This window comes from Salvelinus fontinalis, chromosome 29 (genome assembly GCF_029448725.1).
Source record: "Salvelinus fontinalis isolate EN_2023a chromosome 29, ASM2944872v1, whole genome shotgun sequence".
In the NCBI taxonomy this organism is placed as follows: Eukaryota; Metazoa; Chordata; class Actinopteri; order Salmoniformes; family Salmonidae; genus Salvelinus; species Salvelinus fontinalis.
In genome coordinates this window covers 9,708,499-9,769,446 of record NC_074693.1, presented here as the reverse complement: position 1 = coordinate 9,769,446, position 60,948 = coordinate 9,708,499, and the positions used below count along the sequence as shown (strand labels likewise).

Below are 60,948 nucleotides of genomic sequence, written 5' to 3'. Positions count from 1 at the left end.
GTAACGAGTACTTTTGTATGTCAGGGAAAATGTATGGAGTAAAAAGTACATTATTTTCTATAGGAATGTAGTGAAGTAAAAGTAAAAGTTGTGAAAAATATAAATAGTAAAGTAAAGTACAGATACCCCCCAAAAAGTAGTACTTTAAAGTATTTTTACTTAAGTACTTTACACCAATGGTTAGCAGCAGCAGGTCACAGTGAGATCTTTTAAAAATATTTATTTATAGAAATTCCATGTTGGCTGCAGTGGAAAGTAGCCCAAAAACCTGCAACCCACGACCAATACATTTTCTCCCCAGACATAGTTTTCAAAGTAGCCCAATTTCAGGAGAACCGCGGACATGGCAACCATGTGGGGTAGGTTCCCTCCTTAACACTGGGCATGGTAAGGATTGAGATGAAGTAAACTGATCCTAGATCAGGAGAGATTTGCCTTAACCCGGCCTAACCCTTTCCCATTTGATAATCTGTCTAAAACAGATGTAGCTGGTATTTCCGGAGATTACCCATCTAATGGAGGAGGTAAGAGATAATGTGTATTAGTGTATAATTTAACAATAATTTGGTAATTGCTTATATTTGTTCTATATCACTCGTGTGAATTGGAAATGTGTTTTTTACTCCCCCTGAGACACCCATGGAGAGTGGGGTCTTGGCCAGGGTCAGCCATTATCAACAGCGACCCTGGAGCAATGGGGTTAAGTGCCTTGCTCAAGGGCACATTCGATCTGATCATCTGTGAAGTGTGCCTGGCCATGAAAACAACCTATACTAGGACATGCCTTAAGTCTCCGTCTTCCAAGTTCACAGATTCACAGAGGAACACAAATTCAACTCAAGTAATTTAGTTGAAGGCCCAACGCAGGCGTAAAAAAAACAACAAACAATATCAAATAATTTCTGCGTAACAATTAAGTACCTTAGTGTAATAGATTTCTATTTAAATGGACAATGATAGCTTTTTAGCAAAAACTACATCTCAAGCAAGAATTTTCCAAGGACTGTCTGGGAGAAGTCTGAGTGAGGAGGGGGAAACAGAACACTAGCGGTTCATGAGGCGATTCGATTAATCTGGCCCATGGGCCCGGGTAGGCGTGTTTTGCACCGGGTGAAAGTTGATTGCCTTCATTTTGAAACCGGTCTGCCTCCCAGGCATTGGTCTATTAACTCATTTACTGCATGGTGATGTTACTATGGAAAGCCAAAACTCCCGCCCATGCAAACCTTCTAATTAGGTCCTTTGTAGATTGTATTTTCAACCGGCCAACTATCAGGAAATAAATAACACTGATAAATGTTTTTAAAACTTTTCCAGTGTTAGTTTCATCAGCTGTTGTACAATATAATACGAAACACAGGAAACCATTTTTTGGACTGCACTGGGCCTTTAACGTTAAAATGTAAATTTCTAAGTTTAGATTAGGAATGTACCTTAGAGTAATGTGAGTGCATTTTTTCTCAAGAGCAATGGAAAGCAATGGAAATGTTGAATCAGACAGCAAGAAATAGCTTTCCAAGCTTCCCAAGAAGCTAGCTAGGTGTCATGTAGTTTACAGCACAAGTAGTGTTCAGTTTTCATTTCCGTTTCCTCAGTAAAATGGGTCCACACACATAGGGCCCAGACGTCATACTTTTAGGGCGTGGACCTAGTTAGCGAGATAGGCGCTAGCTAGCAGAAAAAGACCGACCTGATATCGATGCACAGCTAGCTATTCTAGCAATCCTGGTTGTGATAATATTGCCACTGTATCCAAATTAACAGGTAGCTATGTCTATTTTTCAACGAATATGATTTGTGATATTACCTTTACCTTGTGAGTCCTTGCTTGCGGTTTATGCCATCAAATTTGATCAAGCTACTGGTAGCAAGCCAGTTAACTAACGCCAGGCCTGCCATTTGTGTATGATTGTCTGAGGATCAAATTATGATCTAATAACGTTAGCCAAATTAACTTCATCTAGCTATTTTGTTAGGTGCAATCATGTGTTTCATGATAATGAATTTAGCTACTGTAGCCAGCTAAATGTATTTAACTCACGTTAGCTACTAGCAACAATGCGTTAGCTAAATTCACAATGTGCTAGTATTGTTAGATAGCTACCAGCTAGCATTTGCAGCAATTTAAAAAGTCTAACGTTACAAGACATGATTAGCTAGTTAACTGCATTCACTTACCTAAAAGTAAAATACAATTTAGATGGCCAGCTAGCTAACTTACGTAGTTAAATACTATTAGCCAAGTAACGTAGCCTAGTTGAGTAAAGGTAGCTAGTTAATTTACGTAAAATTTTTTAAAAAACTAGGCCACCAAGTCAGTTAAGCACAAGTTATTATTTACAATGACGGTCAAACCCGGACGATGCTGGAACAATTGTATGCCGTTTTATGGGACTCCCAATCATGGCCGGATGTGATACAGCCTGGATTCGAACCAGGGACTGTAGTGACGCCTCTCTCACTGCGATGCAGTGCCTTAGACTGCTGTGCCACTCAGGAGCCCCGTTACAAACATACCAATATGCTTCTTTACTTTCCTCAGGTTTAAAATAATTCCAACCATGTCTGATGGAGAGGGTTACGTGGTGCGTGTGAGAGGTCTACCATGGTCCTGCTCTGTGGATGAAATACAGAGGTTCTTCTCAGGTAACACCTTTTAAGATAACACCTGTATAGCTTGATACTACACGTTTATAGCCTCTCACAGCTGAGATAACTGTGAGTCCCTCTAACCTCTTCTTGGTATATAGATTGTAAAATCGCCAACAATGGCACCAGCATCCATTTTACCTCCACACGCGAGGGCCGACCCAGCGGAGAGGCCTTCGTTGAGCTGGAGAATGAGGATGACCTTAAGATCGCTGTGAAGAAGGACAGAGAAACCATGGGCCACAGATATGTGGAAGGTGTGTGTGTCTCTGTTTGTGCGTTTTTGTGTCAATGCAAGTCTTGAAGTTTCAATGTTTGCAGCAGAAGCATAATATGTGCCTTGGGACCTCACTTTGGGCTACATTTCTCAGCTGTTTACATTGTGTAGCACTATCAGTAGTGACTGTATATGTTGACTTGTATTTTCTCAGTGTTCAAATCCAACAATGTGGAGATGGACTGGGTGATGAAACATTCTGGTTCAAGCAGTCCAGAGCCGACTGGAGACGGCCTGGTAAGGCTCCGAGGCCTCCCCTTCGGCTGCAGCAAGGAGGAGATCGTCCAGTTCCTCTCAGGTACTAGTAGCTTGGTTCACATGAACAGCCCCATAACAGGCTGTAGGAGTAGGTGACCGGCCTCAGCCCTCATCAATGATCCAGGATCATTTACATTTTTCAGACATTTAGCAGACAGTCTTAACCAGAGCGACTTACATTATACAGGCTATAATTTGTCCAGGATTTCCCCCATCACCTACTTTTCTCTATCACTGCTTTGGCCCCAACCAATACTTACATTTTTTTTATTCTGTACAATAATTTGACCAATCAGGCCTGGCATGCTAGTCTCTGTCACTCTCTTTGACAGTGGTCCTTTAATTCATCCCATTGGGACAATTATAGAATGGGTGGGTACTAAAGGTAACGCAAGTACCGCCAGAGCCATTCCTTTTAATTCCTTGACACCTACAGTCTCTTCTGTATCCTCTTCTCTCTCCTTTTCTCTTTCGCTCACTCTTTCCTCTCACCCTCCTTTATGTTGCAGTAAAATTTAAGTACCATGAATGGTCATTGACTCATTGGTTAAAAACACTCACCAGGTGTGTACATAACATAATGTATAGTTTTCATTATTTTTATATTTTTTAAATCTATCATACAAAATAAATAAAGCAACAACAGAGAAAGATCTCTTTCTGTAACTGGGCATGTGATTTACTGTGTCCCCCACTGGGGTTATCTGTCCTTGGGTTGAAGGGTTGGAAATCGTGCCAAATGGGATAACATTGCCGCTGGACTTCCAGGGGAGGAGTACGGGGGAGGCCTTCGTGCAGTTTGCTTCACAGGATATAGCTGAAAAGGCTCTAAAGAAACACAAGGAAAGAATAGGGCACAGGTGGGGATGGATGGTTGGTTGGCTGGATAAAGTTGCATTTCTTATGGTGTACAACTTATAAACATTAACCACAGGTATAACTGACTGATACTCAACAGAACAGTAAAAAGTGATATCTGTTCATTTAAGACAACACATACTCAGATATTGACTGTAAAGACACATAGTTACAATGTTAGATCAAAACACACTAACACTCATTCACTCACAGCAGTCGTTGGGAAAATGAAGCACATTCTCTTGTTCTTAAACCATTGGGAGATAGATCATATTCTGAGTTTAGTGCCGAGGTGACTTGTAAGATCTCAGGTCCGTCACCAAGTTTGGTTGAGAGTGCAGAGTAAAAATTGCAGTTTAATTTGGCATATCCATTTTACCCTGATTCTTAAGTGAAACTGATTGGTTCCTGGGCACTAAACATCAGTACAGGTAGCCAATGGACGGACAGACATACAATTCTCCCAGGTGTTCTAACTCACTGAGGGCCATTCAACATGAGGACAAGGACCCCGCCCACTGTCACTCACAGGTAATGCTCAGAGAGTGTGTCTCCATGGATAACAACAGGACAATGACCACAACAGGGACACAGATTGTACTGTAACCTCAGTGTTAACTGTATCGGGTACCTGCAGGTGACCATAAGAAAAGTGCCTGTTGTACTGTCAAGGCTTTATACTACACAGTATACTGTTACCCACTAGATCAAGTCTCATCTAGCTATGGAACAGTAGTGCACGTGGCAGCACCTGGCCTCAATAACCCAACTTTATCAGTACTCTCAATGACCAGTAACTACAGAAAAATGTCAGCTCATCACCTGCATATTGAACATCCAACTTTATTGGTGCCCTTTCCATTTGAACACACATTGATTCAGCCTGAGGTGCTGTACAGTAGCTAGCTTTAGTCTACACCTCCTCCTGTGTGGTGGGGTCTTCATGGTGATGTGTGTACTGTATGTGTCTCAGGTACATTGAGATCTTCAAGAGCAGCCGTGCTGAGGTGAGGACCCACTACGAACCCCAGAGGAAACCTATGGGGATGCAGAGACCGGGCCCCTATGACAGACCGTCTGGGGGCCGTGGGTACAACATGATGGGGGGCCGAGGAGGGGGCTCTTACGACAGGGCCAGACGCGGAGGCTATGGTGGAGGTGTGTGTGTAATGTCTACCCAGTGTAAGAAGATAGTGTGTTTGTTTTTGATCATCTGAATAGATTAAGAGGGAACGATGATCAGTCAAAAAGGGTCATGATTATGGATCATAACACAATGGTCTCCCCGTCATACTCTTCCTAGCCCTCTATGTACATTTCTATCATGATGAGAGACTGTATATGCCTCAATGTTCCAGACCAGTGTCTCCATAACTAAGGTGTGTATCTAACATCAGGTGTGTCTGATGGGCGGTATGGTGACAGTAGCTCCTCCTTCCAGAGCACCACGGGTCACTGTGTTCACATGAGGGGTCTGCCCTACAGAGCCACAGAGACTGACATCTACAATGTGAGTTCTAGGATCTCCTACTAAGAATGGTCTGTGTGAGAGACGGTGAGAATAACACACTGCTTCCTCCCTCCCTCTGTAGTTCTTCTCTCCTCTGAACCCAGTGAGAGTGCATGTGGAGATCGGTCCAGACGGCAGAGTGACAGGAGAGGCTGACGTGGAGTTTGCTACACATGAGGATGCTGTGACAGCCATGTCGAAGGACAAGGCCAACATGCGTGAGTCTGTCTTTGTTTGAAGTTATTTTGTTTTGAGCCGGCCACAGCTATTATGAAAGGCACTTTAAAATGTACCCCCCCCTTCCCCATAATTCCTCTTCCTTGCCCCCCCAGCATTCCTTCCTTATTTTCCTACCTAATATGATTAAATCCATGTACTAACCAGCTGTGTCCTGCAGAGCACCGCTATGTGGAGCTGTTCCTCAACTCTACAGCAGGGGGCAGTAATGGCTCGTACGGCAGTCCGATGCAGGGGGGTATGGGGAGCCAGTCCTCCTATAGCAGTGGAGGGCTGAGCTCTGGATACTCTGGAGGCTACAGCAGCCAGGGCAGCATGGGAGGTTACAGTGACTATAGTGAGTATCAGCTCTATAAAACACACCCCCTGTTCACATATACCTCCACCACTGTTGACTAGCCTTGTATGTCTATCTGCGTATGACTTGAACTATCAAGCTTTACTGTGTGTGACTTCTGAACTCCTCGGTCCTATAGTGTGTATCTCTCTCCTGTCAGGTAACCAGGGCGGTATGAGCAGCAGTTACTATAGCGGCGGTGGACGAGGAGACAGGAGTTCCAATGGCCTGGGGGCAGGATGGGGGATGTAGTTCTTTAACCAAGCATGTGTTCGGCTAGAATTGTAGTTCTCACCTGGATGTTTCGTATTAGTGATTGAGGCCCCTTTGATGTTTTGTTTTCACCCTCTCCTACTGTTGTTAGTGACATGACTGTGGTCGGAAGGCTTGTTTCATCAGCGTTACCTGGAAGATTCAAATAACCAACTGTGATTATGACTGTCTGTTTCTTTAACCCACAGTTCACCTTATGTTGACCGTGAAGGGTTGTGGGAAACTCTAGTTAATTCAGAAAGTAAACCAATTCCACATTTTTGTAATTGAAAAGCAATTGGCCCGATCCTGGCAGTTCTGTCTCTGAGTGGATGAACCAACACACTTCTGTAAATAGACTTCTAGATGTTTTCTTTTCTCCAGTAGGTGCAACAATATCTTGGCTTTCTGTCAGTCTGAAACAATGTCAAAATAGTGTGAGGTTAACAAAGAGCATGTTTGTTTTATAATGAAGATTGCTATGAGGGATGGATACTTATTTAGCAAACAAACCTTTACGTTTTTCTGTTAATAAAGGTTTCTTTCTACTGCCTGTGGAATTTTCTCTTTGTATTTCTTGTAAGGTGCAAAAGAGTAAATACAATTTGAAGATCGATAAATGTCTTTGTCCTGTGTGGTTTCTTAGACAGTCAAGAAACAACACATTCAGATACGTTTTATTAAATTAGATATCTATATAGAAAACATGTTACCCCAATAAATTGGCTGTTTAGTAGCACTAGACAATAAATCCACAAAATGATCGTTATTTATAGACATTCTAAAATAGACCTTTCTTGATATGTTAACATTCTGTAGTCATTTACAATTAAAAAAAAAAAAAGGCCTGTAACAAATCCACAATTGTTCAGCGAGGCAGGTTGAGGAAATGAACAGAAATTAACTTGGTTCCTTTGCTTCAATGGAAGTGAAAGAATCATGTGAAACTATATATAAATCGCCACAGACATTTAAATCAGGTCTATAAGTGAATCAACACAATGATATTATTGAAGGTCAGTTCATCTACTAACATTTTCCCACAATTGTGACATTGTTGCATACTGGGTCATTCATAATACAACAAATACTGACATGTTCCAATACTCTACTGCCCTTCAACTATCATTTCAAATTCAGCATCCTAGAGGAATATGGAGATAATGACAATTAGCTGGCTAACTAATTGTATACTTTGAAATCCACCCAGGGGAGTTTAAAAGATGAGAAAAGGCAGTATTAAGCAGAGGGTTCAACAGTCAACCGTGCCCAAACATCCTGAATCTCAGGTTAGTGGTGAAACAGAACTTAAACATAGATTGCCTCTCCCTGCTCAAATTTGATTAAAATGTTTTCTCAGTGGCTTTGAGCACAGTGAGGGAAGAAAGATTATTGGTGAAGCGTGTGAGTGTGTCTACTGGCTTGCGTGAGGAGAGAGTGTGTGTGTGTGTTCTGTCAGGAGGAAGAAGGTGTGTGTGTGTGTGTTCTGTCAGGTGGAGGAAGGTGTGTGTGTGTGTTCTGTCAGGTGGAGGAAGGTGTGTGTGTGTGTTCTGTCAGGTGGAGGAAGGTGTGTGTGTGTGTTCTGTCAGGTGGAGGAAGGTGTGTGTGTGTGTTCTGTCAGGTGGAGGAAGGTGTGTGTGTGTGTTCTGTCAGGTGGAGGAAGGTGTGTGTGTGTGTTCTGTCAGGTGGAGGAAGGTGTGTGTGTGTGTTCTGTCAGGTGGAGGAAGGTGTGTGTGTGTGTTCTGTCAGGTGGAGGAAGGTGTGTGTGTGTGTTCTGTCAGGTGGAAGAAGGTGTGTGTGTGTTCTGTCAGGTGGAAGAAGGTGTGTGTGTGTTCTGTCAGGAGGAAGAAGGTGTGTGTTCTGTCAGGAGGAAGAAGGTGTGTGTTCTGTCAGGAGGAAGAAGGTGTGTGTTCTGTCAGGAGGAAGAAGGTGTGTGTTCTGTCAGGAGGAAGAAGGTGTGTGTTCTGTCAGGAGGAAGAAGGTGTGTGTGTTCCGTCAGGAGGAAGAGATGCTCCTCTGCAGCAGTAGTGAGTGACAGATGTCACAGACTCGTACAGGTCTGGGGTAGGAGGGCAGGGCCAACTCATTAGTAGAACAACTGTTACAGTAGATATCTCCACAGTTCCTACAGTGGTGCTGCAGACAGACAGGGGAAAAAACAGACATTTAGTAGAACTGTATTTGTAACCCTTGTGGCAAATGACAGCATTTCTAAACCTTCCTTTACATCTGCCACAGACCAGAGTCCACAACTGAAGAGATGGATGGACAGAGCCTTACCTTTCTGCGAGCGATGGAGAACTCCTTCTGACACTGTTTACACTGTGTAGCCTCATCGTCTTTCAGCCAGGCTTGGCCCTGACGGACACAGACGGACAACAATGCTCAATCACAAATGATTACAGAAATGAGTGTGTGTCTGTGCTGTGAAGGTGGGGGTCAGGTACAAGGAGAAGTCTATGACCAGCGGTGAGCCCCTATGTCTCGTCTGTTCTTCACTAGTAAACTCTGTAGAGACTTGGTGTAACGGTGGGCTAGGGGAAGTGTTAATGTAGGAACACCTTACCTTCAGGGCTTTGTTGACCTCTTTGAAGTCCTCCATCTTCAGTTTAGACCTACGAGAGAGATGAGTCACACAAAGATGGAACACAGGAAGGGAGATGTAAATAGGCCCATCTCCTGTAAGGCCGTCTAGTACAGTACTCACTGGCCGAGGTGTAGGCCCATCTCCTGTAAGGCCGTCTAGTACAGTACTCACTGGCTGAGGTGTAGGCCCATCTCCTGTAAGGCCGTCTAGTACAGTACTCACTGGCCGAGGTGTAGGCCCATCTCCTGTAAGGCCGTCTAGTACAGTACTCACTGGCCGAGGTGTAGGGCCATCTCCTGTAAGGCCGTCTAGTACAGTACTCACTGGCTGAGGTGTAGGCCCATCTCCTGTAAGGCCGTCTAGTACAGTACTCACTGGCTGAGGTGTAGGCCCATCTCCTGTAAGGCCGTCAGTACAGTACTCACTGGCTGAGGTGTAGGCCCATCTCCTGTAAGGCCGTCTAGTACAGTACTCACTGGCTGAGGTGTAGGCCCATCTCCTGTAAGGACGTCTAGTACAGTACTCACTGGCTGAGGTGTAGGCCCATCTCCTGTAAGGCCGTCTAGTACAGTACTCACTGGCTGAGGTGTAGGGCCATCTCCTGTAAGGCCGTCTAGTACAGTACTCACTGGCTGAGGTGTAGGCCCATCTCCTGTAAGGCCGTCTAGTACAGTACTCACTGGCTGAGGTGTAGGCCCATCTCCTGTAAGGCCGTCTAGTACAGTACTCACTGGCTGAGGTGTAGGCCCATCTCCTGTAAGGCCGTCTAGTACAGTACTCACTGGCTGAGGTGTAGGCCCATCTCCTGTAAGGCCGTCTAGTACAGTACTCACTGGCTGAGGTGTAGGCCCATCTCCTGTAAGGCCGTCTAGTACAGTACTCACTGGCTGAGGTGTAGGCCCATCTCCTGTAAGGCCGTCTAGTACAGTACTCACTGGCCGAGGTGTAGGCCCATCTCCTGTAAGGCCGTCTAGTACAGTACTCACTGGCCGAGGTGTAGGCCCATATCCTGTAAGGCCGTCTAGTACAGTACTCACTGGCCGAGGTGTAGGCCCATCTCCTGTAAGGCCGTCTAGTACAGTACTCACTGGCTGAGGTGTAGGCCCATCTCCTGTAAGGCCGTCTAGTACAGTACTCACTGGCCGAGGTGTAGGGCCATCTCCTGTAAGGCCGTCTAGTACAGTACTCACTGGCCGAGGTGTAGGGCCATCTCCTGTAAGGCCGTCTAGTACAGTACTCACTGGCCGAGGTGTGCCGTCTAGTACAGTACTCACTGGCCGAGGTGTAGGCCCATCTCCTGTAAGGCCGTCTAGTACAGTACTCACTGGCTGAGGTGTAGGCCCATCTCCTGTAAGGCCGTCTAGTACAGTACTCACTGGCCGAGGTGTAGGCCCATCTCCTGTAAGGCCGTCTAGTACAGTACTCACTGGCCGAGGTGTAGGCCCATCTCCTGTAAGGCCATCAGTACAGTACTCACTGGCTGAGGTGTAGGCCCATCTCCTGTAAGGCCGTCTAGTACAGTACTCACTGGCCGAGGTGTAGGGCCATCTCCTGTAAGGCCGTCTAGTACAGTACTCACTGGCCGAGGTGTAGGCCCATCTCCTGTAAGGCCGTCTAGTACAGTACTCACTGGCCGAGGTGTAGGCCCATCTCCTGTAAGGCCGTCTAGTACAGTACTCACTGGCCGAGGTGTAGGCCCATCTCCTGTAAGACCGTCTAGTACAGTACTCACTGGCCGAGGTGTAGGGCCATCTCCTGTAAGGCCGTCTAGTACAGTACTCACTGGCCGAGGTGTAGGCCCATCTCCTGTAAGACCGTTTAGTACAGTACTCACTGGCTGAGGTGTAGGCCCATCTCCTGTAAGACCGTCTAGTACAGTACTCACTGGCCGAGGTGTAGGCCCATCTCCTGTAAGGCCGTCTAGTACAGTACTCACTGGCCGAGGTGTAGGGCCATCTCCTGTAAGGCCGTCTAGTACAGTACTCACTGGCTGAGGTGTAGGGCCATCTCCTGTAAGGCCGTCTAGTACAGTACTCACTGGCCGAGGTGTAGGCCCATCTCCTGTAAGGCCGTCTAGTACAGTACTCACTGGCTGAGGTGTAGGGCCATCTCCTGTAAGGCCGTCTAGTACAGTACTCACTGGCCGAGGTGTAGGCCCATCTCCTGTAAGGCCGTCTAGTACAGTACTCACTGGCTGAGGTGTAGGCCCATCTCCTGTAAGGCCGTCTCCTGCTCCTGACAGGTCTGCTGGAGCTGCTGCTTCTCCTGACGAACATCCTGCAGCTCCTAGAAACCCACACAAACCAGCTCAGGAGAAACACAGGAGCTAGACTTCTCTTTTCTCTGTGTGTGTGTGTGTGTGACGCTGACCGTGTGTAGCCCCTGTATCTGCTGTAGTTGGGTGCGTAGCTCAGTGCTGTTGTCCTGTTCTCTCTGTAGAGCTCTCTGAATGGCCTGTCTCTGCTCCTTCTCACTGCACAGATCACTCTCCAGACCCAGCCTAGGAAGACAGGGGAGTGGGTCACAACGTGTGTGTGTGTGTGTGTGTGTATCCTCGTGCTTACATACCTCAGTGTGTCCAGGTCAGACAGTTGTTTCTGTAGGGAGTCTACCCTGCCCTCCAGCTCTGTTCTCATGTCCTTGTCCATCTGGTCACTTTGTCTGCGATCACGTTCAGAGTTCTGCAGTCTGAAAATACATGGGCTACAATTAGCATTCAATCATGTTAAAACAAAGAAACCATCATGGAAACCCCCCTGTACCACACACCTCTGCTCCATCTCCTTAATGGTGGTCTTCATCTGGTTTATCTTCTCCTCCAGTTGTCCCTCCTCCTCCTGCTTCCTCTGGGCCTCACGCTCACAGTCCTGCACACACATTCTGTCAAGAGGTGTGTTCTCACGAGGGTGTTGCTGCGGAAGTGAGAGAGTGTGTGTGTGTTTCCGCGTGTGTTACCTGTGTCTTATGGAACATCTGCAGGTTGAGGGTTTTGACCTGGTCTAGTTGTTGTCGGAGAGCTTGCAGTGTGTCCTGTTTCTCATGTGTGTCTTTCTCCAGCAGCCTCATGGCCATCTCCATCTCCTGCTTTAGTCCTACCTGCAGCTCCAGCTCCCTCTCCAACTCCTTCACACAGGAATAAAAAGGTACAGGAACACACACACCTATTGTAGAGGCAGTTAGCTAGGATCTCTTAAAGAAATGTAGAGCTAGTTGTTCATGTTGCTGTTACACACACACACACACACACACACACACACACACACACACACACACACACACCTGTCTGATGCGTTTCTCCTCCTGGTACTGTTTCCAGACCACGCTGTACATCTCATCCAGGCCCTGCCGTGTCTGTCTGTATGTCTCCAGCTCTACTGCACTGTCCTCCAGGGTCGCCTAGGAAATCACACAGGACGTGAAATGCCAGCTCTTCATGTTGTCTGAGTTAGATTCAAGTTACAGACTAAAAACAGTGAGTCCTGACCTCCTCTTTCTTCTGGCTGCTCTGGACGATGGTCTCATTCTCATGTCTCAGGGTTTCCTGTTCCTCCCGTAAAGAGTTAATTCTGTCTGTCGCTGCCGTCAACTGTAGGGTTATAACACATCAACAAGCACTATGTAGGGTTATAACACATCAATACGCACTATGTAGGTTTATAACACATCAATACGCACTATGTAGGGTTATAACACATCAATCAGCACTATGTAGGGTTATTTTCTCCCATTAATCTCATTGTCTGAAAGTGTTAAAATACACTGAAAACACCTAAATAAATCTATACAGCTCAAAACTACCATGCGATTTAAAAACAAGTTGACACGGAGGTTAAAGAAAGTCTGCTTTTCTCAATTAACCTAATTTTACTAACCATTACTTTAGACAAAATCAAGACGTGAATATTCTTATGTTTTTTTTGTATGAAAAATCTTAAACTACAGTTCACACTGATTAATCACAGCAAATCCTGCGATCAACTCGATTAATAAAAAATTAAAACATTGACAGCCCTAGTTAACACGCCCATAAGGACCGCGGCGGGGTTAACACGCCCATAAGGACCGCGGCGGGGTTAACACGCCCATAAGGACCGCGGCGGGGTTAACACGCCCATAAGGACCGCGGCGGGGTTAACACGCCCATAAGGACCGCGGCGGGGTTAACACGCCCATAAGGACCGCGGCGGGGTTAACACGCCCATAAGGACCGCGGCGGGGTTAACACGCCCATAAGGACCGCGGCGGGGTTAACACGCCCATAAGGACCGCGGCGGGGTTAACACGCCCATAAGGACCGCGGCGGGGTTAACACGCCCATAAGGACCGCGGCGGGGTTAACACGCCCATAAGGACCGCGGCGGGGTTAACACGCCCATAAGGACCGCGGCGGGGTTAACACGCCCATAAGGACCGCGGCGGGGTTAACACGCCCATAAGGACCGCGGCGGGGTTAACACGCCCATAAGGACCGCGGCGGGGTTAACACGCCCATAAGGACCGCGGCGGGGTTAACACGCCCATAAGGACCGCGGCGGGGTTAACACGCCCATAAGGACCGCGGCGGGGTTAACACGCCCATAAGGACCGCGGCGGGGTTAACACGCCCATAAGGACCGCGGCGGGGTTAACACGCCCATAAGGACCGCGGCGGGGTTAACACGCCTATAAGGACCGTGGGGTTAACACATCTATAAGGACCGTGGGGTTAACACATCTACAAGGACCGTGGGGTTAACACATCTACAAGGACCGTGGGGTTAACACATCTACAAGGACCGTGGGGTTAACACATCTACAAGGACCGTGGGGTTAACACATCTACAAGGACCGTGGGGTTAACACATCTACAAGGACCGTGGGGTTAACACATCTATAAGGACCGTGGGGTTAACACGCCCATAAGGACCGTGGGGTTAACACATCTATAAGGACCGTGGGGTTAACACATCTGTAAGGACCGTGGGGTTAACACATCTATAAGGACCGTGGGGTTAACACGCCCATAAGGACCGTGGGGTTAACACATCTATAAGGACCGTGGGGTTAACACATCTATAAGGACCGTGGGGTTAACACATCTATAAGGACCGTGGGGTTAACACGCCCATAAGGACCGCGGGGTTAACACGCCCATAAGGACCGTGGGGTTAACACATCTATAAGGACCGTGGGGTTAACACATCTACAAGGACCGTGGGGTTAACACATCTACAAGGACCGTGGGGTTAACACGCCCATAAGGACCGTGGGGTTAACACATCTACAAGGACCGTGGGGTTAACACATCTACAAGGACCGTGGGGTTAACACATCTACAAGGACCGTGGGGTTAACACATCTACAAGGACCGTGGGGTTAACACATCTGTAAGGACCGTGGGGTTAACACGCCCATAAGGACCGTGGGGTTAACACGCCCATAAGGACCGTGGGGTTAACACGCCCATAAGGACCGTGGGGTTAACACGCCCATAAGGACCGTGGGGTTAACACATCCATAAGGACCGTGGGGTTAACACATCCATAAGGACCGTGGGGTTAACACATCTATAAGGACCGTGGGGTTAACACATCTATAAGGACCGTGGGGTTAACACGCCCATAAGGACCGTGGGGTTAACACATCTATAAGGACCGTGGGGTTAACACGCCCATAAGGACCGCGGGGTTAACACATCTATAAGGACCGCGGGGTTAACACATCCATAAGGACCGTGGGGTTAACACATCTATAAGGACCGTGGGGTTAACACATCTATAAGGACCGTAGGGTTAACACATCCATAAGGACCGTGGGGTTAACACATCTATAAGGACCGTGGGGTTAACACATCTATAAGGACCGTGGGGTTAACACATCCATAAGGACCGCGGGGTTAACACATCCATAAGGACCGCGGGGTTAACACATCTATAAGGACCGTGGGGTTAACATCTATAAGGACCGTGGGATTAACACATCTATAAGGACCGTGGGGTTAACACATCTGTAAGGACCGTGGGGTTAACATCTATAAGGACCGTGGGGTTAACACATCTATAAGGACCGTGGGGTTAACACATCTATAAGGACCGTAGGGTTAACACATCTATAAGGACCGTAGGGTTAACACATCTGTAAGGACCGTAGGGTTAACACATCTGTAAGGACCGTAGGGTTAACACATATAAGGACCGTAGGGTTAACACATATAAGGACCGTGAGGTTAACATCTATAAGGACCGTGGGGTTAACATCTATAAGGACCGTGGGGTTAACATCTATAAGGACCGTGGGGTTAACATCTATAAGGACCGTGGGGTTAACATCTATAAGGACCGTGGGGTTAACATATATAAGGACCGTGGGGTTAACATCTATAAGGACCGTGGGGTTAACATCTATAAGGACCGTGGGGTTAACATCTATAAGGACCGTGGGGTTAACATCTATAAGGACCGTGGGGTTAACATCTATAAGGACCATGGGGTTAACATCTATAAGGACCGTGGGGTTAACATCTATAAGGACCGTGGGGTTAACATCTATAAGGACCGTGGGGTTAACATCTATAAGGACCGTGGGGTTAACATCTATAAGGAGCGTGGGGTTAACATCTATAAGGAGCGTGGGGTTAACATCTATAAGGAGCGTGGGGTTAACATCTATAAGGAGCGTGGGGTTAACATCTATAAAGACCGTGGGGTTAACATCTATAAAGACCGTGGGGTTAACACATCCATAAGGACCGTGGGGTTAACACATCTGTAAGGACTATATGGTTATAAACATCCATAATCAATACATATAGTTATAGAACACATCCATAACAACTACATAGGGTTATATAATACATCCACAAGCATTATGTAGGGTTATGACTACAGATGTGCATCTCTACCTTTCAAGACGATTCCATGTATCTAGATACATGGGCTCCGATACGTTTTAGTTTGAAACGATTCTGTGCGATTCGTTTTAATTAGACGAACGAATTGATGCGATTCGGTGTGATACGATTTGAAGCACTAACATTTGTTACATAAACACATCCATTTTCTAAATGAAAATCTGCTGCTGATGGAACTCATGAGCTGACTTCTGTCTGTCTGAATGATGTATACTGCAAAAATATAAAACGCAACATGTAAAGTGTTGGTCTCATGTTTCATGAGCTGTCTCAGCCTCCAGTATTTATGCTGTGTTGGGGCTAGGGTCAGTCTGTTATATCTGGAGTATTTCTCCTGTCTTATCCGGTGTCTGTGTGAATTTAAGTATGCTCCCTCTAATTCTCGCTCTCTCAGGGGACCTGAGCCCTAGGGTAGGCCCCTGAGACCAGACTACCTGGTCTCAGGGGACCTGGTCATGCTGCTGCTCCAGTTTCAACTGCTCTGCCTGCGGCTATGGAACCCTGACCTGGTCACCGGATGTGCTACCTGTCCCAGACCTGCTGTTTTCTACCCTCTCTCTCTACCGCACCTGCTGTCTCTAACGCTGAATGATTGGCTATGAAAAGCTGTTGAGGGAATTAAATAATTCCTCTAATGTACTCATTAATTAAATTCAATCTGTCTATTTATAAGAATTTGTAAGATACTTATTAACATAGACAGGATACATTCTTATTAAAATTAGATAATAGTATTTATTCTCGGAGCAAGCTACCATTTGACCATAAACAACAGGTTTATATACAAGATATGACGTCATAGGTTACAGAATAAATCTCCTCGTCCTGACAAATAGAAAACAGGTTCAAAAGTTAATTCCAACTTCCCAGCGCACACATGACACACAATATAATCTATTCTCCTGAAGGCTCACTATAATGTATTACCACTTTATCAGACAACTCAAGATAATGGAAGACCTAAAAAGTTACCCACAGCCTTATCTAAACATCTCAGGGCTAAGTTGGGTCAGTTCAACCATAGTTTAACGACCCTTTCTGTTTACTTTATAACCCACAGCACAAATCTCTTTTCACCAGGCGTGCAGAGTTCAATTAGTTGTAGCTTTATCTAAATCTAGAAATTGTTTTATTTATTTTTAACAAAATTCCTAACAAAAGCCAACTGACATTTACTCCTGAGGTGCTGACCTGAAGCACCCTCTACAACCACTGATTATTATGACCCTGCTGGTCATCTATGAACATTTGAACATCTTGGCCATGTTCTGTTATAATCTCCACCCGGCACAGCCAGAATAGGACTGGCCACCCCTCAGAGCCTGGCTCCTCTCTAGGTTTCTTCCTAGGTTCTGGCCTTTCTAGGGAGTTTTTCCTAGCCACCGTGCTTCTACATCTGCATTGCTTGCTGTTTGGGGTTTTAGGCTGGGTTTCTGTATTGCACTTTGTGACATCGGCTGATGTAAGAAGGGCTTTATAAATACATTCGATTGATTGATTGATGAAATAAAAGACCCAGAAATGTTCCATATGCACAGAAAGCTTATTTATCTCAAAAGTTGTGCACAAATTTGTTTACATCCCTGTTAGTGTGCATTTCTCCTTTGCCAAGATAATCCATCCACCTGACAGGGGTGGCATATCAAGAAGCTGATTAAACAGCATGATCATTACACAGGTGCACCTTGTGCTGGGGACAAAAGGCCACTAAAATGTGCAGTTTTGTCACACAACACCACAAGTTGAGGGAGTGTGCAATCGGCATGCTGACTGCAGGAATGTCCACCAGAGATGTTGCTAAATAGTTTAACGTTAATTTCCCTATCATCTTTTGTTTTAGAGAATTTGGCAGTACGTCCAACCGGCCTCACAACCACAGACCACGTGTAACCATGCCAGCCCAAGACCTCCACATCTGGCTTCTTCAACTGTGGGACCAGACACCCAGACAGCTGATGAAACTGTGGGTTTGCAAAACCAAAGTATTTCTACACAAACTGTCAGAAACCATCTCAGGGAAGCTCATCTGCATGCCTGTCGTCCTCACCAGGGTCTTGACCTGACTGCAGTTCAGCGTTGTAACCGACTTCAGTGGGCAAATGCTCACTTTCCATGGCCACTGACACGCTGGAGAAGTGCGCTCTTCACAGATGAATCCCGGTTTCAACTGTACCGGGCAGATGGCAGACAGCGTGTATGGCGTGGTGTGGGCGAGCGGTTTGCTGATGTCAAGCTTGTGTTCCATGGTAGCGGTGGGGTTATGATATGGGCAGGCATTTTTTATTTATTTAAATTGAACCTTTATTTAACTAGGCAAGTCAGTTAAGAACAAATTCTTATTTACAATGACGGCCTACCCCGGCCACACCCGGACGACGCTGGACCAATTGTGCGCCGCCCTATGGGACTCCCAAACACGGCCGGATGTGATGCAGCCTGGATTCAAACCAGGGACTGCAGTGACACCTCCTGCACTGAGATGCAGTGCCTTAGACCGCTGCGCCACTTGGGAGCCCATTGCATAACCTATGGACAACGAACACAATTGTATTTTATTGATGGCAATTTGAATTCAAAGAGTTACCGTGACGAGATCCTGAGGCCCATTGTCGTGCCATTCATCTGCCGCCATCACCTAATTTTTCAGCATGATAACGCTTGGCCCCATGTCGCAATAATACACAATTCCTGGAAAGTGAAAATGTCCCAATTCATCCATGGCCTGCATACTCACCAGACAGGTCACCCATTGAGCATGTGTGGGATGCTCTGGATCGATGTGTACGACTGCGTGTTCCAGTTCCCTCCAATATCCAGCAACTTCGCACAGCCATTGAAGAGGAGTGGGACAACATTCCTCAGGCCACAATCAACAGCCTGATCAACTCTGATAAGAAGATGTGTCACGCTTCATGAGGCAAATGGTGGTCCCACCAGATAGACTGGTTTTCTGATCCACGCCCCTACTTAAATACAAAAAGCTATCTGTGACCAACAGATGCATATCTGTATTCCCAGTCATGTGAAATCCATAGATTAGGGCCCAATTCATTTATTTCAATCGACTGATTTCCTTATATGAATTGTAACTCAGTGAAATCTTTTAAATTGTTGCATGTTGGGTTTATATATTTTTGTTTAGTGTATATGTCTTTGGTGTATATAGCACAAATGTGGATTTCCTCCTGTCTTATAATCGAATGGTTTGACTGTTTGGAAGTCATGACACCTCAGTGAGCTTCTCTTCTTCTCCTGCTTTGACCTTGCAGCGCGGTAGCGATTGATGTCCACGTTATGAAATGATTAACTCTGTGTATATACAAATGACCATATATAATGTTGAAGACTCCTGCCAACTAATATCAATACATATTTAGTTTTATATACATATTTATTATTTTTTTCAACTTATTTTAGTAAATACTTTAACACCTTTTCTTTCTTAAAACGGTATTGTTGGTTAAGGACTTGTAAGTAAGCACTTCACTGTAACCTGTTCTATTCGGCGCATGTGACAAATAAAATGTGATTTGAAACATTGAATTTGGCCTTACTGCAATCAGCCCATAGAAACACATTGAATAACAGCTTCATACATGGTTAAACAGATGTTTTTTTTACTATCTAAAGGAAGTCGTTCTGAAGTGTCTGAGTTTTGCTCCGTTCATCTGTGTTTGTGAGACACTAACCATTCCACAGAGGGGTCATATGAGTGTGTAGCCCAAACTGTTCGGACGCTACAGACAGAAGTTGGCAGATCAGCTGTACCGACTTCAGGAGGAGTCATGTGATGATTGTGGGGGTCGTAAAGCAAAAGGGAGAACACCATCATGTTCGTGAGTCTCATGTTTCTTTGTAGCTCAAACCGTTCGCATGCTACAGACGTTTCTGTGAGAAGAACAGTTTTCAGGATTTCACAAACACCATTCTAGCTCTGCCACCTTTCACCTCAGATGCGGAAGGGCAACATCATCAGATGCGGAAGGGCAACATCAGATGCAGAAGGGCAACATCATCAGATGCGGAAGGGCAACATCATCAGATGCGGAAGGGCAACATCATCAGATGCGGAAGGGCAACATCATCAGATGCGGAAGGGCAACATCATCAGATGCGGAAGGGCAACATCATCAGATGCGGAAGGGCAACATCATCAGATGCGGAAGAGCAACATCATCAGATGCGGAAGGGCAACATCATCAGATGCGGAAGGGCAACATCATCAGATGCGGAAGAGCAACATCATCAGATGCGGAAGGGCAACATCATCAGATGCGGAAGGGCAACATCATCAGATGCGGAAGGGCAACATCATCAGATGCGGAAGGGCAACATCATCAGATGCGGAAGGGCAACATCGGCGGATGCGGAAGGGCAACATCATCAGATGCGGAAGAGCAACATCGGCGGATGCAGTGGAAAAACATATGTCTAGCTTAAACTGACGGATTTATGGGAATTTTGTATTATGCTAATTTGATTTCCTCAGGCATCGACTCTAGGAGGTTAATAAACACCACAAAGGATTAAAACACATAAGCTCCTCTGACCTCCTCAATGAGCTTGCTGTTGGTCTTCTCTATGGAGTCCATCTTGGCCTGTAGGTCAGAGACAGAGCAGCTCAGGTGTCTGTTCAGCTCCTCGATGTAGTGCTTCTGGTCCAATATGGCCGTCATCTTAGTATCACTGACAGAGGAGAGAAGGTGAGGTTACAGGAGAAGAGACAAAGTATAACAGAGAGAGAGAGAGGAGTGTGGTTTATCTTTGTATCACAGAAAGAAAGAGGAGGTTGTTAAAGGAAAAAACAAAGAGAAGAGTGTGTTTGGTGTGAAGGAGGAAAGATGGACACATAAATCAAATTGTATGTCACATGCGCTGAATACAACAGGTGTAGACTTTACAGTGAAATGCTTACTTACAAGTCCTTAACCTACAATGCAGTTAAGAAAATACACAAAAAAAAGTATGACATAAGAATAACAAATAATTAAAGAGCAGCAGTAAATAACAATAGCAGGGCTATATACAGGGGGTACTGGTACAGAGTCAATGTCAATGTCAATGTACGGGGGTACCGGTGTCGAGGTAATATGTACATTTAGGTAGAGTTATTAAAGTGACTATGCATAGATAATAACAGAGAGTTGCAGCAGCGTAGAAGAAGGGGGGGGGCAATGCAAATAGTTGTTCAGGAGTCTTACGGCTTGGGGGTAGAAGCTATTAGGATCCTTTTGGACCTAGACTTGGCGCTCCGGTACCGCTTACTGTGCAGTAGCAGAGAGAACAGTCTATGAATAGAGTGTCTGGAGTCTTTGTACTTACTCCTTAGTGGTCTCAGTGGTCATAGGGTCCTTCAGGTACAAGGAGAAGTCTATGACCCCCACCTGGGAGTCCAGGTCCTCTCCTTTGATACAGAGGTTAGCATCAATGACGTTTAGCCCCACCAGCATCCCTCCTATCACTGTCCCCTCCTCCTCCATCATCAACGCTCCTGGGTCATAGAACTCACTGTAGGAGGAAAAAGGGAGAGAGAGAGATTTAGTAAGTTAGATACAATAACTACTGTAAACGTGAATAGGACACATGTTTACCGGTGTTAAATGTTCATTACATACTTATTACACTGATTCAGTTCTAGCAACAGAGTCTTAAGCTGTACTCACACCAGGAGGTCCTTATGGTCCAGCAGGGCTTTCAGGTAGTCAGACAACTTCTTCTGCATCAGGGCCAGATGCAACCAGGCCCGAGCCCGACCCAACCCAGTCTTTAGCCCTGGCAGGTCTCTGGCACTGGTGGTAATATCAGTAGAATCAGGACACAGCTTCTGAACCAGCTCCAGAGGACCCCAGATAGACTTATTCTGATTGATGAATGACTTCTTCACTACAGAGAGAGAAGAAAGGTGAATGTTTAGGTAGTGTTCTTTAAATTCTTATGGCTGCAGGGGCAGTATTGAGTAGCTTGGATGAAAGGTGCACAGAGGTGCCCATAGTAAACTGCCTGCTCATTCCCAGTTGCTAATATATGCATATTATTACTCGTATTGGATAGAAAACACTCTTGACGTTTCTAAAACTGTTTGAATGATGTATGTGAGTATAACAGAACTCATATGGCAGGCAAAAACCTGAGAAAAAATCCAAACAGGAAGTGGGAATTCTGAGGCTGGTAGATTTTCAACACATCCCCTATTGAACACAGTGGGATATGGATGAGTTTGCACTTCCTACGGCTTCCACTAGATGTCAACAGTCTGTAGAACCTTGTCTGATGCCTCTACCGTGAGGTGGGGCCGAAGGAGACAGGAAATAGTCAGGTCTACCATGACCTGGCCATGCTCTGACTATTTTTTTTTTTTTCACCTTTATTTAACCAGGTAGGCAAGTTGAGAACACATTCTCATTTACAATTGCGACCTGGCCAAGATAAAGCAAAGCAGTTTGACACATACAACACATAGGTACACATGGAGTAAAACAAACATACAGTCAATAATACAGTGAAAAATAAGTCTATATACAATGTGAGCAAGTGAGGTGAGATAAGGGATGTGAAGGCAAACAAAATATATATATAAAAAAATATATAAAAAAGGCCATGGTGGCGAAATAAATACAATATAGCAAGTAAAAACACTGGAATGGTTGGTTTGCAGTGGAAGAATGTGCAAAGTAGAGATAGAAATAATGGGGTGCAAAGGAGCAAAATAAATAAATAAATACAGTAGGTAAAGAGGTAGTTGTTTGGGCTAAATTATAGATGGGCTATGTACAGGTGCAGTAATATATGAGCTGCTCTGGCAGCTGGTGTTTAAAGCTAGTGAGGGAGATAAGTGTTTCCAATTTCAGAGATTTTTGTAGTTCGTTACAGTCATTGGCAGCAGAGAACTGGAAGGAGAGGCGGCCAAAGGAAGAATTGGTTTTGGGGGTGACCAGAGAGATATACCTGCTGGATCGCGTGCTACAGGTGGGTGCTGCTATGGTGACCAGTGAGCTGAGATAAGGGGGGACTTTACCTAGCAGGGTCTTGTAGATGACCTGGAGCCAGTGGGTTTGGCGACGAGTATGAAGCGAGGGCCAGCCAACGAGAGCGTACAGGTCGCAGTGGTGGGTAGTATATGGGGCTTTGGTGACAAAACGGATGGCACTGTGATAGACTGCATCCAATTTATTGAGTAGGGTTTTGGAGGCTATTTTGTAAATGACATCACCGAAGTTGAGGATTGGTAGGATGGTCAGTTTTACAAGGGTATGTTTGGCAGCATGAGTGAAGGATGCTTTGTTGCGGAATAGGAAGCCAATTCTAGATTTAACTTTGGATTGGAGATGTTTGATGTGAGTCTGGAGGGAGAGTTTACAGTCTAACCAGACACCTAGGTATTCGTAGTTGTCCACATATTCTAGGTCAGAGCCGTCCAGAGTAGTGATGTTGGACAGGCGGGCAGGTGCAGGCAGCGATCGGTTGAAGAGCATGCATTTAGTTTTACTTGTATTTAAGAGCAATTGGAGGCCACGGAAGGAGAGTTGTATGGCATTGAAGCTCGCTTGGAGGGTTGTTAACACAGTGTCAAAAGAAGGGCCAGAAGTATACAGAATAGTGTCGTCTGCGTAGAGGTGGATCAGAGACTCACCAGCAGCAAGAGCGACATCATTGATGTATACAGAGAAGAGAGTTGGTCCAAGAATTGAACCCTGTGGCACCCCATAGAGACTGCCAGAGGCCCGGACAACAGACCCTCCGATTTGACACACTGAACTCGATCAGAGAAGTAGTTGGTGAACCAGGCGAGGCAATCATTAGAGAAACCAAGGCTGTCGAGTCTGCCGATGAGGATGTGGTGATTGACAGTCAAAAGCCTTGGCCAGGTCAATGAATATGGCTGCACAGTATTGTTTCTTATCGATGGCGGTTAAAATATCGTTTATGACCTTGAGCGTGGCTGAGGTGCACCCATGACCAGCTCTGAAACCAGATTGCATAGCGGAGAAGGTACGGTGGGATTCGAAATGGTCGGTAATCTGTTTGTTGACTTGGCTTTCGAAGACCTTAGAAAGGCAGGGTAGGGTAGATAGGTCTGTAGCTGTTTGGGTCAAGAGTGTCCCCCCCCTTTGAAGAGGGGGATGACCGCAGCTGCTTTCCAATCTTTGGGAATCACAGACTACACGAAAGAGAGGTTGAAAAGGCTAGTAACAATTTCAGCAGATAGTTTTAGAAAGAAAGGGTCCAGATTATCTAGCCCGGCTGATTTTTTAGGGGTCCAGATTTTGCAGCTCTTTCAGAACATCAGCTGACTGTATTTGGGAGAAAGAGAAATGGGGAAGGCTTGGGCGAGTAGCTGAGGGGAGGGCAGTGCTGTTGACCGGGGTAGGGGTAGCCAGGTGGAAAGCATGGCCAGCCGTAGAAAAATGCTTATTGAATTCTCAATTATAGTGGATTTGTTGGTGGTGACAGTGTTTCCTATCTTCAGTGCAGTTGGAATCTGGGAGGAGGTGTTCTTATTCTCCATGGACTTTACAGTGTCCCAGAACTTTTTTGAGTTTGTGTTGCAGGAAGCAAATTTCTGCTTGAAAAAGTTAGCCTTGGCTTTTCTAACTGCCTGTGTATATTGGTTTCTAGCTTCCCTGAAAAGTTACATATCACGGGGGCTGTTCGATGCTAATGCAGAACGCCATAGGATGTTTTTGTGTTGGTTAAGGGCAGTCAGGTCTGGAGAGAACCAAGGGCTATATCTGTTCCTGGTTCTAAATTTCTTGAATGGGGCATGCTTATTTAAGATGGTGAGGAAGGCATTTAAAAAAAATAACCAGACATCCTCTACTGACGGGATGAGATCAATATCCTTCCAGGATACCCCGGCCAGGTCGATTAGAAAGGCCTGCTCGCTGAAGTGTTTCAGGGAGCGTTTGACAGTGATGAGTGGAGGTCGTTTGACCGCTGACCCATTACGGATGCAGGCAATGAGGCAGTGATCGCTGAGATCTTGGTTGAAAACAGCAGAGGTGTATTTGGAGGGCAAGTTGGTTAGGATGATATCTATGAGGGTACCCGTGTTTACGGATTTGGGGTGGTACCTGGTAGGTTCATTGATAATTTGTGTGAGATTGAGGGCATCAAGCTTAGATTGTAGGATGGCTGGGGTGTTAAGCATGTTCCAATTTAGGTCGCCTAGCAGCACGAGCTCTGAAGATAGATGGGGGGCAATCAGTTCACATATGGTGTCCAGAGCACAGCTGGGGGCAGAGGGTGGTCTATAGCAGGCGGCAACGGTGAGAGACTTGTTTTTAGAGAGGTGGATTTTTAAAAGTAGAAGTTCAAATTGTTTGGGAACAGACCTGGATAGTTAAACAGAACTCTGCAGGCTATCTTTGCAGTAGATTGCAACACCGCCCCCTTTGGCCGTTCTATCTTGTCTGAAAATCTTGTAGTTAGGGATGAAAATGTCAGAATTTTTAGTGGTCTTCCTAAGCCAGGATTCAGACACGGCTAAAACATCCGGGTTGGCAGAGTGTGCTAAAGCAGTGAACAAAACAAACTTAGGGAGGAGGCTTCTAATGTTAACATGCATGAAACCAAGGCCATTACGGTTACAGAAGTCATCAAAAGAGAGCGCCTGGGGAATAGGAGTGGAGCTAGGTACTGCAGGGCCTGGGTTCACCTCTACATCACCAGAGGAACAGAGGAGGAGTAGGATAAGGGTACGGCTAAAAGCTATGAGAATTGGTCGTCTAGAACGTCTAGAACAGAGAGTAAAAGGAAGTTTCTGGGGGCTATAAAATAGCTTCAAAGAATAATGTACAGACAAAGGTATGGTAGAATGTGAATATAGTGGAGGTAAACCTAGGTATTGAGTGATGATGAGAGAGATATTGTCTCTAGAAACATAATTGAAACCAGGTGATGTCATCCTGTGTGTGGGTGGTGGAACTGAAAGGTTGGATAAGGTATAATGAGCAGGGTTAGAGGCTCTACAGTGAAATAAGCCAATAAACACTAACCAGAACAGCAATGGACAAGGCATATTTACATTAAGGAGAGGCATGCTTAATCGAGTGATCATAAGGGTCCAGTGAGTAGAGGTTGGTTGGGGTCACGGCGATTCAGACAGCTGACCGGGTAGCTGGATATCGGTAGCAAGATAGCATAGGATGGAGGCCTATTTTTAGTCACCTCGTGCGTTGCCGTCTGTAGATTAGTGGGGTTCCGTGTGGTAGAGGGGATCAATCCAATTGGCAAAATAGATATAGTTATAGTGACCCAAGAAAAATTGTCCGATATACTTATTCAGATAGCAGCCGATAAGACAGCTAACGATTAGCGGGCCCCAGATGAGCGTTCAGGTAACGTTGTGACGGAGGTGCCAGTTGGATAACTCCCTCGGGCAGATAACGTCGGTAGTCAGTCGTGAAGGCCCGGTGGGGCTCCGCATTTGTAGTAAAACGGGTCCGGATAGGTGATTGTAGCCCAGGAATGGCTGATGGAACTCTTCAGCTGGCTAGCTCCGGAATAATTTAAGTTTGCTCTGGGATCGACATAAGTCAATAGACACACGGTTTGCAGCTAGCTAGCTGCGAAATCAAGGTGTAAATGTCCAGAGCTTGCGGTTTAAATCCGGGGATATTGAGAAAAATAGGTCCGGTATGTTCTGGTCTGAGTCGCGTTGTACAAAAGTGCCGATAGATTATCGAGCTAAAGGAATAGCTGATGACCACAAAACGTGGTTAGCTGAAATACTAACGTTAGCCAGTAAACCGGTTAGCTTCTGGTTAGCTTCTGGCTAGCTTCTGGCTAGCTTCTGGCTAGCTTCTGGTTAGCTTCTGGTTAGCTTCTGGTTAGCTTCTGGCTAGCTTCTATTGTGGATTTTCAGATTTGAGGTAAATAATACTTTTTTTGTAATTGGTGAGGCGGGTTGCAGGGAAGCTTTTTGTAGTTGAGTTCTTGGATAATAAAATATATAAAAGATATGCGAAGGTGTAAATATATATATATATACAGGACACGACAATACGAGGACAAAATTACGTCTGACTGCTATGCCATCTTGGATGATTGTGCATTGTGCGTTCACATGAGAGGGAGCTCTGTTCCATCGCATATCTGAAGTCAATGTAATTCTCCGATTGGAACGTTACTGAAGATTTATGTTAAAAACATTCTAAAGATTGATTCAATACATCGTTTGACATATTTCTACTGACTGTTACGGAACCTTTTGACATTTCGTCAGCTTTTAGTGAACGCGCCTTCTGACTTTGGATTTGTATACCAAACAGGCTAACAAAAATAGCTATTTGGACATAAATGATGGACATTACCGAACAAAACGAACATTTCTTGTGGAAGTGGGAGTCCTGGGAGTGCATTCCGACAAAGATCATCAAAGGTAAGTTAAGATTTATAATGCTTTTTATGAGTTTTGTTGACTGCACAATTTGGGCGCGTAACTGTATGGCTTGCTTTTGTGGCTGAACGCTGTTCTCAGATGATTGAATATTGTGCTTTTGCCGTAAATCTTTTTGAAATCTGACACAGCGATTGCATTAAGAACAAGTGTATCTTTAATTCTATGTAAAACATGTATCTTTCATCAAAGTTTATGATGAGTATTTATGTTATTTGACGTGGCTCTCTGCAATTTCTACGGATATTTTGGAGGCATTTCTGAACATGGCACCAATGTAAACTGAGGTTTTTGGATATAAATATGAGCTTTATCGAACAAAACATATATGTATTGTGTAACATGAAGTCCTATGAGTGTCATCTGATGAAGATCATCAAAGGTTAGTGATTCATTTTATCTCTATTTCTGCTTTTTGTGACTCCTGTCACAAATGTTTTTCTGTGATTTTGCCGTGACCTAACATAATCGTTTGTGGTGCTTTCGCTGTAAGGCCTATTTGAAATCGGACACTTGGTGGGATTAACAACAAGATTACCTTTAAAATGGTATAAGACACATGTATGTTTGAGGAATTTTAATTATGAGATTTCTGCTGTTTGAATTAGGCGCCCTGCACTTTCACTGGCTGTTGTCATATCGATCCCGTTACCGGGATTGCAGCCATAAGAAGTTTTAAGCAATGGCTTTTTTCTGGCCACTCTTCCGTAAAGCCATAAGAAGTTTTAAAGGGCGAAAACAACTAAGTCTCCAACTTGGTTGTGCAGGCTTTCACTCCAGCCCCGCAGTAGCACACCTGATTCAGCTAATCAAGACCCTGACAAAAGTCTGAAACGCACCTAGTAGCGCTCCAGACTGAGGGTTGTCCGGTCACCCCTGTTCTAGAGCAAGTCTCACCTTTCAGTCCGTGTTTGAGGCACTGCTCCAGAACCACAAAGAACTGCTGCAGAGGAGGGTAGTCAGAGTCCAGGGTTCTGCCCAGACTCAGAGAAGACTGGATCAGGCCCTTAATACTCAGCTTCATCATACTGAACAGGTTGGAGCGCTCTACAGCCATATGGTCCTTCACTGCTACAAATAGAGTGGGAGACAAAGAAAGAGAAATTAAGAGAGAACGACAGGAGAGAAAGAGAAGAAAGGAGGAGTTTCCGGTGCAAAAGTAATTTAAAAAAGCACATTAAGAAATGACCACGGACAAATATAGACTGTTAGAATACAGTCGTCTATATTTATGATGTTGGAACATGCCATTCTGATGTATTGTGTTTACAGCTAATGACGGTTGAGATACAGAAGAGGGAAGTCACTAGTTCAGCACTAAACTACCTACTAAGTTTATATACCTCCACAATAATCTTGTTACGTACCTGGTAGGTATTGGTTAGCGTTGGTGTCATTCTCGGTAGAGTTTTGTTTAGTCGGACACTTCGGAGAGCTCGCCGCAGATCCCGAAGATGTGGCGTTTCTCAAAGCTGCACCGTAGCTGACCCCACTGCTGATCGTCTCGGTTGCCTTCCGTGCCAGCGACAGGATCGGTGTTGACCAGTTGCTCTCGGTCGCCGGTTTGTCTTTTGAAATCTCTTCATCGCTGCTAACGCCAACAGGGTGGCTGTCTGGAAGAACTTCCAAAACTTTGGGGTCCTCTTCTTTGGCGTCGCTTTCCTCAGCAGCTGTGTTTGTTTCACTTACCCCGTCGGCCATTTTTTCATAATGGAACACGTGACACAAGGCCTGAGCAGTCGCCTATGATGCTTGCGAAAAGTCCAAAGTAATCAATTTATGATTCTCGGTGTTTTTTTAATTCACTTCGCATTATTTGAAGTGTTTCTTTCCATATTTAAGCGAGGCTAAGTATTTGTATTTTCATTATTATTATATATATATTTTCATTGCAACAATAATACCAATATTACGCATGAATACAGAGACATTCATGTTTATATAATGAAAAATTTTAATAAAAATAAGCTAGGTATTGGGTACAACAACTAATGTTTACGAGGTTATAGATGTGTAGCCATTTCACAACACTAGATGTCACTATTGATATTGTCCCGTGTTCTTCAGGTGTGTCTCCATTGCGTGTGAAGGCCTATGATGAAACAGCTGAAGTTACAGACCTAGAAGTCCATTTAGATCAGTGGCTTTTGGTTGACATCATGTTATTATTTAAACCAGTTTCAAAAATGTTTAGCTGTTTTCCCAGTTATAGATTAAGTCTTGTCCTGACTAAGTAGATATTTCAATAGATAATCTTCATTGAACATGGATTTTAGTCCAGGACCAGGCTTATTAAACTGTGCCTGGTAAACGGACCCTAAATGTCATAATTGCATGCGTTTTCTATTAATGTAGTCACAGGTCTAATGATAACATTTCGTAAGTCCTTTATTCACTTTCATTCAAATGATACAGAAAGAGACACAATATAATCATATCAGCAATATAATGTTAAGCAATGCACTTTTTATGTTATTTTTCTAAGTAAAATGCCTAAAGAGTCAACAAATTAGACACATGATCATTTAGCCCACATTAGTTTGTTGTAACTGTATAACCCATGTATGGTTTCAACCACTGTAAGTATTAACCAGTATAATAAGGTGTATAGCATGTAAACATGTTGTAATAGGTATGTCTACTGTATAGGCGTGGTCGAGGCAGGCTATATAAATCGTGACGCCTCTAGTCTGGCGCTCCTTCCACTCTTCCCCAATAGGCAAAGGCTGTGTTTGAGTGCGCAACGGCTACCGGAGACGCGCCCGGCATCTTGAATAAGAAAGTCGCACTGAGAACCGAAGGAATAGGCAGGAACGTTTCAGGAGAACAAATATTGACTACGTGGACAAGAGAAAGGAAAACGACATACAGTGCTTTTTACAGAATTACAGTTGGTGGTGATTGAAGTTTGAAGACATGAGGATTCTACGAGTTGCGCTCCTGCTCGTCCATGCTTTTGGTTAGTGTCAAATTACACTTATATATATCAGGTCAGATTATATAGTTCCTTTTCTGTAGCGTTTATACTTTAACATTGAATAGACTGTTGGTGGTAATAGTTTATCCTAGACTTTATTGCTCCTAAATGGTCTATTTCTTATTCATAAGAGACATGTCGTGTAGTTACACTTGTTGACTGTAAAAGAGTGAACTTCTCAAGCATGACCTTCTGAGCAAGTCTCCTAAACTTTTAAAAGAAGAGTCAACGATTTTCATAAGGTGTAGGCCTATGCTATTCAAGAACGAAGTGTGGTCATACTTCTATTTTAAAACATGCTTTATGTAACTGGATATACTTATTTTTAACTCATATTCTTGAACATTAGCTAACTGTCTGTCTATGCAACGTTTTGTGTACCATAGCCAAGCAGGATTATAGTCTCCCCTGTACAGAATACTGTACATGCATGATGTTTTTGGGTGCCTCAGTTCTTGGAGCTGAAATTCAACTATCCAGTTTTATAGGCTCACCTGGAGGGGCCATGGGGCCTCATGCAGGGCTCTCAGTCTAGAGACATGTTTCAACTTGCCCACTCAAACCCCTCCATTTTCTTGGCACCTGAATAAATTACTGTGTTGGAAAGAACAGCTTGTGTTTCCAGTGAGCCAAAACTGGTTGAAATGACTTATCTTCAAGCAGTTTTTGCTCACTGGAAACACAAGCTTTTCTTTCCATTGAAATTATGTATTTTTACCCAGTGTTGCTCCCTAGGTTAACTCTTCACAGTGTCAGTTGGAATCTACATATATGAACTACAGATATGTGAATGGTGTAGCATCAATAATGGCCAAAGTTTCATCTTGTGATTCCTTGTGTTTTCCAGTGGTGTCGAGGTTGGTGAGTGGAGCTGTGGTGGACAGGTATGAGAATGAGAGGACACAGCACACAGCAGTTATAAACCTGTTGGATGTGCTGAGTGACAGAAGGATGGAGGGAGCGATGGAGAAGAGTAAGCACGGAGTGGAGGGTCCAGTGTTGGAGGAGGATGGAAGCGAGGAAGAGGATGAGGAGTACTATGATTACTACCATGAAGACGACGAAGATGCATCAGGGGACTATGGGGTGGAATTACCTCGAGGTATTTAATAACATGCTGTGATTTATGTTTGTTTATTGCTCTGTTGTAAGTCACCATCCTATTGTTTATATGTTCTGGAATCCTCACTGACACATGTATTAGAATAGCCATTATAAACATGATTTATGTTTGTTTATTGCTCTGTTGTAAGTCACCATCCTATTGTTTATATGTTCTGGAATCCTTACTGACACATGTATTAGAATAGCCATTATAAACATGATTTATGGCACTATCATTCATTTGGCTTAACTGGTAGATTGTCAGTTCCATTTTAACAACTGTTCCTATGCAACCAATAGTTACATTTACATTATGGACCAGGTAGCCTAGTGGTTAGAGCGGCCAATAACCCTAATTTGCGGCAGAAGCGCTGTACTACTATGGCTGACCCTGTAAAACAACACATTTCACTGCACCTATCTGGTGTACAATAAAACCTGTATTCTATGAGATGTGTTGGCTAGGTCCATGGATTCAGTTGATTAACATTTCTTGTCTGTGCTCTTTTCTTTTTTAGTTGCATTGTCGACTAAACCTAAAGACCCATCGGCCATCCTGGAAGCTGAGAGGAGTGAGGGGAAGAGGAGGAGAGGAGGAAAGGGGAGGAAGAAGGGAAAAGGAAAAAAGAGGAACCCTTGTCTGAAGAAGTATAAGAACTTCTGTATCCATGGCAGCTGTCATTACCTGAGGGACATCAAAGCTCCATCATGCATGTAAGAAATACCTCTATCTCTCTTTTTCTCTCAATCTCTCCCTTTCTCTTTCTCTAACTCGCTCTGTCGCTCTATCTCTCTCCAGAATAACAATATGCCTGCTGTACTGTATGTTGCATGAATCACATCTCACCCCTGTCACTCTCTCTCTTTCGATCTCCTTGTGCAGATGTCGTCCCAGTTACTCTGGGGAGCGGTGTCACCTATTCACGCTGGCTTCAGAGGGGAGAGACGTGGGAGGATACAGCAGGACCACAGCTCTGGCTGTGGTGGCAGTGGTGTTGTCTTCTCTCTGTCTAACCATCATAGGCCTGCTGCTGGTGCTCAGGTCAGTAGAATCAGAGCAGCGGTATAACACAGGGGATGTATAGAACCAGAGCAGCTGTATAACACAGGGGATGTATAGAACCAGAGCAGCTGTATAACACAGGGGATGTATAGAAGCAGAGCAGCTGTATAACACAGGGGATGTATAGAACCAGAGTAGCTGTATAACACAGGGGATGTATAGAACCAGAGCAGCTGTATAACACAGGGGATGTATAGAACCAGAGCAGCTGTATAACACAGGGGATGTATAGAACCAGAGCAGCTGTATAACACAGGGGATGTATAGAACCAGAGCAGCTGTATAACACAGGGGATGTATAGAAGCAGAGCAGCTGTGTAACACAGGGGATGTATAGAACCAGAGCAGCTGTATAACACAGGGGATGTATAGAAGCAGAGCAGCTGTATAACACAGGGGATGTATAGAACCAGAGCAGCGGTATAACACAGGGGATGTATAGAACCAGAGCAGCTGTATAACACAGGGGATGTATAGAAGCAGAGCAGCTGTATAACACAGGGGATGTGTATAAGCAGAGCAGCTGTATAACACAGGGGGTGTATAGAAGCAGAGCAGCTGTATAACACAGGGGGTGTATAGAAGCAGAGCAGTTGTATAACACAGGGGATGTATAGAAGCAGAGCAGCTGTATAACACAGGGGGTGTATAGAAGCAGAGCAGTTGTATAACACAGGGGATGTATAGAAGCAGAGCAGCTGTATGACACAGGGGGTGTATAGAAGCAGAGCAGCTGTATAACACAGGGGGTGTATAGAAGCAGAGCAGTTGTATAACACAGGGGATGTATAGAAGCAGAGCAGCTGTATGACACAACACACATTGCGTAATGCAGCAGCTGAAGATAGACAAGTCTGTATTGGCACTGTATTTTGGAAATGGGCCAACAGGAAATTAATAGTAAACAACCTAATTGATTGTAGGGGAAAGGGAGTTGAGGCTATAACAAACATATGACAGTATAGTTCAACATGGTCATAGTTCAACATGGTCATGGTTCAACATGGTCATGGTTCAACATGGTCATGGTTCAACATGGTCATGGTTCAACATGGTTATGGTTCAACATGGTCATAGTTCAACATGGTCATGGATCAACATGGTCATGGATCAACATGGTCATGGATCAACATGGTCATAGTTCAACATGGTCATGGATCAACATGGTCATGGATCAACATGGTCTTAGTTCAACATGGTCTTAGTTCAACATGGTCATAGTTCAACATGGTCATGGATCAACATGGTCATGGTTCAACATGGTCATAGTTCAACATGGTCATAGTTCAACATGGTCATGGATCAACATGGTCATGGATCAACATGGTCTTAGTTCAACATGGTCTTAGTTCAACATGGTCATGGTTCAACATGGTCATGGTTCAACATGGTCATGGTTCAACATGGTCATGGTTCAACATGGTCATGGTTCAACATGGTCATAGTTCAACATGGTCATGGATCAACATGGTCATGGATCAACATGGTCATGGATCAACATGGTCATGGTTCAACATGGTCATGGTTCAACATGGTCATAGTTCAACATGGTCAAAGTGTAGCGTTATTGTTCCCACCACAGGTGTTTTTGTTGTTGTTTCAAAACAGTTCCAGGATCCACAGGTCTTAACTCTGTTGATGTTTTTCTACAGGTTTCACAAGCGAGGAGCGTACGATGTAGAGAATGAGGAGAAGGTGAAACTGGGGTCAGCACCCAACCACTGAAGAGCTGGAGAGAAGGGTGAGTTACCAAGGAAACCCAGGGATAGACAAAAATCCTCTACTTTCAAGTCCTGAACAGAAATGTTATTTCCTCTCCTAAATTGATAGGAGTCAGACAGAAAGTGAAACCTCAACATTACTGTACATTATTACAGTATGAATGTGAAACAGAGGCTGGATTTAGATTGATGAAAGATGAGTTTTGGTTTTGTTTTCACACGATCTGAGTGTTGAAGGAAACTTGATTGCTCATTGTTTCTCCCTCTTTTATTTCAGGACAGGATAGGGAAATTCTACCTCAAAATAGAAAAGAAGAAGTGGAAAAAAAAGCCAAGAGTGAACCCAGAGAGACTTGGAAGGTATGGAAGAGAAGGGGGACTGGATGGGCGTGACCTGTACATATAGCCCCATCCCTTCTCACTGATGGACAGATGTGATTGGGTAGCTCAGGATTCTGAGGTAGTCCCTGCCACCTATCAGGAGAGAGCCTGCCTAAAACTGGAACTCTGATTGGCTGGGAGAAAAGACTGAAGTTGTGATGAGCATATGGAAGCTGAGAGGAAAAGGAGGAATGTTTCTGGGCCCGTATCCACAAAGCATCTCAGAGAAGGAGTCTTTAGATCATAATGAATAAGATTATATGGACAGACCTTAGATCAGCACTCCTTCTCTGAGATGCTTTGCAGAAACGTCCCTGGACTCAGTGCTGCTTCTTGTTAAAAAGACTACCAGGAGTCTCAGACTGAAAGGACACCATCTTCTCTTCATCTGCCAGAAACAGAGAACCCTGGTCTTTCTTCAACGGGAGTGTTGTTTTTACCAATCAACATTTGTATTTTCCTGCACATGTTCGTTCGTTGTCATTTTATAGTGTACTGTAAAACTTTAATTTATACCATATACTTCTCTTTTAATGTATTTATTAATGTGTTGATGTTGCTGTATTTATGCAGATATTTAACTGCTTCGTCCACCCAAGATGCACTGCCAGTTTGTAAAGATTATCTATAAGGTCATCATTGTGTTTTTATATTTAAATGTTAAAGCATATTTATTGATAAAAATTGAAGATAAAAGTATTTAAAAAATGTACAGTAATTTTGGAGAAATAGACATTCAAAGTAAGTGTCCTCTTGGTCTCATAGGGATACCTGATTGCTGACTTTGATGTATCGGCACTCTGGTTACAGGCTGCTGAGAACACACACCACTGTGCTTGGTTGGTTGATTGATTGACTTACTAATTGATTGATTAAACAGCTCTGTGGTGTAGTCCACCAATGGACCACTGACAGGTCTCTCTTTCTGTACCATTATGACGTGGTTGCATTGGTCTTCTGTGTTTGACTCTGTGAAGAAGACATGCAAAACATCCAGACATAAGTGAATTTAATAGAACCTACTCTAGAATTACAAAATATAGAATATAGGAAATATGTCAAATGTATGTTTAAAATCTAGAATCCAGTTTAGATTTTTCTGTATTACAATCAGGATTTGGAATAGATCCAACGTAAACTCTGGTGCCTTGTCGAGTCCAGCCACTGTAGCGAATGTTGGGACAAAAAAACACACACAAGTGGTGAAATTTTTATTGTCTTTGAGAAACAAGCTGGACATTAATCTCCAAAAATGTTATCTCCAATTTCAATTATTTATTTATGTTACCATGCCAGTTAGTTGTGTTGTTTTGTTTTAGCATGATGGGTGTGGTTAGGGATATACTCAGTGATTTACTGTATGGTAATATACACTGAGATCCATGCTAAGATCATGATAAAATGTGAATTCATTTTAAAAACAAATAACCCTCCTCAAGAAAAACATACTGGAAACAACCTGCAGTTTTGAAGTGATTTCTAGTCAAAAAGTGTTCATTTTTTTCTCTGAAAATAAAGTATTTTTTTCTCAGAATTCACAAAGTCATTGTATTTATTATGCTTTGTCTGTGTCACTGAGGCTCCATTTACACAGGCAGCCCAATTCTGATATGTTTTCCATTAATTGGTCCTTTGACCAATCAGATCAGATCTTTCACCAATAATTGGGCAAAAGATCAGAATTGGGCTGCCTGTGTAAACGCAGCCTATAGCTCATATTCATCCATATCAGCTGCTATCTATACACTGATGAGTGATTTAAACTCAGAATCATGACGCAAGAACACTGATCTGATGTCAGTTTAGGGTCAGTTGTTTTGGATTGGAAGAAGGTCATCTTACTCAAGATCTGAGGTGTTTAAGATGAAGTGTTTCTTAACCTCAAGCCCTCTTATCTGTTATTATAGATGAATAACTTTTCTATACTAATGTCCTAGGCTTCACCTTGATAGTTAAGGTCACCATTTATATAGCTATCTGGTTTACTTCCTGTATGAAATGTGTCAGTGTGGCCTCATATTGTAGTGATACTTAAGAGAGACCGGTCTGGGACGACAACACTACTGTGTCCTTTAGGCCTTTCAGTCACTGGCTGTAATTATAGAAAGGATAATATTTGTCTTCCCCTCCCCTCACCCTCCTTTTCACCCCTCCTCTCCTCCCACCCTTCAGCTACTCCTTTCAACCAGAGCACCTGTATCCTGGCCAAGGGTCACCTTCAAGATGTATAGCCAGTCCTTGCAAGCGTTCTGAAGAGTTCCCACTGTTCTCCTTAAGTAACTTAAGTTTAATTTAAGAACATTTTCTCTTTCCACGAATTGTCTCCACATGGGTTCATGCCAATGACAAAATCACAAGCAGACCTGGCTACCCAGCTGGAAAGCTACCCAGCTAGAAAGCTACCCAGCTACAGTAATCTAGAACATCCACAGTTGTTCTCCCTTTGATCTACAGTAATCCAGTATATCCACAGCTGTTCTCCTTTCGATCTACAGTAATCTAGTATATCCACAGCCGTTCTCCTTTGATCTACAGTAATCTAGTGTATTCTCAGCTGTTCTCCTTTGATCTACATTAATCTAGTGTGTTTTCGGCTGTTCTCCTTTGATCTACAGTAATCTATTGTATTCTCGGCTGTTCTCCTTTGATCTACAGTAATCTAGTGTGTTCTCGGCTGTTCTCCTTTGATCAACAGTCATCTAGTGTATTTCCAGCTGTTCTCCTTTGATCTACAGTCATCTAGTGTATTCTCGGCTGTTCTCCTTTGATCTACAGTCATCTAGTGTATTCTCGGCTGTTCTCCTTTGATCTACAGTAATCTAGTGTATTCTCGGCTGTTCTCCTTTGATCTACAGTAATCTAGTGTGTTCTCGGCTGTTCTCCTTTGATCAACAGTAATCTAGTGTATTCTCAGCTGTTCTCCTTTGATCTACATTAATCTAGTGTGTTTTCGGCTGTTCTCCTTTGATCTACAGTAATCTATTGTATTCTCGGCTGTTCTCCTTTGATCTACAGTAATCTAGTGTGTTCTCGGCTGTTCTCCTTTGATCAACAGTAATCTAGTGTATTTCCAGCTGTTCTCCTTTGATCTACAGTCATCTAGTGTATTCTCGGCTGTTCTTCTTTGATCTACAGTAATCTAGTGTATTCTCGGCTGTTCTCCTTTGATCTACAGTAATCTAGTGTATTCTCGGCTGTTCTCCTTTGATCTACAGTAAACTAGTGTATTCTCGGCTGTTCTCCTTTAATCTACAGTAATCTGAAGCTATAAGACTATGCAGTTATGATGACAGGACCCCATCAGGTGCTCTGACTGATCGTCAATCTGACGATACATTACTAAGTGGCTGGTTACAGTGGGTGGGTGGGGGAGGGACATGAACCTGCTGCACTCTAGCCAGGAACAGGAACAGGAAGCCTTTGGGGGAGCAGATGAAGTTGGGACACCTGATCTGAGAGTACATCGCATCATTCCACTACACCACCACAGCATTAGTCACACAGCCAACAGATGGCACGCTCAGAGACGCTGCCTACTAATGTAACATATGAGCAACTCTACTACACACACGCACGCACACACGCACACACGCACACGCACACGCCCACGCCCACGCCCACGCCCACACACACACACACACACACACACACACACACACACACACACACACACACACACACACACACACACACACACACACACACACACACACACACACACACACACACACACACACACACACACACACACACATGCAACTATACTATAACACTTAATCCTTCCACCACTGAGCACGCCTGAATACCAACACCCCACAGAGGTGATGTAGAGCTCACAGCAGCCCCGTACAGTAAATACCCTGTGGCTAAACAACAATGCTGTGGTGGTGTGTAACATAACATTGCCTGGCTTAATGGTCTGGTTTAGTCTATGGACTCATAGCCAGACTCAACCAACTGTTACTCAGACAGTGAAATCACCTCCTGTCCGGATGCTGATGCTGCTACTGGTGGTGTGTGTATGTGTGTGTGTGTTAGTTTTACAAGACTGTATGTCTGTGCGTGCATGTGTGTGTGTGTGTGTGTGTGTGTGTGTGTGTGTGTGTGTGTGTGTGTGTGTGTGTGTGTGTGTGTGTGTGTGTGTGTGTGTGTGTGTGTGTGTGTGTGTGTGTGTGTGTGTGTGTGTGTGTGTGTGTGTGTGTATGTGTGGGCGACCTGCTTCCCCCAACCATGGGCCTGGCTGTTTGATGTGGGGTCTTTGTTGGTTTAGGGACCCCCTCTGGAATGCAGTGAGGGTGAGAGGGTCTTAGAGATGAGAGGGGTGGTGGTAAACGGTTAAATGGGTCCCCTAACAGTCAATTGTTGCTGGATCTGAAATTGCTGACTCAAAAGTAAAATAAAAACAGTCTTGTCTCGTTGAAGTTAATTGTTAGTACACTTCACACAGTAAAAGGTCTAAAGATTCCCATTGTCTTTTTCTTCTGATTCTTTGGCAGAGATATTGGTGACAGGGAGGGAGAACTGGTTGAAGCCAGAAATTCAGCTGCAACATGCAGGGCGTGTCTCAAGAGTGTTCTGCTTAAACCATATGTTGAGCAATAGGGAGAGTGCTGTGCCTCGTTTGGAATCGATGCAGACTTGGAAACTGGAACAACCACTTCTAAGAAGGACGCAGTGGCATATAGCTGAGGCTGTAACATCTGCTATCGTTCTTAAACTGTAAATGGCTTTGACAGATTTTTGTCAAACTATTGCTGAGTTGTACAGTGATTATTCAGTGTGTGTGTGTGTGTGTGTGTGTGTGTGTGTGTGTGTGTGTGTGTGTGTGTGTGTGTGTGTGTGTTTGTGTGTGTGTATGTGTGTGTATGTGTGTGTGTGTGTGTGTGTGTGTGTGTGTGTGTGTGTGTGTGTGTGTGTGTGTGTGTGTGTGTGTGTGTGTGTGTGTGTGTGTGTGTGTGTGTGTGTGCATTATCATGTACAGTAGTGGAGCCTCCCATAAGCCTGTCCTCACAGAAATAGTTGAGTGTAGTCATGGTCACATAGTTAGCTGCTATTCCAGGGACTGACAGACAGGCAGGCAGGACAGACACACGCTCCCAGAGAGAGAGACAGAACATAGATAGAATCTTCTACAGCTTCTCTATGTCTCAGAACACTGACGAGTGAACGTCATGACGTAATGCATGGGTTGTCTAGTCCTGAACTAGTCAACTAGTCATGTTTATCCACCTCCAGTTGAACCCGGTACCTTAGTATGGTGACACACAAACAGGCTCCAGCACCTGATGTTCCCACAACGTTCCTTGTTTACGAGGGTTCTGAGACGGTTTCTCCCAGATAAATTCCAGGAGAATCTAGCCACATTTACAGGTGACAATCCTGTATCCTAACAATGCCTCTCTGTCGTGCCAACGTGATTATCCCATGCTTCTCTGTGTACCATTAGAAGCGACGGATGAATTTCAATGCTCAGGGATTTTTCTCTCTACTGAAAGAAGAGTAAACTGACGAGGTGTATGATAGGGTAGACAATGTGGTAGACATTCCAATCCTCCCAGTCCCATGTCATCTTGGTCAGTCGTAGCCACAGTCAAAGTCCTGTTGAAATAACTACGTTACCAAAGAAGCAAGTGTGGTTGATTAATCGGGTTCAGAAATTCTTAAAAGTGACTGGTAGCAGGATATACAGGTAAACAGGGATGAAAAGTGACTGGTAGCAGGATATACAGGTAAACAGGGCTGAAAAGTGACTGGTAGCAGGATATACATGTAAACAGGGCTGAAAAGTGACTGGTAGCAGGATATACAGGTTAACAAGGCTGAAAAGTGACTGGTAGCAGGATATACATGTAAACAGGGCTGAAAAGTGACTGGTAGCAGGATATACAGGTAAACAGGGCTGAAAAGTGACTGGTAGCAGGATATACATGTAAACAGGGCTGAAAAGTGACTGGTAGCAGGATATACAGGTTAACAGGGCTGAAAAGCGACTGGTAGCAGGATATACAGGAAAACAGGACTGAAAAGTGACTGTTAGCAGGATATACAGGTTAACAGGGCAGAAAAGTGACTGGTAGCAGGATATACATGTAAACAGGGCTGAAAAGTGACTGGTAGCAGGATATACAGGTAAACAGGGCTGAAAAGTGACTGGTAGCAGGATATACATGTGAACAGGGCTGAAAGTGACTGTTAGAAGGATATACAGGTAAACAGGGCTGAAAAGTGACTGGTAGCAGGATATACAGGTAAACAGGGCTGAAAAGTGACTGGTAGCAGGATATACAGGTTAACAGGGCTGAAAGTGACTGGTAGCAGGATATACAGATAAACAGGGCTGAAAAGTGACTGGTAGCAGGATATACAGGTAAACAGGGCTGAAAAGTGACTGGTAGCAGGATATACAGGTTAACAGGGCTGAAAAGTGACTGGTAGCAGGATATACATGTAAACAGGGCTGAAAAGTGACTGGTAGCAGGATATACAGGTAAACAGGGCTGAAAAGTGACTGGTAGCAGGATATACATGTAAACAGGGCTGAAAAGTGACTGGTAGCAGGATATACAGGTAAACAGGGCTGAAAAGTGACTTGTAGCAGGATATACAGGTAAACAGGACTGAAAAGTGACTGGTAGCAGGATATACAGGTTAACAGGGCTGAAAAGTGACTGGTAGCAGGATATACAGGTAAACAGAACTGAAAAGTGACTGGTAGCAGGATATACACGTAAACAGGGCTGAAAAGTGACTGGTAGCAGGATATACAGGTAAACAGGGCTGAAAAGTGACTGGTAGCAGGATATACATGTAAACAGGGCTGAAAAGTGACTGGTAGCAGGATATACAGGTTAACAGGGCTGAAAAGTGACTGGTAGCAGGATATACAGGAAAACAGGACTGAAAAGTGACTGTTAGCAGGATATACAGGTTAACAGGGCAGAAAAGTGACTGGTAGCAGGATATACATGTAAACAGGGCTGAAAAGTGACTGGTAGCAGGATATACAGGTAAACAGGGCTGAAAAGTGACTGGTAGCAGGATATACATGTGAACAGGGCTGAAAGTGACTGTTAGCAGGATATACAGGTAAACAGGGCTGAAAAGTGACTGGTAGTAGGATATACAGGTAAACAGGGCTGAAAAGTGACTGGTAGCAGGATATACAGGTTAACAGGGCTGAAAGTGACTGGTAGCAGGATATACAGGTAAACAGGGCTGAAAAGTGACTGGTAGCAGGATATACAGGTTAACAGGGCTGAAAAGTGACTGGTAGCAGGATACACAGGTTAAGACGGCTGAAAAGTGACTGGTAGCAGGATATACAGGTAAACAGGGCTGGAAAGTGACTGGTAGCAGGATATACATGTAAACAGGGCTGAAAATTGACTGGTAGTAGGATATACAGGTAAACAGGGCTGAAAAGTGACTGGTAGCAGGATATACATCTAAACAGGGCTGAAAAGTGACTGGTAGCAGGATATACAGGTAACAGGGCTGAAAAGTGACTGGTAGCAGGATATACAGGTAAACAGGGCTGAAAAGTGACTGTTAGCAGGATATACAGGTAAACAGGGCTGAAAAGTGACTGTTAGCAGGATATACATGTAAACAGGGCTGAAAAGTGACTGGTAGCAGGATATACAGGTAAACAGGGCTGAAAAGTGACTGGTAGCAGGATATACAGGTAAACAGGGCTGAAAAGTGACTGGTAGCAGGATATACAGGTAAACAGGGCTGAAAAGTGACTGGTAGCAGGATATACAGGTAAACAGGGCTGAAAAGTGACTGGTAGCAGGATATACATGTAAACAGGGCTGAAAAGTGACTGGTAGCAGGATATACAGATAAACAGGGCTGAAAAGTGACTTGTAGCAGGATATACAGGTAAACAGGACTGAAAAGTGACTGGTAGCAGGATATACAGGTTAACAGGGCTGAAAAGTGACTGGTAGCAGGATATACAGGTAAACAGAACTGAAAACTGACTGGTAGCAGGATATACACGTAAACAGGGCTGAAAAGTGACTGGTAGCAGGATATACAGGTAAACAGGGCTGAAAAGTGACTGGTAGCAGGATATACAGGTAAACAGGGCTGAAAAGTGACTGGTAGCAGGATATACAGGTAAACAGGGCTGAAAAGTGACTGGTAGCAGGATATACATGTAAACAGGGCTGAAAAGTGACTGGTAGCAGGATATACAGGTTAACAGGGCTGAAAAGTGACTGGTAGCAGGATATACATGTAAACAGGGCTGAAAAGTGACTGGTAGCAGGATATACAGGTAAACAGGGCTGAAAAGTGACTGGTAGCAGGATATACATGTAAACAGGGCTGAAAAGTGACTGGTAGCAGGATATACAGGTTAACAGGGCTGAAAAGCGACTGGTAGCAGGATATACAGGAAAACAGGACTGAAAAGTGACTGTTAGCAGGATATACAGGTTAACAGGGCAGAAAAGTGACTGGTAGCAGGATATACATGTAAACAGGGCTGAAAAGTGACTGGTAGCAGGATATACAGGTAAACAGGGCTGAAAAGTGACTGGTAGCAGGATATACATGTGAACAGGGCTGAAAGTGACTGTTAGCAGGATATACAGGTAAACAGGGCTAAAAAGTGACTGGTAGCAGGATATACAGGTAAACAGGGCTGAAAAGTGACTGGTAGCAGGATATACAGGTTAACAGGGCTGAAAGTGACTGGTAGCAGGATATACAGGTAAACAGGGCTGAAAAGTGACTGGTAGCAGGATATACAGGTAAACAGGGCTGAAAAGTGACTGGTAGCAGGATATACAGGTTAACAGGGCTGAAAAGTGACTGGTAGCAGGATATACATGTAAACAGGGCTGAAAAGTGACTGGTAGCAGGATATACAGGTAAACAGGGCTGAAAAGTGACTGGTAGCAGGATATACATGTAAACAGGGCTGAAAAGTGACTGGTAGCAGGATATACAGGTAAACAGGGCTGAAAAGTGACTTGTAGCAGGATATACAGGTAAACAGGACTGAAAAGTGACTGGTAGCAGGATATACAGGTAAACAGGGCTGAAAAGTGACTGGTAGCAGGATATACAGGTAAACAGAACTGAAAAGTGACTGGTAGCAGGATATACACGTAAACAGGGCTGAAAAGTGACTGGTAGCAGGATATACAGGTAAACAGGGCTGAAAAGTGACTGGTAGCAGGATATACATGTAAACAGGGCTGAAAAGTGACTGGTAGCAGGATATACAGGTTAACAGGGCTGAAAAGTGACTGGTAGCAGGATATACAGGAAAACAGGACTGAAAAGTGACTGTTAGCAGGATATACAGGTTAACAGGGCTGAAAAGTGACTGGTAGCAGGATATACATGTAAACAGGGCTGAAAAGTGACTGGTAGCAGGATATACAGGTAAACAGGGCTGAAAAGTGACTGGTAGCAGGATATACATGTGAACAGGGCTGAAAGTGACTGGTAGCAGGATATACAGGTAAACAGGGCTGAAAAGTGACTGGTAGCAGGATATACAGGTAAACAGGGCTGAAAAGTGACTGGTAGCAGGATATACAGGTTAACAGGGCTGAAAAGTGACTGGTAGCAGGATATACAGGTAAACAGGGCTGAAAAGTGACTGGTAGCAGGATATACAGGTTAACAGGGCTGAAAAGTGACTGGTAGCAGGATATACAGGTTAAGACGGGCTGAAAAGTGACTGGTAGCAGGATATACAGGTAAACAGGGCTGAAAAGTGACTGGTAGCAGGATATACATGTAAACAGGGCTGAAAAGTGACTGGTAGCAGGATATACAGGTAAACAGGGCTGAAAAGTGACTGGTAGCAGGATATACATGTAAACAGGGCTGAAAAGTGACTGGTAGCAGGATATACAGGTAACAGGGCTGAAAAGTGACTGGTAGCAGGATATACAGGTAAACAGGGCTGAAAAGTGACTGGTAGCAGGATATACAGGTAAACAGGGCTGAAAAGTGACTGGTAGCAGGATATACATGTAAACAGGGCTGAAAAGTGACTGGTAGCAGGATATACAGGTAAACAGGGCTGAAAAGTGACTGGTAGCAGGATATACAGGTAAACAGGGCTGAAAAGTGACTGGTAGCAGGATATACAGGTAAACAGGGCTGAAAAGTGACTGGTAGCAGGATATACAGGTAAACAGGGCTGAAAAGTGACTGGTAGCAGGATATACATGTAAACAGGGCTGAAAAGTGACTGGTAGCAGGATATACAGGTAAACAGGGCTGAAAAGTGACTGGTAGCAGGATATACAGGTAAACAGGGCTGAAAGTGACTGGTAGCAGGATATACAGGTTAACAGGGCTGAAAAGTGACTGGTAGCAGGATATACAGGTAAACAGAACTGAAAACTGACTGGTAGCAGGATATACACGTAAACAGGGCTGAAAAGTGACTGGTAGCAGGATATACAGGTAAACAGGGCTGAAAAGTGACTGGTAGCAGGATATACATGTAAACAGGGCTGAAAAGTGACTGGTAGCAGGATATACAGGTAAACAGGGCTGAAAAGTGACTTGTAGCAGGATATACAGGTAAACAGGACTGAAAAGTGACTGGTAGCAGGATATACAGGTTAACAGGGCTGAAAAGTGACTGGTAGCAGGATATACAGGTAAACAGAACTGAAAAGTGACTGGTAGCAGGATATACACGTAAACAGGGCTGAAAAGTGACTGGTAGCAGGATATACAGGTAAACAGGGCTGAAAAGTGACTGGTAGCAGGATATACAGGTTAACAGGGCTGAAAAGTGACTGGTAGCAGGATATACAGGAAAACAGGACTGAAAAGCGACTGTTAGCAGGATATACAGGTTAACAGGGCAGAAAAGTGACTGGTAGCAGGATATACATGTAAACAGGGCTGAAAAGTGACTGGTAGCAGGATATACAGGTAAACAGGGCTGAAAAGTGACTGGTAGCAGGATATACATGTGAACAGGGCTGAAAGTGACTGTTAGCAGGATATACAGGTAAACAGGGCTGAAAAGTGACTGGTAGCAGGATATACAGGTAAACAGGGCTGAAAAGTGACTGGTAGCAGGATATACAGGTTAACAGGGCTGAAAAGTGACTGGTAGCAGGATATACAGGTAAACAGGGCTGAAAAGTGACTGGTAGCAGGATATACAGGTAAACAGGGCTGAAAGTGACTGGTAGCAGGATATACAGGTTAACAGGGCTGAAAAGTGACTGGTAGCAGGATATACAGGTTAACAGGGCTGAAAAGTGACTGGTAGCAGGATATACAGGTTAACAGGGCTGAAAAGTGACTGGTAGCAGGATACACAGGTTAAGACGGCTGAAAAGTGACTGGTAGCAGGATATACAGGTAAACAGGGCTGGAAAGTGACTGGTAGCAGGATATACATGTAAACAGGGCTGAAAATTGACTGGTAGCAGGATATACAGGTAAACAGGGCTGAAAAGTGACTGGTAGCAGGATATACAGGTAAACAGGGCTGAAAAGTGACTGGTAGCAGGATATACAGGTAACAGGGCTGAAAAGTGACTGGTAGCAGGATATACAGGTAAACAGGGCTGAAAAGTGACTGGTAGCAGGATATACAGGTAAACAGGGCTGAAAAGTGACTGGTAGCAGGATATACATGTAAACAGGGCTGAAAAGTGACTGGTAGCAGGATATACAGGTAAACAGGGCTGAAAAGTGACTGGTAGCAGGATATACAGGTAAACAGGGCTGAAAAGTGACTGGTAGCAGGATATACAGGTAAACAGGGCTGAAAAGTGACTGGTAGCAGGATATACAGGTAAACAGGGCTGAAAAGTGACTGGTAGCAGGATATACATGTAAACAGGGCTGAAAAGTGACTGGTAGCAGGATATACAGGTAAACAGGGCTGAAAAGTGACTGGTAGCAGGATATACAGGTAAACAGGGCTGAAAAGTGACTGGTAGCAGGATATACAGGTAAACAGGGCTGAAAAGTGACTGGTAGCAGGATATACAGGTAAACAGGACTGAAAAGTGACTGGTAGCAGGATATACACGTAAACAGGGCTGAAAAGTGACTGGTAGCAGGATATACAGGTAAACAGGGCTGAAAAGTGACTGGTAGCAGGATATACATGTAAACAGGGCTGAAAAGTGACTGGTAGCAGGATATACAGGTTAACAGGGCTGAAAAGTGACTGGTGGCAGGATATACAGGAAAACAGGACTGAAAAGTGACTGTTAGCAGGATATACAGGTTAACAGGGCTGAAAAGTGACTGGTAGCAGGATATACATGTAAACAGGGCTGAAAAGTGACTGGTAGCAGGATATACAGGTAAACAGGGCTGAAAAGTGACTGGTAGCAGGATATACATGTGAACAGGGCTGAAAGTGACTGGTAGCAGGATATACAGGTAAACAGGGCTGAAAAGTGACTGGTAGCAGGATATACAGGTAAACAGGGCTGAAAAGTGACTGGTAGCAGGATATACAGGTTAACAGGGCTGAAAAGTGACTGGTAGCAGGATATACAGGTAAACAGGGCTGAAAAGTGACTGGTAGCAGGATATACAGGTAAACAGGGCTGAAAAGTGACTGGTAGCAGGATATACAGGTTAACAGGGCTGAAAAGTGACTGGTAGCAGGATATACAGGTAAACAGGGCTGAAAAGTGACTGGTAGCAGGATATACAGGTAAACAGGGCTGAAAAGTGACTGGTAGCAGGATATACAGGTAAACAGGGCTGAAAAGTGACTGGTAGCAGGATATACATGTAAACAGGGCTGAAAAGTGACTGGTAGCAGGATATACAGGTAAACAGGGCTGAAAAGTGACTGGTAGCAGGATATACAGGTAAACAGGGCTGAAAAGTGACTGGTAGCAGGATATACAGGTTAACAGGGCTGAAAAGTGACTGGTAGCAGGATATACAGGTAAACAGGGCTGAAAAGTGACTGGTAGCAGGATATACAGGTAAACAGGGCTGAAAAGTGACTGGTAGCAGGATATACAGGTAAACAGGGCTGAAAAGTGACTGGTAGCAGGATATACAGGTAAACAGGGCTGAAAAGTGACTGGTAGCAGGATATACAGGTAAACAGGACTGAAAAGTGACTGGTAGCAGGATATACAGGTTAACAGGGCTGAAAAGTGACTGGTAGCAGGATATACATGTAAACAGGGCTGAAAAGTGACTGGTAGCAGGATATACAGGTAAACAGGGCTGAAAAGTGACTGGTAGCAGGATATACATGTGAACAGGGCTGAAAGTGACTGGTAGCAGGATATACAGGTAAACAGGGCTGAAAAGTGACTGGTAGCAGGATATACAGGTAAACAGGGCTGAAAAGTGACTGGTAGCAGGATATACAGGTTAACAGGGCTGAAAAGTGACTGGTAGCAGGATATACAGGTAAACAGGGCTGAAAAGTGACTGGTAGCAGGATATACAGGTAAACAGGGCTGAAAAGTGACTGGTAGCAGGATATACAGGTAAACAGGGCTGAAAAGTGACTGGTAGCAGGATATACAGGTAAACAGGGCTGAAAAGTGACTGGTAGCAGGATATACAGGTTAACAGGGCTGAAAAGTGACTGGTAGCAGGATATACAGGTAAACAGGGCTGAAAAGTGACTGGTAGCAGGATATACAGGTAAACAGGGCTGAAAAGTGACTGGTAGCAGGATATACATGTAAACAGGGCTGAAAAGTGACTGGTAGCAGGATATACAGGTAAACAGGGCTGAAAAGTGACTGGTAGCAGGATATACAGGTAAACAGGGCTGAAAAGTGACTGGTAGCAGGATATACAGGTTAACAGGGCTGAAAAGTGACTGGTAGCAGGATATACAGGTAAACAGGGCTGAAAAGTGACTGGTAGCAGGATATACAGGTAAACAGGGCTGAAAAGTGACTGGTAGCAGGATATACATGTAAACAGGGCTGAAAAGTGACTGGTAGCAGGATATACAGGTAAACAGGGCTGAAAAGTGACTGGTAGCAGGATATACAGGTAAACAGGGCTGAAAAGTGACTGGTAGCAGGATATACAGGTAAACAGGGCTGAAAAGTGACTGGTAGCAGGATATACAGGTAAACAGGGCTGAAAAGTGACTGGTAGCAGGATATACAGGTAAACAGGGCTGAAAAGTGACTGGTAGCAGGATATACAGGTAAACAGGGCTGAAAAGTGACTGGTAGCAGGATATACAGGTAAACAGGGCTGAAAAGTGACTGGTAGCAGGATATACAGGTAAACAGGGCTGAAAAGTGACTGGTAGCAGGATATACAGGTAAACAGGGCTGAAAAGTGACTGGTAGCAGGATATACATGTAAACAGGGCTGAAAAGTGACTGGTAGCAGGATATACAGGTAAACAGGGCTGAAAAGTGACTGGTAGCAGGATATACATGTAAACAGGGCTGAAAAGTGACTGGTAGCAGGATATACAGGTTAACAGGGCTGAAAAGTGACTGGTAGCAGGATATACAGGTAAACAGGGCTGAAAAGTGACTGGTAGCAGGATATACAGGTTAACAGGGCTGAAAAGTGACTGGTAGCAGGATATACATGTAAACAGGGCTGAAAAGTGACTGGTAGCAGGATATACAGGTAAACAGGGCTGAAAAGTGACTGGTAGCAGGATATACATGTGAACAGGGCTGAAAGTGACTGGTAGCAGGATATACAGGTAAACAGGGCTGAAAAGTGACTGGTAGCAGGATATACAGGTAAACAGGGCTGAAAAGTGACTGGTAGCAGGATATACAGGTTAACAGGGCTGAAAAGTGACTGGTAGCAGGATATACAGGTAAACAGGGCTGAAAAGTGACTGGTAGCAGGATATACAGGTAAACAGGGCTGAAAAGTGACTGGTAGCAGGATATACAGGTAAACAGGGCTGAAAAGTGACTGGTAGCAGGATATACAGGTAAACAGGGCTGAAAAGTGACTGGTAGCAGGATATACAGGTAAACAGGGCTGAAAAGTGACTGGTAGCAGGATATACAGGTAAACAGGGCTGAAAAGTGACTGGTAGCAGGATATACAGGTAAACAGGGCTGAAAAGTGACTGGTAGCAGGATATACATGTAAACAGGGCTGAAAAGTGACTGGTAGCAGGATATACAGGTAAACAGGGCTGAAAAGTGACTGGTAGCAGGATATACAGGTAAACAGGGCTGAAAAGTGACTGGTAGCAGGATATACAGGTAAACAGGGCTGAAAAGTGACTGGTAGCAGGATATACAGGTAAACAGGGCTGAAAAGTGACTGGTAGCAGGATATACAGGTAAACAGGGCTGAAAAGTGACTGGTAGCAGGATATACAGGTAAACAGGGCTTAAAAGTGACTGGTAGCAGGATATACAGGTAAACAGGGCTGAAAAGTGACTGGTAGCAGGATATACAGGTAAACAGGGCTGAAAAGTGACTGGTAGCAGGATATACAGGTAAACAGGGCTGAAAAGTGACTGGTAGCAGGATATACAGGTAAACAGGGCTGAAAAGTGACTGGTAGCAGGATATACATGTAAACAGGGCTGAAAAGTGACTGGTAGCAGGATATACAGGTAAACAGGGCTGAAAAGTGACTGGTAGCAGGATATACATGTAAACAGGGCTGAAAAGTGACTGGTAGCAGGATATACAGGTAAACAGGGCTGAAAAGTGACTGGTAGCAGGATATACAGGTAAACAGGGCTGAAAAGTGACTGGTAGCAGGATATACAGGTTAACAGGGCTGAAAAGTGACTGGTAGCAGGATATACAGGTAAACAGGGCTGAAAAGTGACTGGTAGCAGGATATACAGGTAAACAGGGCTGAAAAGTGACTGGTAGCAGGATATACAGGTAAACAGGGCTGAAAAGTGACTGGTAGCAGGATATACAGGTAAACAGGGCTGAAAAGTGACTGGTAGCAGGATATACAGGTAAACAGGGCTGAAAAGTGACTGGTAGCAGGATATACAGGTAAACAGGGCTGAAAAGTGACTGGTAGCAGGATATACAGGTTAACAGGGCTGAAAAGTGACTGGTAGCAGGATATACAGGTAAACAGGGCTGAAAAGTGACTGGTAGCAGGATATACAGGTTAACAGGGCTGAAAAGTGACTGGTAGCAGGATATACATGTAAACAGGGCTGAAAAGTGACTGGTAGCAGGATATACAGGTAAACAGGGCTGAAAAGTGACTGGTAGCAGGATATACATGTAAACAGGGCTGAAAAGTGACTGGTAGCAGGATATACAGGTAAACAGGGCTGAAAAGTGACTGGTAGCAGGATATACAGGTAAACAGGGCTGAAAAGTGACTGGTAGCAGGATATACAGGTAACAGGGCTGAAAAGTGACTGGTAGCAGGATATACAGGTAAACAGGGCTGAAAAGTGACTGGTAGCAGGATATACAGGTAAACAGGGCTGAAAAGTGACTGGTAGCAGGATATACATGTAAACAGGGCTGAAAAGTGACTGGTAGCAGGATATACAGGTAAACAGGGCTGAAAAGTGACTGGTAGCAGGATATACAGGTAAACAGGGCTGAAAAGTGACTGGTAGCAGGATATACAGGTAAACAGGGCTGAAAAGTGACTGGTAGCAGGATATACAGGTAAACAGGGCTGAAAAGTGACTGGTAGCAGGATATACAGGTAAACAGGGCTGAAAAGTGACTGGTAGCAGGATATACAGGTAAACAGGGCTGAAAAGTGACTGGTAGCAGGATATACAGGTAAACAGGGCTGAAAAGTGACTGGTAGCAGGATATACAGGTAAACAGGGCTGAAAAGTGACTGGTAGCAGGATATACAGGTAAACAGGGCTGAAAAGTGACTGGTAGCAGGATATACAGGTAAACAGGGCTGAAAAGTGACTGGTAGCAGGATATACATGTAAACAGGGCTGAAAAGTGACTGGTAGCAGGATATACAGGTAAACAGGGCTGAAAAGTGACTGGTAGCAGGATATACAGGTAAACAGGGCTGAAAAGTGACTGGTAGCAGGATATACAGGTAACAGGGCTGAAAAGTGACTGGTAGCAGGATATACAGGTAAACAGGGCTGAAAAGTGACTGGTAGCAGGATATACAGGTAAACAGGGCTGAAAAGTGACTGGTAGCAGGATATACAGGTTAACAGGGCTGAAAAGTGACTGGTAGCAGGATATACAGGTAAACAGGGCTGAAAAGTGACTGGTAGCAGGATATACAGGTAAACAGGGCTGAAAAGTGACTGGTAGCAGGATATACATGTAAACAGGGCTGAAAAGTGACTGGTAGCAGGATATACAGGTAAACAGGGCTGAAAAGTGACTGGTAGCAGGATATACAGGTAAACAGGGCTGAAAAGTGACTGGTAGCAGGATATACAGGTAAACAGGGCTGAAAAGTGACTGGTAGCAGGATATACAGGTAAACAGGGCTGAAAAGTGACTGGTAGCAGGATATACAGGTAAACAGGGCTGAAAAGTGACTGGTAGCAGGATATACAGGTAAACAGGGCTGAAAAGTGACTGGTAGCAGGATATACATGTAAACAGGGCTGAAAAGTGACTGGTAGCAGGATATACAGGTAAACAGGGCTGAAAAGTGACTGGTAGCAGGATATACAGGTAAACAGGACTGAAAAGTGACTGGTAGCAGGATATACAGGTTAACAGGGCTGAAAAGTGACTGGTAGCAGGATATACATGTAAACAGGGCTGAAAAGTGACTGGTAGCAGGATATACAGGTAAACAGGGCTGAAAAGTGACTGGTAGCAGGATATACATGTGAACAGGGCTGAAAGTGACTGGTAGCAGGATATACAGGTAAACAGGGCTGAAAAGTGACTGGTAGCAGGATATACAGGTAAACAGGGCTGAAAAGTGACTGGTAGCAGGATATACAGGTTAACAGGGCTGAAAAGTGACTGGTAGCAGGATATACAGGTAAACAGGGCTGAAAAGTGACTGGTAGCAGGATATACAGGTAAACAGGGCTGAAAAGTGACTGGTAGCAGGATATACAGGTAAACAGGGCTGAAAAGTGACTGGTAGCAGGATATACATGTAAACAGGGCTGAAAAGTGACTGGTAGCAGGATATACAGGTAAACAGGGCTGAAAAGTGACTGGTAGCAGGATATACAGGTAAACAGGGCTGAAAAGTGACTGGTAGCAGGATATACAGGTAAACAGGGCTGAAAAGTGACTGGTAGCAGGATATACAGGTAAACAGGGCTGAAAAGTGACTGGTAGCAGGATATACAGGTAACAGGGCTGAAAAGTGACTGGTAGCAGGATATACAGGTAAACAGGGCTGAAAGTGACTGGTAGCAGGATATACAGGTAAACAGGGCTGAAAAGTGACTGGTAGCAGGATATACAGGTAACAGGGCTGAAAAGTGACTGTTAGCAGGATATACAGGTAAACAGGGCTTAAAAGTGACTGGTAGCAGGATATACAGGTAAACAGGGCTGAAAAGTGACTGGTAGCAGGATATACAGGTAAACAGGGCTGAAAAGTGACTGGTAGCAGGATATACAGGTAAACAGGGCTGAAAAGTGACTGGTAGCAGGATATACAGGTTAACAGGGCTGAAAAGTGACTGGTAGCAGGATATACAGGTAAACAGGGCTGAAAAGTGACTGGTAGCAGGATATACAGGTAAACAGGGCTGAAAAGTGACTGGTAGCAGGATATACAGGTAAACAGGGCTGAAAAGTGACTGGTAGCAGGATATACAGGTAAACAGGGCTGAAAAGTGACTGGTAGCAGGATATACAGGTAAACAGGGCTGAAAAGTGACTGGTAGCAGGATATACAGGTAAACAGGGCTGAAAAGTGACTGGTAGCAGGATATACAGGTAAACAGGGCTGAAAAGTGACTGGTAGCAGGATATACAGGTAAACAGGGCTGAAAAGTGACTGGTAGCAGGATATACATGTAAACAGGGCTGAAAAGTGACTGGTAGCAGGATATACAGGTAAACAGGGCTGAAAAGTGACTTGTAGCAGGATATACAGGTAAACAGGACTGAAAAGTGACTGGTAGCAGGATATACAGGTTAACAGGGCTGAAAAGTGACTGGTAGCAGGATATACATGTAAACAGGGCTGAAAAGTGACTGGTAGCAGGATATACAGGTAAACAGGGCTGAAAAGTGACTGGTAGCAGGATATACATGTGAACAGGGCTGAAAGTGACTGGTAGCAGGATATACAGGTAAACAGGGCTGAAAAGTGACTGGTAGCAGGATATACAGGTAAACAGGGCTGAAAAGTGACTGGTAGCAGGATATACAGGTTAACAGGGCTGAAAAGTGACTGGTAGCAGGATATACAGGTAAACAGGGCTGAAAAGTGACTGGTAGCAGGATATACAGGTAAACAGGGCTGAAAAGTGACTGGTAGCAGGATATACAGGTAAACAGGACTGAAAAGTGACTGTTAGCAGGATATACATGTAAACAGGGCTGAAAAGTGACTGGTAGCAGGATATACAGGTAAACAGGGCTGAAAAGTGACTGGTAGCAGGATATACAGGAGAAAAGGACTGAAAAGTGACTGTTAGCAGGATATACAGGTTAACAGGGCTGAAAAGTGACTGGTAGCAGGATATACATGTAAACAGGGCTGAAAAGTGACTGGTAGCAGGATATACAGGAAAACAGGACTGAAAAGTGACTGTTAGCAGGATATACAGGTTAACAGGGCTGAAAAGTGACTGGTAGCAGGATATACATGTAAACAGGGCTGAAAAGTGACTGGTAGCAGGATATACAGGTCAACAGGGCTGAAAGTGACTGGTAGCAGGATATACAGGTAAACAGGGCTGAAAAGTAACTGGTAGCAGGATATACAGGTAACAGGGTTGAAAAGTGACTGGTAGCAGGATATACAGGTAAACCGGGCTGAAAAGTGACTGTTAGCAGTATATACAGGTAAACAGGGCTGAAAAGTGACTGGTAGCAGGATATACAGGTTAACAGGGCTGAAAAGTGACTGGTAGCAGGATATACAGGTAAACAGGGCTGAAAAGTGACTGGTAGCAGGATATACAGGTTAACAGGGCTGAAAAGTGACTGGTAGCAGGATATACATGTAAACAGGGCTGAAAAGTGACTGGTAGCAGGATATACAGGTAAACAGGGCTGAAAAGTGACTGGTAGCAGGATATACAGGTAAACAGGGCTGAAAAGTGACTGGTAGCAGGATATACAGGTAAACAGGGCTGAAAAGTGACTGGTAGCAGGATATACAGGTTAACAGGGCTGAAAAGTGACTGGTAGCAGGATATACAGGTTAACAGGGATGAAAAGTGACTGGTAGCAGGATATACATGTAAACAGGGCTGAAAAGTAACTGGTAGCAGGATATACAGGTAAACAGGGCTGAAAAGTGACTGGTAGCAGGATATACATGTGAACAGGGCTGAAAGTGACTGGTAGCAGGATATACAGGTAAACAGGGCTGAAAAGTGACTGGTAGCAGGATATACAGGTAAACAGGGCTGAAAAGTGACTGGTAGCAGGATATACAGGTTAACAGGGCTGAAAAGTGACTGGTAGCAGGATATACAGGTAAACAGGGCTGAAAAGTGACTGGTAGCAGGATATACAGGTAAACAGGGCTGAAAAGTGACTGGTAGCAGGATATACAGGTAAACAGGACTGAAAAGTGACTGTTAGCAGGATATACATGTAAATAGGGCTGAAAAGTGATTGGTAGCAGGATATACAGGTAAACAGGGCTGAAAAGTGACTGGTAGCAGGATATACAGGAGAAAAGGACTGAAAAGTGACTGTTAGCAGGATATACAGGTTAACAGGGCTGAAAAGTGACTGGTAGCAGGATATACATGTAAACAGGGCTGAAAAGTGACTGGTAGCAGGATATACAGGTAAACAGGACTGAAAAGTGACTGTTAGCAGGATATACAGGTTAACAGGGCTGAAAAGTGACTGGTAGCAGGATATACAGGTTAACAGGGCTGAAAGTGACTTGTAGCAGGATATACAGGTAAACAGGGCTGAAAAGTGACTGGTAGCAGGATATACAGGTAAACAGGGCTGAAAGTGACTGGTAGCAGGATATACAGGTTAACAGGGCTGAAAAGTGACTGGTAGCAGGATATACAGGTTAACAGGGCTGAAAAGTGACTGGTAGCAGGATATACAGGTTAACAGGGCTGAAAAGTGACTGGTAGCACGATACACAGGTTAAGACGGCTGAAAAGTGACTGGTAGCAGGATATACAGGTAAACAGGGCTGGAAAGTGACTGGTAGCAGGATATACATGTAAACAGGGCTGAAAAGTGACTGGTAGCAGGATATACAGGTAAACAGGGCTGAAAAGTGACTGGTAGCAGGATATACAGGTAAACAGGGCTGAAAAGTGACTGGTAGCAGGATATACAGGTAACAGGGCTGAAAAGTGACTGGTAGCAGGATATACAGGTAAACAGGGCTGAAAAGTGACTGTTAGCAGGATATACAGGTAAACAGGGCTGAAAAGTGACTGTTAGCAGGATATACATGTAAACAGGGCTGAAAAGTGACTGGTAGCAGGATATACAGGTAAACAGGGCTGAAAAGTGACTGGTAGCAGGATATACAGGTAAACAGGGTTGAAAAGTGACTGGTAGCAGGATATAGAGGTAAACAGGGCTGAAAGTGACTGGTAGCAGGATATACAGGTAAACAGGGCTGAAAAGTGACTGGTAGCAGGATATAGATGTGAACAGGGCTGAAAGTGACAGTTAGCAGGATATACAGGTAAACAGGGCTGAAAAGTGACTGGTAGCAGGATATACAGGTAAACAGGGCTGAAAAGTGACTGGTAGCAGGATATACAGGTTAACAGGGCTGAAAAGTGACTGGTAGCAGGATATACATGTAAACAGGGCTGAAAAGTGACTGGTAGCAGGATATACAGGTTAACAGGGCTGAAAAGTGACTGGTAGCAGGATATACATGTAAACAGGGCTGAAAAGTGACTGGTAGCAGGATATACAGGTAAACAGGGCTGAAAAGTGACTGGTAGCAGGATATACAGGTAAACAGGGCTGAAAAGTGACTGGTAGCAGGATATACAGGTTAACAGGGCTGAAAAGTGACTGGTAGCAGGATATACAGGTAAACAGGGCTGAAAAGTGACTGGTAGCAGGATATACAGGTAAACAGGGCTGAAAAGTGACTGGTAGCAGGATATACAGGTAAACAGGGCTGAAAAGTGACTGGTAGCAGGATATACATGTAAACAGGGCTGAAAAGTGATTGGTAGCAGGATATACAGGTAAACAGGGCTGAAAAGTGACTGGTAGCAGGATATACAGGAAAACAGGACTGAAAAGTGACTGTTAGCAGGATATACAGGTTAACAGGGCTGAAAAGTGACTGGTAGCAGGATATACATGTGAACAGGGCTGAAAGTGACTGTTAGCAGGATATACAGGTAAACAGGGCTGAAAAGTGACTGGTAGCAGGATATACAGGTAAACAGGGCTGAAAAGTGACTGGTAGCAGCATATACAGGTTAACAGGGATGAAAAGTGACTGGAAGCAGGATATACAGGTAAACATGGCTGAAAAGTGACTGGTAGCAGGATATACAGGTTAACAGGGTTGAAAAGTGACTGGTAGCAGGATATACAGGTTAACAGGGCTGAAAAGTGACTGGTAGCAGGATATACAGGTTAACAGGGCTGAAAAGTGACTGGTAGCAGGATATACAGGTTAAGACGGCTGAAAAGTGACTGGTAGCAGGATATCCAGGTAAACAGGGCTGGAAAATGACTGGTAGCAGGATATACATGTAAACAGGGCTGAAAAGTGACTGGTAGCAGGATATGCAGGTAAACAAGGCTGAAAAGTGACTGGTAGCAGGATATACAGGTTAACAGGGCTGAAAAGTGACTGGTAGCAGGATATACATGTAAACAGGGCTGAAAAGTGACTGGTAGCAGGATATACAGGTAAACAGGGCTGAAAAGTGACTGGTAGCAGGATATACATTTAAACAGGGCTGAAAAGTGACTGGTAGCAGGATATACAGGTAAACAGGGCTGAAAAGTGACTGGTAACAGGATATACAGGTAAACAGGGCTAAAAGTGACTGGTAGCAGGATATACAGGTAAACAGGGCTGAAAGTGACTGGTAGCAGGATATACAGGTAAACAGGGCTGAAAAGTGACTGGTAGCAGGATTTACATGTAAACAGGGCTGAAAAGTGACTGGTAGCAGGATATACAGGTAAACAGGGCTGAAAAGTGACTGGTAGCAGGATATACATGTAAACAGGGCTGAAAAGTGACTGGTAGCAGGATATACAGGTAAACAGGGCTGAAAAGTGACAGGTAGCAGGATATACAGGTAAACAGGACTGAAAAGTGACTGGTAGCAGGATATACAGGTTAACAGGGATGAAAAGTGACTGGTAGCAGGATATACATGTAAACAGGGCTGAAAAGTAACTGGTAGCAGGATATACAGGTAAACAGGGCTGAAAAGTGACTGGTAGCAGGATATACATGTGAACAGGGCTGAAAGTGACTGGTAGCAGGATATACAGGTAAACAGGGCTGAAAAGTGACTGGTAGCAGGATATACAGGTAAACAGGGCTGAAAAGTGACTGGTAGCAGGATATACAGGTTAACAGGGCTGAAAAGTGACTGGTAGCAGGATATACAGGTAAACAGGGCTGAAAAGTGACTGGTAGCAGGATATACAGGTAAACAGGGCTGAAAAGTGACTGGTAGCAGGATATACAGGTAAACAGGACTGAAAAGTGACTGTTAGCAGGATATACATGTAAATAGGGCTGAAAAGTGATTGGTAGCAGGATATACAGGTAAACAGGGCTGAAAAGTGACTGGTAGCAGGATATACAGGAGAAAAGGACTGAAAAGTGACTGTTAGCAGGATATACAGGTTAACAGGGCTGAAAAGTGACTGGTAGCAGGATATACATGTAAACAGGGCTGAAAAGTGACTGGTAGCAGGATATACAGGAAAACAGGACTGAAAAGTGACTGTTAGCAGGATATACAGGTTAACAAGGCTGAAAAGTGACTACTAGCAGGATATACATGTAAACAGGGCTGAAAAGTGACTGGTAGCAGGATATACAGGTCAACAGGGCTGAAAGTGACTGGTAGCAGGATATACAGGTAAACAGGGCTGAAAAGTAACTGGTAGCAGGATATACAGGTAACAGGGTTGAAAAGTGACTGGTAGCAGGATATACAGGTAAACCGGGCTGAAAAGTGACTGTTAGCAGTATATACAGGTAAACAGGGCTGAAAAGTGACTGGTAGCAGGATATACAGGTTAACAGGGCTGAAAAGTGACTGGTAGCAGGATATACAGGTAAACAGGGCTGAAACGTGACTGGTAGCAGGATATACAGGTTAACAGGGCTGAAAAGTGACTGGTAGCAGGATATACATGTAAACAGGGCTGAAAAGTGACTGGTAGCAGGATATACAGGTAAACAGGGCTGAAAAGTGACTGGTAGCAGGATATACAGGTAAACAGGGCTGAAAAGTGACTGGTAGCAGGATATACAGGTTAACAGGGCTGAAAAGCGACTGGTAGCAGGATATACAGGTTAACAGGGCTGAAAAGTGACTGGTAGCAGGATATACAGGTTAACAGGGATGAAAAGTGACTGGTAGCAGGATATACATGTAAACAGGGCTGAAAAGTAATTGGTAGCAGGATATACAGGTAAACAGGGCTGAAAAGTGACTGGTAGCAGGATATACATGTGAACAGGGCTGAAAGTGACTGGTAGCAGGATATACAGGTAAACAGGGCTGAAAAGTGACTGGTAGCAGGATATACAGGTAAACAGGGCTGAAAAGTGACTGGTAGCAGGATATACAGGTTTTAACAGGGCTGAAAAGTGCCTGGTAGCAGGATATACAGGTAAACAGGGCTGAAAAGTGACTGGTAGCAGGATATACAGGTAAACAGGGCTGAAAAGTGACTGGTAGCAGGATATACAGGTAAACAGGACTGAAAAGTGACTGTTAGCAGGATATACATGTAAATAGGGCTGAAAAGTGATTGGTAGCAGGATATACAGGTAAACAGGGCTGAAAAGTGACTGGTAGCAGGATATACAGGAGAAAAGGACTGAAAAGTGACTGTTAGCAGGATATACAGGTTAACAGGGCTGAAAAGTGACTGGTAGCAGGATATACATGTAAACAGGGCTGAAAAGTGACTGGTAGCAGGATATACAGGAAAACAGGACTGAAAAGTGACTGTTAGCAGGATATACAGGTTAACAGGGCTGAAAAGTGACTGGTAGCAGGATATACAGGTTAACAGGGCTGAAAGTGACTGGTAGCAGGATATACAGGTAAACAGGGCTGAAAAGTGACTGGTAGCAGGATATACAGGTAAACAGGGCTGAAAGTGACTGGTAGCAGGATATACAGGTTAAAAGGGCTGAAAAGTGACTGGTAGCAGGATATACAGGTTAACAGGGCTGAAAAGTTACTGGGAGCAGGATATACAGTTTAACAGGGCTGAAAAGTGACTGGTAGCACGATACACAGGTTAAGACGGCTGAAAAGTGACTGGTAGCAGGATATACAGGTAAACAGGGCTGGAAAGTGACTGGTAGCAGGATATACATGTAAACATGGCTGAAAAGTGACTGGTAGCAGGATATACAGGTAAACAGGGCTGAAAAGTGACTGTTAGCAGGATATACAGGTAAACAGGGCTGAAAAGTGACTGGTAGCAGGATATACAGGTAACAGGGCTGAAAAGTGACTGGTAGCAGGATATACAGGTAAACAGGGCTGAAAAGTGACTGTTAGCAGGATATACAGGTAAACAGGGCTGAAAAGTGACTGTTAGCAGGATATACATGTAAACAGGGCTGAAAAGTGACTGGTAGCAGGATATACAGGTAAACAGGGCTGAAAGTGACTGGTAGCAGGATATACAGGTAAACAGGGTTTAAAAGTGACTGGTAGCAGGATATAGAGGTAAACAGGGCTGAAAGTGACTGGTAGCAGGATATACAGGTAAACAGGGCTGAAAAGTGACTGGTAGCAGGATATAGATGTGAACAGGGCTGAAAGTGACAGTTAGCAGGATATACAGGTAAACAGGGCTGAAAAGTGACTGGTAGCAGGATATACAGGTAAACAGGGCTGAAAAGTGACTGGTAGCAGGATATACAGGTTAACAGGGCTGAAAAGTGACTGGTAGCAGGATATACATGTAAACAGGGCTGAAAAGTGACTGGTAGCAGGATATACAGGTTAAGAGGGCTGAAAAGTGACTGGTAGCAGGATATACATGTAAACAGGGCTGAAAAGTGACTGGTAGCAGGATATACAGGTTTTAACAGGGCTGAAAAGTGACTGGTAGCAGGATATACAGGTAAACAGGGCTGAAAAGTGACTGGTAGCAGGATATACAGGTTAACAGGGCTGAAAAGTGACTGGTAGCAGGATATACAG

At 44.3% G+C, this 60,948-nt stretch overlaps 3 protein-coding genes across 5 annotated transcripts; 2 read left to right on the top strand and 1 right to left on the bottom strand.

Annotated features, from left to right (window-relative positions):
- The first annotated feature begins 1,598 nt into the window (after window positions 1-1,598).
- On the top strand, window positions 1,599-6,931 carry LOC129827399 (heterogeneous nuclear ribonucleoprotein H-like). Of its 2 annotated transcripts, none has more exons than XM_055888198.1 (10): window positions 1,599-1,764; window positions 2,543-2,646; window positions 2,751-2,906; window positions 3,081-3,224; window positions 3,906-4,044; window positions 5,016-5,200; window positions 5,440-5,552; window positions 5,635-5,770; window positions 5,950-6,126; window positions 6,283-6,372. In XM_055888198.1, the coding sequence occupies exons 2-10, from the start codon at window positions 2,562-2,564 to the stop codon at window positions 6,288-6,290; spliced, it is 1,143 nt and encodes a 380-aa protein (XP_055744173.1). In that variant the 5' UTR covers window positions 1,599-1,764; window positions 2,543-2,561; the 3' UTR covers window positions 6,291-6,372. The 2 variants fall into 2 exon arrangements, with proteins under 2 accessions (XP_055744173.1, XP_055744172.1); XM_055888197.1 differs by having other exon boundaries at window positions 1,600-1,764; window positions 6,287-6,931.
- A 110-nt stretch (window positions 6,932-7,041) lies between these two features.
- Window positions 7,042-28,974, bottom strand: LOC129827398 (RUN and FYVE domain-containing protein 1-like). Of its 2 annotated transcripts, none has more exons than XM_055888195.1 (15): window positions 28,620-28,974; window positions 28,150-28,323; window positions 21,518-21,737; window positions 21,177-21,362; window positions 20,405-20,540; window positions 12,450-12,551; window positions 12,245-12,361; window positions 11,921-12,088; window positions 11,735-11,832; window positions 11,534-11,653; window positions 11,336-11,465; window positions 11,157-11,251; window positions 8,945-8,993; window positions 8,659-8,736; window positions 7,042-8,514 (listed from the first exon to the last, which is right to left on the bottom strand). In XM_055888195.1, the coding sequence occupies exons 1-15, from the start codon at window positions 28,951-28,953 to the stop codon at window positions 8,374-8,376; spliced, it is 2,148 nt and encodes a 715-aa protein (XP_055744170.1). In that variant the 5' UTR covers window positions 28,954-28,974; the 3' UTR covers window positions 7,042-8,373. The 2 variants fall into 2 exon arrangements, with proteins under 2 accessions (XP_055744170.1, XP_055744171.1); XM_055888196.1 differs by having other exon boundaries at window positions 28,150-28,320.
- A 161-nt stretch (window positions 28,975-29,135) lies between these two features.
- Window positions 29,136-35,403, top strand: LOC129827400 (proheparin-binding EGF-like growth factor). Its single transcript, XM_055888199.1, has 6 exons — window positions 29,136-30,211; window positions 31,077-31,331; window positions 31,852-32,047; window positions 32,217-32,375; window positions 34,049-34,137; window positions 34,395-35,403. The coding sequence occupies exons 1-5, from the start codon at window positions 30,169-30,171 to the stop codon at window positions 34,119-34,121; spliced, it is 726 nt and encodes a 241-aa protein (XP_055744174.1). The 5' UTR covers window positions 29,136-30,168; the 3' UTR covers window positions 34,122-34,137; window positions 34,395-35,403.
- The last annotated feature ends 25,545 nt before the right edge of the window (window positions 35,404-60,948 follow it).

Coding starts and splice junctions, on each gene's coding strand:
- LOC129827400 (XM_055888199.1), top strand. CDS start 30,169: ATGAGGATTCTACGAGTTGCGCTCCTGCTCGTCCATGCTTTTG. Junction 32,048..32,216: donor ATCAAAGCTCCATCATGCAT/GTAAGAAATACC, acceptor CTCCTTGTGCAG/ATGTCGTCCCAGTTACTCTG. Junction 32,376..34,048: donor GGCCTGCTGCTGGTGCTCAG/GTCAGTAGAATC, acceptor GTTTTTCTACAG/GTTTCACAAGCGAGGAGCGT.
- LOC129827398 (XM_055888195.1), bottom strand. CDS start 28,953: ATGGCCGACGGGGTAAGTGAAACAAACACAGCTGCTGAGGAAAGCGAC. Junction 21,738..28,149: donor CCTCAAACACGGACTGAAAG/GTGAGACTTGCT, acceptor CTCTCTCTGTAG/TGAAGAAGTCATTCATCAAT. Junction 11,654..11,734: donor ATTAAGGAGATGGAGCAGAG/GTGTGTGGTACA, acceptor ATGTATTTTCAG/ACTGCAGAACTCTGAACGTG.
- LOC129827399 (XM_055888197.1), top strand. CDS start 2,562: ATGTCTGATGGAGAGGGTTACGTGGTGCGTGTGAGAGGTCTACCATGG. Junction 5,201..5,439: donor ACGCGGAGGCTATGGTGGAG/GTGTGTGTGTAA, acceptor ATCTAACATCAG/GTGTGTCTGATGGGCGGTAT. Junction 6,127..6,286: donor GGGAGGTTACAGTGACTATA/GTGAGTATCAGC, acceptor CTCTCCTGTCAG/GTAACCAGGGCGGTATGAGC.